Source organism: Bufo bufo, chromosome 2 (genome assembly GCF_905171765.1).
Source record: "Bufo bufo chromosome 2, aBufBuf1.1, whole genome shotgun sequence".
NCBI lineage: Eukaryota > Metazoa > Chordata > Amphibia > Anura > Bufonidae > Bufo > Bufo bufo.
The window spans coordinates 838,856,395-838,921,556 of NC_053390.1; the positions used below are offsets into that span (position 1 = coordinate 838,856,395).

Below are 65,162 nucleotides of genomic sequence, written 5' to 3' on the forward strand. Positions count from 1 at the left end.
TACACCGCTATACAGGCACAGTGTTCTACACCGCTATACAGGCACAGTGTTCTACACCGCTATACAGGTACAGTATTCTACACCGATATACAGACACAGTGTTCTACACCGCTATACAGGCACAGTGTTCTACACCGCTATACAGGCACAGTGTTCTACACCGCTATACAGGCACAGTGTTCTACACCGCTATACAGGCACAGTGTTCTACACCGCTATACAGGCACAGTGTTCTACACCGCTATACAGGCACAGTGTTCTACACCGCTATACAGGCACAGTGTTCTACACCGCTATACAGGCACAGTGTTCTACACCGCTATACAGGCACAGTGTTCTACACCGCTATACAGGCACAGTGTTCTACACCGCTATACAGGCACAGTGTTCTACACCACTATACAGGCACAGTGTTCTACACCTCTATACAGGCACAGTGTTTTACACCACTATACAGGCACAGTGTTCTACACCGCTATACAGGCACAGTGTTCTACACCCCTATACAGGCACAGTGTTCTACACCCCTATACAGGCACAGTGCTCTACACCACTATACAGGCACAGTGTTCTACACCGCTATACAGGCACAGTGCTCTACACCACTATACAGGCACAGTGTTCTACACCTCTATACAGGCACAGTGTTTTACACCACTATACAGGCACAGTCAGGGCTGGGACAAGGCCATTTGGTGCCCAGGGCGAAGATGGCAAACTGCGCCCCCCCCCCCCCCCCCCCCCCCGTTTTTAAGAAAGAATCAATGTTGTTTCAAAACAAGAATATACTTAAAGCAATAGAACAAAGGACTGTGGGACTTTGAAAGTCACAGACACTATAAAGTTCCCCCCCATCATCATGTGCCAGTATAAAGTCCCCCCCATCATCATGTGCCAGTTTTGTAATAAGCCCCCCCAATGTGCCAGTAACACTATTGTAAAAAAAAACAAAAAAAAAACACTTATACTTACCTCAGTCTCAGCGATGCGATGCAGCCTCTTCCTGTGTCCCACGCTGTAATGTAAGGCTCAGGCGGCACGATGACGTCATTGCGCCGGCCTCTGATAGGCTGCCGGCCTAGTGCCTGCAGCCAGGGGCGTACATAAAAATCACTGGGCCCCATAGCAGGAATCTAAATTGGGCCCCCATTCCCCTTTTATAGCCCCTCCCTTTGTTCCATGAACTATTCTTGCTGCTGCGTTTTATAATTTATGCCATCAGGGCCGGAATGGGATTACAAAACAGCCCTGGCACACAAAAGAGGTATAATAGATGCAGATGTATATTATATACAGCAGTGTACAGTTATGTGAGGTACGCGGTATAATAGATGCAGTGTGTACAGGTATATAGTATATTGCCTAGTGTTCTGATATGTGAGGTACAGGGTATAATAGATGCAGTGTGTACAGGTATATAGTATATACAGCAGTGTACTGATATGTGAGGTACGGGGTATAATAGATGCAGTGTATACAGATATATAGTATATACAGCAGTGTACTGATATGTGAGGTACGGGGTATAATATATGCAGTGTATACAGTATATACAGTAGTGTAATATGTGAGGTACGAGGTATAATAGATGCAGTGTGTACAGATATATAGTATATACAGCAGTGTACTGATATGTGAGGTATAATAGATGCAGTGTGTACAGGTATATAGTAAATACAGCAGTGTATTGACACCTCGTACCTCACATATCAGTACACTGCTGTATATACTATATATCTGTACACACTGCATCTATTATACCTCGTACCTCACATATATAGTATATACAGAAGTGTACTGATATCTGTACACACAGCATCTATTATACCTCATACCTCACATATCAGTGCACTGCGGTATATACTATATATCTGTACATATTGCATGTATAATACTGTGTAATATATGCAGTGTGTGTGCATGTATGTGTGTGTATATATATATATATATATATATATATACAGAGCAGTGTATTGATGTGACACATAGAAGGTATAATACTGTAGATGCAGTGTTTATAGAAATATGTGGTCAGTTATGCATTATAGTCACTGTGAGGTACATGAGGTAGTGGTAACTGTCTGAAGTAGTATACATGAGTGAGCAATGAGTAAAAACAGGGCATGGAGGGGGGGGGGGGGTAAATGATGAAAAGTGGAGGACCTCCTCTTACCTCTCCATTCCAGTCTGTATGGATCAATACAGAGCTGCTTGTGAACTTTTAATACTTGCTGTTAGGGGTTGAAGGACCTGTGATGATGTCATCACAGGTCCTGGCAGATGTACCTTTGAAACCTAGGAACTACACCATTTTTGGTGCAGTTCCTTTGCTAGATTCTGCAGGACCTGTGATGTTGAAGATGATGTCATCACAGGTCCTGGCAGATGCACTGTTCTAACCTGGGAACTACACTTTACACTGTGCAGTTCCCTTACAGGACCTGTGATGACATCATCAAAGGTCCTTTAGCTTTAGAAAGGTAAACAGGAGTAATTAGGGGGCGGGGCCTCTCCTCCACTTCGGTGCCTGCCTGCAGCCTATCAGAGGAAAGGGAAGGGACACGCCTCTCCCTCCCCTGCACCTCCGCTGGCACAGACAGTTTACAATGGAGATGAGCGCAATGGAAGCGCTCATCTCCCTGTGCCCGGCGGCCGCTGCTCACTTGGGGGGGGGGTCATTTTAGTTGGGGGGGCACAGCATGATGTAGGGGGGGCCGTGGCCCCCTCTGGCCCCCCCCTGGCGACGCCACTGCTGCTGGCACTTCACCTGCGCCCCCCTCCTGTCCGCAAATGGTAGCGCCCAGGGCACCCGCTCCTTCGGCCCCTGCCTTGTACCGGCCCTGGGCACAGTGTTCTACACCGCTATACAGGCACAGTGCTCTACACCACTATACAGGCACAGTGCTCTACACCGCTATACAGGCACAGTGTTCTACACCCCTATACAGGCACAGTGTTCTACACCGCTATACAGGCACAGTGTTCTACACCACTATACAGGCACAGTGCTCTACACCACTATACAGGCACAGTGCTCTACACCACTATACAGGCACAGTGTTCTACACCAATATATACAGGCACAGTGTTCTACACCACTATAAAGGCACAGTGTTCTACACCAATATATACAGGCACAGTGTTCTACACCACTATAAAGGCACAGTGTTCTACACCACTATACAGGCACAGTGTTCTACACCACTATACAGGCACAGTGTTCTACACCACTATACAGGCACAGTGTTCTACACCACTATACAGGCACAGTGCTCTACACCACTATACAGGCACAGTGTTCTACACCGCTATACAGGCACAGTGCTCTACACCACTATACAGGCACAGTGTTCTACACCACTATACAGGCACAGTGTTCTACACCACTATACAGGCACAGTGCTCTACACCACTATACAGGCACAGTGTTCTACACCAATATATACAGGCACAGTGTTCTACACCACTATAAAGGCTCTCCTCGGCCTGGAAATAGCCGTTTTTTAACGCGATTCGCTGAAAATAAATTCAGATCGAAATTCAGAACGAAATTCGGCAAACCAGGCAAATTTTATTTTTTTTAAATTCGCTCATCTCTACAAATATTCTACATTATAATTAAAAGGATTGTCCTACCGTAATAACATCTCGCCTATCTACAGGATCGGTGCTAAATATCAGATTGCTGGGGTCTGACTGCTGGAACACCCACTGATTATGAAAAAGGGGTCCTGAGACATTCTGTTACATTACCGCCAATCTATGTACAGAAGGGTCTTAAGACCACGTTCCCTTGATCATGGGGGTCCCAGCAGTCAGACCCCCACCAATCAGACACTTATCACCTGTCGTGTCATAGCTGTTGGACCTTTTCACGTTCCCTATTCTTAAAGGTTTTCTTTGGGTGTAAAAAAATAAAAATAAAAATAAAATTAAAAATCTGGCCCAAAACATGTGTCAAACTAAAATAGAAATGCTTACCTGTTAAAGGGCCGGTGCCCATTTTTCTAGTTCTCCTCTAACCACAGGATCGGGGATAACTATGTGATCCATGGGGGTCTGAACGCTGGAGCGCCCACTGATCCCCGTTCTTGACTGAGGGGCAGGTGGAGCATATGCCCTGCCTCTCCATCCATTCTCTATGGGGTCGCCGGAGATGGCGAAGTACAGCGCTGCCTATTTCCAGTGGTCCCAAAGAGAATGAATGGAGCAGCAGGGCATATGTGTGGCTTGTCACACCATAAATAGGGGGAACAGGACCCGTTCGTGGGATCAGTGGGGGTCACAGAATCGGACATCACTAATCATCTAGTTATGCCCTATGGTGTGGAGAGGATAACTTGAACACCTGGACAACCCCTTTAAATCCTCCACGACCAGTATCTCTTAAAATGGCAGCATTGATGCCTGTAAATATGGAATATCATCACTGCCGCCATGTAAACCATTCGTGTCAATACTGGAGAGTGACGCACTGGGCAGATTTTTTCGGGCATAAGTCCAACCCCCTTTAGAGGTCATAACCTTTAATAAAGCCCAAGCAAAGGCGCTAGAGGAGCAACGTGAGCAAAGGGCACAAACGGAGGGCCATAACTGAAACAGAGGCATTAGGGTCTCCTGAGGCAGGGTAATAGTGGGGATCCTGTAGCAGGGGTAACTGGAGAAGAGGCAATATTAGCGGTGCATTTAGATTGGGGGCCTTGGGGGGCATCTGGAGTCGGGGCACTTATGGGGTGCACCTAAAGCAGAGGCATTGGGGGGACCTAGTGCTTCCTATGGAGGACAGCTGACAGAAAGCGGGACATACCTCCCCCATACTAGTAGGACAGCCACTAAAATCCAGAACTGTCCCGCCGGATCCTGGACGGTTGGGAGGTATGCTGCTCCCTCTGCCCCTGTTTCCCCCTGACCTTTTCACCCTTTGTCCCTGCTCCCCCCTGACCCCTGCTTCCTCTGTCCCTGTTTCCCCTGACTTTGTCCCTGTTTCCCCCTGGCCCCTGCTCCCCCCCTGACCCCCCGACCCTGCTCCCCCCCTGACACCCCGACCCTGCTCCCTTGGTCCCTCTTACAGGAACATTATGGAACGCACGCTCTGTCTGTAACAAACTGTCCTACATTCATGACCTTTTCATCTCTCACACTTTCCTTTCTGGGTCTCACAGAAACATGGCTGACACCCTCTGACACCTCCTCTCCTGCTGCACTCTCTTATATAGCTATAGCCCAACTCCACTGCCACCCTCCATTACGCTCACTTAATTTGAAGTACACTCTACTCGCATCTACTCTCCCTCCAGCCTTCAAGTAGCCATCATTTACCGCCCACCAGGCCCAGCCACCATCTTTCTTGACCACTTTAACACCTGGCTCCTGCATTTTCTTTCTGCTGACATCCCCACTATCATCATGGGTGACTTCAACATCCCTATTGACACCTGCCACTCGGCCGCCTCCAAACTCTGATCGCTCTCTTCCTCCTTCGGCCTCTCACAGTGGTCTTCAGCTCCCACCCACAGAGATGGTCATGCTCTGGATCTTATCTTTACCCCTCTCTGCTCCCTATCTAACCTTTGTGACTCACCTCTCCCCCTATCCGACCACAACCTACTCACCTTCTCCTCACTGCTCACTTCTGCTGCTCCCCCGGTCCACACACCAGCACACCCCCGCAGCAACCTTAAACATCTCGACTTTCGCTTATTTTCTGACTCTTTTCTCCCACTCTCTACAATTTTTTCCCTCCAAGACCCAGATGCTGCCACCACCCTATATAACACCACAATAGGTACAGCTATGGACACTGTTGCCCCCCTCACACACAACAAAACCTGAAAAACTAACAGACAACCCTGGCACACCAACCTGACCAAAAAACTCAGACAAGCTTCCAGGGCTGCTGAGCGGCGATGGAAGAAATCCCACCCTAAGGATCACTTCACCACATACCAACAATCCCTCCTCACTGGCTGCTGCAGAAAAGGTGACTCCACATCGCTCATATCTTCCCTGTCCCACAACCCTAAACAGCTATGTAACACTTTTATCTCTCTCCTCCGTCCCCCAGCGCCCCCACCCTCTCCTCTCATCTCAGCCGAGGACTTTGCCTCATACTTCATACAAATGATCGTCAACATCAGAGAAAGCTTCAGCGCAAAGTCCCCACAGACCCTCTACACAACTGCTCGGTCCTCTTCTCCCAAAACCCACTTATCCACCATTACAGAAGAAAAACTCTCCACTCTACTCTCCATATCACATCTCGCCACCTGTGCACTTGACCCAATCCCATCCTACCTCATCCCTAACTTCACCACAGTGTTTATCCCAGCCAGGGGCAGACATACCGCCTGTGCAGCCGATTCAGCTGCACAGGGGTCCAGCGTGGGAGATGACCCACTCAAATTTGCAGATGGCGACTTTACCACCGTCGCCACGCTGCAGCTGAATACTGCGGCGAGGGAACGGGAGCCCATAGTTCCGCGTCCACCGCCGATCCCCGTCATAGGCTTCAGGTCTAGTAAGCATCAGGCCTATCTGGTAGTAAAATTCCTGGGCAGGCGGACGTGATGACATCATTGTGTGCACCTGTGCCAGGACGCAGTGATGTGTACGTGCCTGCCTCACCATCCCGTCCTGTACCAGCAGCAAATAAGCACCGGGACACAGATGAGTATTACAATTTATTTTATTTTTTGTGTGTGGGTACATTACTGGCCGGAAGGGAGGCATTGGAATACATATTACTGAAGGACAGTGGGGGCAAATGACTATGTGGGGGCAGTGTGAGGGGCAAATGACTATGTGGGGGTAGTGTGAGGGCAAATGACTATGTGGGGGCAGTGTGAGGGCAAATGACTATGTGGGGGCAGTGTGAGGGCAAATGACTATGTGGGGGCAGTGTGAGGGCAAATGACTATGTGGGGGCAGTGTGAGGGCAAATGACTATGTGGGGGCAGTTTGAGGGCAAATGACTATGTGGGGGCAGTGTGAGGGCAAATGACTATGTGGGGGCAGTGTGAGGGCAAATGACTATGTGGGGGCAGTGTGAGGGGAAATTATTATGTGGGGGCAGTGTGGGGGAAATTATTATATGGGGGCAGTGTGGGGGAAATTACTATATGAGGGCAGTGTGTGTGGGGGGAAATTACTGTGTGGGGGGGAAATTACTGTATGGGGGCAGTGTGGGGGAAATTATTATATGGGGCAGTGTGGGGGAAATTACTATATGGGGGCAGTGTGGGGGGAAATTACTATATGGGGGCAGTGTGGGGGAAATTACTATATGGGGGCAGTGTGGGGGAAATTACTGTGTGGGGGAAATTACTATATGGGGGCAGTGTGGGGGAAATTACTATATGGGGCAGTGTGGGGGAAATTACTATATGGGGCAGTGTGGGGGAAATTACTATATGGGGCAGTGTGGGGGAAATTACTATATGGGACATTGTGGGGGAAATTACTATATGGAGACAGTGTGAGGGGAAATTACTATATGGGGCAGTGTGGGGGGAAAATGACTGTGGGGGCAGTGTGAAGGGATATTACTATATAGGGGCAGTGTGGGGGGAAATTACTATATGGGGCAGTGTGGGGGAAATTACAATATGGGGCAGTGTGGGGGAAATTACTATATGGGGACAGTGTGAGGGGAAAATGACTGTGGGGGCAGTGTGGTGGGTATATGCACACATATCCGTTAGTGGGTATATAAATGGTGTGATAGGCTGTCTGCACACATATCCCTCGGTGGGTATATAAGGTGTGATAGGCTGTCTGCACACATATCCGTTAGTGGGTATATAAAGGGTGTGATAGGCTGTCTGCACACATATCCCTCGGTAGGTATCTAAGGTGTGTGATAGGCTGTCTGCAAAAATATCCCTCGGTGGGTATATAAGGTGTGATAGGCTGTCAGCACACATATCCCTCAGTGGGTATGTAAGGTGCGATAGGCTGTCTGTACACGTATCCCTCGGTGGGTATATAAGGTGTGATAGGCTGTCTGCACACATATCCCTCGGTGGGTATATAAGGTGTGATAGGATGTCAGCACACATATCCCTCAGTGGGTATGTAAGGTGCGATAGGCTGTCTGTACACATATCCCTCGGTGGGTATATAAGGTGTGATAGGCTGTCAGCACACATATCCCTCAGTGGGTATGTAAGGTGTGATAGTCTGTCTACACACATATCCCTCGGTGGGTCTATAAGGTGTGAGATAGTCTGTCTGCACACATATACCTTGGTGGGTATATAAGGTGTGTGATAGGCTGTCTGCACACATATCCCTTGGTGGGTATATAAGGTGTGATAGGCTGTCTGCACACATATCCCTCGTGGGTATATAAGGTGTGATAGGCTGTCTGCACACATATCCCTTGGTGGGTATATAAGGTGTGATAGGCTGTCTGCACACATATCCCTCGTGGGTATATAAGGGTTGATAGGCTGTCTGCACACATATCCCTTGGTGGGTATATAAGGTGTGTGATAGGCTGACATTGGTTGGAAGAGCATGACCAGGACTTCCAAGTACTACGCTTGCCCCCTAATTCCCCAGGCTTAACCCAAGTGAGCTAGCCTCTGTGGGACCACCTTGATGGTAATGTTCGCTTTATGGATCCTTCCTCACAACCCTCCAGCATCTGTGTAACCACCTTGATCGTCGTGATCACTCTATGGATCCCCCACCACTATCCCCCCCAGCAGCTCTGGGACCACCTTTATGGTCATGGTCTATGGATTCTCCCCAAAACCCCCTCTAGGAGCTGTCGGACCACCTTGGTGGTTCTGTTCTCTCTATGGATTCTCCCTAACACAGCAGCTTTGGGACCACCTCGTTAGTTGTGTTCTCTCTATGGATCCTCCTCCACAACCCCTCCAGCAGCTGTGGGACCACCTCGTTGGTTGTGTTCTTTCTAGGGATCCTCCCTGCGTCCCCTCCAGCAGCTGTGTGACCACCGCCGTTTGTTTTGTTCTCTCTATGGATTCTCCCCCACATTCCATCCAGCAGCTGTGGGACCAACTTGATGGTGGTGTTCTCTGAACTGACAACCCTGTCCCCCCATCTAGCAGCTGTGGAACTACCTCGATAGTCGTGTTTACTCTATGGATCGTACACCCCCCCCAGCAGCTGTGGGACCACCTTGATGGTCGTGTTCTCTCTATGGATCCTTCCACGCGCCCTCCAGCAGCTGTGGGACCACCTCGATAGTCGTGTTCACTCTATGGATCCCTTCCCACACCCCCTCCAGCAGCTGTGGGTACACCTCGATGGTCGTGTTCACTCTATGGATCCTCACCCACGCCCCCTCCAGCAGCTGTAGGACCATCTCGATGGTCGTGTTCTCTCTGTGTATCCTCGCCCACGCCCCCTTCAGCAGCTGTAGGACCATCTCGATGGTCGCGTTCTCTCTATATATCCTCACCCACGCCCCCTTCAGCAGCTGTAGGACCATCTCGATGATCGTGTTCTCTCTACGGATCCTCACCCACGCCCCATCCAGCAGCTGTAGGACCATCTCGATGGTTGTGTTCTATCTGTGTATCCTCGCCCACGCCCCTCCAGCAGCTGTAGGACCATCTCGATGGTCGTGTTCTCTTTATATATCCTCACCCACCCCCCCTCCAGCAGCTGTAGGACCATCTCGATGGTCGTGTTCTCTCTGTGTAGCCTCGCCCACGCCCCCTCCAGCAGCTGTAGGACCATCTCGATGGTCGTGTTCTCTCTATATATCCTCACCCATGCCCCCTTCAGCAGCTGTAGGACCAACTCGATGGTCGTGTTCACTCTATGAATCCGCCCACGCCCCCTCCAGCAGCTGTAGGACCATCTCGATGGTCGTGTTCTCTCTATGGATCCTCACCCACGCCCCCTCCAGCAGCTGTAGGACCATCTCAATGGTCGTGTTCTCTCTATGAATCCTCACCCACGCCCCCTCCAGCAGCTGTAGGACCATCTCGATGGTCGTGTTCTCTCTATGGATCATCACCCACGCCCCCTCCAGCAGCTGTAGGACCATCTCGATGGTCGTGTTCTCTCTATGGATCCTCACCCACGCCCCCTCCAGCAGCTGTAGGACCATCTCGATGGTCGTATTCTCTCTATGGATCCTCACCCATGCCCCCTCCAGCAGCTGTGGGACCATCTCGATGGTCGTGTTCTCTCTGTGTATCCTCACCCACGCCCCCTCCAGCAGCTGTAGGACCATCTCGATGGTCGTGTTCTCTCTATGGATCCTCACCCACGCCCCCTCCAGCAGCTGTAGGACCATCTCGATGGTCGTGTTTTCTCTATGGATCCTCACCCACGCCCCCTCCAGCAGCTGTAGGACCATCTCGATGGTCGTGTTCTCTCTATAGATCCTCACCCACGCCCCCTCCAGCAGCTGTAGGACCATCTTGATGGTCGTGTTCTCTCTGTGTATCCTCACCCACGCCCCCTCCAGCAGCTGTACGACCATCTTGATGGTCGTGTTCTCTCTATGGATCCTCACCCACGCCCCCTCCAGCAGCTGTAGGACCATCTCGATGGTCGTGTTCTCTCTATGGATCCTCACCCACGCCCCCTCCAGCAGCTGTAGGACCATCTCGATGGTCGTGTTCTCTCTATGGATCCTCACCCACGCCCCCTCCAGCAGCTGTAGGACCATCTTGATGGTCGTGTTCTTTCTATGGATCCTCACCCACGCCCCCTCCAGCAGCTATAGGACCATCTCGATGGTCATGTTCTCTCTATGAATCCTCACCCACGCCCCCTCCAGCAGCTGTAGGACCATCTTGATGGTCGTGTTCTCTCTATGGATCCTCACCTACGCCTCCTCCAGCAGCTGTAGGCCCATCTCGATGGTTGTGTTCTCTCTATGCATCCTCACCCACGCCCCCTCCAGCAGCTGTAGGACCATCTCGATAGTCGTGTTCTCTCTATGGATCCTCACCCACGCCCCCTCCAGCAGCTGTAGGACCATCTTGATGGTCATGTTCTCTCTATGGATCCTCACCCATGCCCCCTCCAGCAGCTGTAAGACCATCTCGATGGTCGTGTTCTCTCTATGGATCCTCACCCACGCCCCCTCCAGCAGCTGTAGGACCATCTCGATGGTCGTGTTCTCTCTATGGATCCTCACCCATGCCCCCTCCAGCACCTGTAGGACCATCTTGATGGTCGTGTTCTCTCTATGGATCCTCACCCACGCCCCCTCCAGCAGCTGTAGGCCCATCTCGATGGTTGTGTTCTCTCTATGGATCCTCACCCACGCCCCCTCCAGCATCTGTAGGACCATCTTGATAGTCGTGTTCACTCTATGAATCCGCCCACGCCCCCTCCAGCAGCTGTAGGACCATCTTGATGGTCGTGTTCACTCTATGAATCCGCCCACGCCCCCTCCAGCATCTGTGGGATGCACTGCAGTTAGCATGACTCCAGATAGCTGTGACAATCTAACAGGACCTTACTGGTGCGGCGGTTACTCTGGAGGTCCGGTCATAGTACTGGGATGCACACATATACACGTCAAGGTAAGATTACCCTGAATGACACCACACTGTCTCTCTTACTAATCAGTCTGTGGCTGTGTCAGTCTTCAGTGTACTTCTATCATTGTATTCATGAAGGTGGCTCAGGATGAGTATACATTGGCTGTGGGAGGACACACGGACTATAAGCCATATTACCCGGCACCCTCAGCTGACGCTAACTTCCTGCCGCTGGGGGGAGAGGGACAGCGCTGCCACAATGACCCCCATCATTACACTGACACACTCGCATTTGTTGGGATGACCTCACCCATTATACTAGACAGAAACTGATGTAATAACAAAGAATGTTAAGACATCCTGAGACCGACAGAAGCCCCAAACTTCTCTTCTGAGATCCTCTGGGCCCCTCTGATAAATAAGTGCTGCAGGCAGAGATGGAGAGGTAAGGTTTATTAGAGGAGGGTGTCTCTGGATCAGACCCTCTGCTATATACCACACTGAGGAGGTGACAGGAAGGAGACGAGTGGCTGCACTTGGGGGACGCTGTTCTTGATCAGCTGCTCCACTCTGATGCCGGGCAGGGGGATGGAGGCTGGGATCGACCTCAGCTCCTGCCTGACCTCCCTCTGGGGGTGCTCTCTCTGGCGCAGACTGTACACGGTCCCTCGCTCTGTTGCGCCCCCCTCTCTTAGTATCACCCCGTGAGTCAGGGGCATGGTGTCCAGGAGTATGTTGGAGGGCACAGGAGCCCGGCCAGAAATGTCCTCCACTCTGGTGGTCTTACTGTGGAGCAGCAGCTGAGGAGGGTCACGGGATGAGGACTTGACATGTAGTCGTCTGTCAGGAACCCTCTCTCTGCTTCTTCTGGGGAGTTGGCGGCCCCCTAGTGGTATAACTGGGGCCTCTTTGCTAATCTCCAAGACCTCTATGCGGGGACGGACATGGTGCTGGGGCAGTCGGGAGAGGTCCACCTTTGGCATTGACAGGACATTTCCAGCACCATCGTAGATTACGTCTTTCTTCTGGGGTGGTCGACCAACCTGGATCTTCAGGATGTTGTGTAATGAGGTGGGCAGGAGGTCAGCGTTCTCCTTTAGATGAGACCCCTCCATGACAAGCTGCTCCAGGAACATTTCTTTCTCCGTCTCCTCCAGAGACTTGGTGATGTTCTTCAGGCCAGCTGAGCGCAGGGGACCGCGGTGGGGACGATAATGAGGCCTGGTCTTTGGAGGGGCAGCAGGAGGACTGGGTGTTATCACTGGCGGAGGAGGTGCCTGAGGTGCAGAGGTGGCAGGCTCTGCTGCTGGTGCGGGGGGATCCTCTTCAGCACCCGTAGGCTCCTCTGCCTGCCCCGCCTCTTCTCCCTCTTGCTCTGGTATATCAGTAATGGGGGGCTGGGTTGACACCTGCAGAAAGCCGGTGAATATTTAATATATACTGACCAGAGGATGATGGGAGTGATAGACAACATGGAGGAGACCTTCACATACCTGGGGCTGGCTGGAGCGGGGTGTACGGGAGGCCTGGGTGACTGGGACACAACCTTGTGCCCAGGAGTCATGTGGGGATGGCTGTGGCTCCGTCTGCGGGGTCACTTCTGTATTCAGCTCGCTGTCGCCCTCATCTCTGGGAACGAATGTCCACTGCACGACCTGCAACATGGCGTCCCGCGACTGACTGACGGTAAACGGGAGCAGCTGTAGGGGCGGAGCAGCAATACCTCTATATGATAACAGGCTATATATGGCATCACATAACCACGCCCATGATTCCATATAACCCCACCTATGATTTCTTATAACCACGCCCATTACTCCATATAACTCCTCCTATTACTCCATATAACGCCTCCTATTACTCTGTATAACTCCTCCTATTACTCCATATAATGCCTCCTATTACTCCGTATAACTCCTGTTACTCCATATAACCACTACTGTTAATGTATATAACTCCACCTGTTAGTCCTTATAACCCCTCTTATTACTCCATATACCTCATCCTATTACTCCGTATAACCCCTCCCATTACTCCATATACCTCATCCTATTACTCCATATAACCCCTTGTGAGAAGGCACAAGGTGCCATAGTAGACGATAGATACGTGTCAGCGAGGTGCCTGGCCTCGGTGACATGAACCGATAACCCAGGGTTACTGACACTTGTTAGTAGTAGTGTAGCTGCTGGCTGCAGCTGATCCGGGCTGGGATTCATTGGCGTAGTAAAAGCAGGGTGGGATGACTACTCCCAGTATCCAGACCAGGTTTTGGCTGGCCTATATAAGCCCAGAAGAGCGAAAGGCGAAGAAGGATGATATAGAAGATAGACATTGTGGGATTCTGGATAGTAAGGTGGAGATGTCTGGACCAGAGAGGTAGATTTGAGTGTCATCAGCATAGAAGTGATACTGAAAGCCATGGGACTCTATTAGCTGTCCCTGGCCAAAAGTGTAGATAGAGAAGAGCCTTTTGGGACACCAACAGAGAGGGAATGAGACGAGGAGGTGGTGCGAGAGTGGGAGACGCTAAACGTCCGGTCTGTGAGGTATGATGTGATCCAGGAGAGGGCCAGGTCAGTGATGCCAAGAGATGAGAGAGTTTGCAACAGAAGGGAGTTGTCAACAGTGTCGAAGGCAGAGGACAGGTCAAGGAGAAGGAGGACAGAGTAATGGAGAAGGCAGAGGACAGGTCAAGAAAAAGGAGGACAGAGTATTGTTTCTTGGTTTTGGCTGTTAGTAGGTCATTGGTGACTTTGGTGAGGGCAGTCTCCGTCGAGTGGTGGGGTCAGAAGCAAGATTGTAGGCCGTCAAAGAGGGAGCAGGAGGAGAGGTGAGAGGACAGTTCAGAATAGACATGTTGTTCAAGTAGCTTTGAGGAATACGGAAGAAGTGATATGGGGCGATAACTGGACAAAGAAGATGGGTCAAGTGAAGGCTTTTTGAGGATGGGTTTAATGGTAGCATGTTTAAAAGCAGAGGGGAGGACACCAGAGGTTAGTGATAGGTTGAAGAGATGAGTTAGGGCTGGGATAAACACTGTGGTGAGGTTAGGGATGAGGTGGGATGGAATTGGGTCAAGTGCACAGGTGTTGAGATGTGATCTGGAGAGTAGAGTGGAGAGTTTTTCTTCTGAAATGGTGGAGAAGCGGGTTTTGGGAGAAGAGGACCGAGCAGTTGTGTAGAGGGTCTGTGGGGACTTTGCGCTGAAGCTTTCTCTGATGTTGACTATCTTTTGTTTGACGTATGTGCCAAAGTCTTCAGCTGAGATGAGAGGAGAGGGTGGGGGCGCTGGGGGACGGAGAAGGGAGTTAAAAGTGTTAAAAAGTTGTTTAGGACTGTGGGACAGGGAAGATATGAGAGATGAGAAGTAGGCCTGTTTTGCATCAGCGAGTGAGGATTTGAATATGAGGAGGGATTGCTTGTATGCGGTGAAGTGATCTTTAGAATGGGATTTCTTCCATCGCCGCTCAGCAGCCCTGTAAGCTTGTCTGAGTTTTTTGGTCAGGTTGGTGTGCCAGGGTTGTCTGTTAATTTTTTGGGTTTTGTTGCGTGTGAGGGGGGCAACAGTGTCCAGAGCTGTACTTATTGTGGTGTTATATAGGGTGGTGGCAGTATCTGGGTCTTGGAGGGAACAAATGTTAGAGAGTGGCAGAAGAAAGTCAGAAAGCAAGCAAAAGTCGAGATGTTTAAGGTTCCTGCGGGGGTGTGCTAATGTGCAGAAGAGACCAGTGAAGAGAAGGTGAGTAGGTTGTGGTCGGATAGAGGTAGAGGTAGAGGTGAGTCACAAAGGTTAGATAGGAAGCAGAGACAGGTAAAGATCAGCTCCAGAGTGTGCCCATCTCTGTGGGTGGGAGCTGAAGACCAATGTGAGAGGCCGAAGGAGGTAGAGAGTGATAGGAGTTTGGAGGCAGCTGAGTGGCAGGTGTCAATAGGGATATTGAAGTCACCCATGATGATAGTGGGGATGTCGGAATAAAGAAAGTGTAGGAGCCAGGTGTTAAAGTGGTCAAGAAAGATGGTGGCTGGGCCTGGGGGACGGTAAATGACAGCTACTTGGAGGTTGGAGGGAGAGTAGATGCGAACAGAGTGTACTTCAAATGAGGTGAGTGTAATGGAGGGTGGTGGTGGAGTTGGGCTGTAGGAGCAGGTGTCTGATAGGGGAAGACCAACTCCTCCACCATGTTTGCAGCCGGGGCGGGGTGTGTGAGTGAATTTTAAATCCACTATATGAGAGTGCAGCAGAGGAGAAGGTGTCAGAGGGTGTCAGCTATGTTTCTGTGAGACCCAGAAAGGAAAGGTTTTGAGAGATGAAAAGGTCATGAATGTAGGACAGTTTGTCACAGACAGAGCGTGCATTCCATAATGCTTTGCAAGAGGAACCAAAGGAGCAGGGGTCAGAGGAATGATTATTAGGTTTAAGAGGTTGCAGAAATTTGTAGAAGATTTGTAGTAGGAGGTAGAGGTGATAGTGGGAATTTTCTGAGGGGGGCCTGGATTTGGAGAGATATCACCAGCAAGAAGGAGAACAGAAAAAGTGTTAATAGATGAGAATAAGAGAGGGCAGGAGGTATCTGTGTGTGTTTGGGAAGGAAGTGTTTTATGTTGTCAAAGAGGGTTGTGCAAGCGTCAGATGAGAAGGTAAGATGGAGGAAGAGATGAATAGGTGGGTGAATGGATGTGGGGGTATTTCTGGAGGTTGTGGAAAAGTGGGAAGAGTAAGATGTAAAATTGAAACATTGAATTAACTATGTCTGTAATGATCTGTAATTACCAGATCCCCCATAACAGTGTGATCCACAGATCCCCATAACCGTATCATCCACAGATCCCCCATAACAGTGTCATCCACAGATCCCCCCATAACAGTGCCATCCACAGATCCTCCATAACAGTGTGTCATCCACAGATCCCCCATAACAGTACCATCCACAGATCCCCCATAACAGTGCCATCCACAGATCCCCCCCATAACAGTGCCATCCACAGATCCCCCATAACAGTGTCATTCACAGATCCCCCATAACAGTGTCATCCACAGATCCCCCATAACAGTGCCATCCACAGATCCCCCCCATAACAGTGCCATCCACAGATCCCCCATAACAGCGCCATCCACAGATCCTCTATAACAGTGTGTCATCCACAGATCCCCCATAACAGCGCCATCCACAGATCCTCCATAACAGTGCCATTCACAGATCCCCAATAATACTGCCATCCACAATTTGTTTTAATATGGCCTAATTTTTCAAGTAAAATCATATAAACCCCTTTTTTTGTCATTTTGGTGTTTTTCCCGATTAATCGATGAAATTATTGACAACTAATCGATTATTCAAATAATCGTTAGCTGCAGCCCTATCAGACATTGCCTTTGATTACTGATTTTGTCTCTGACCAGACCTCCTGGTACAGTATCTGACGCTGCTGGTCAGTCACCTCCTGGTATCTGACTCTGTCACCTCCTGGTATCTGACTCTGTCACCTCCTGGTATCTGACTCTGTCACCTCCTGGTATCTGACTCTGTCACCTCCTGGTATCTGACTCTGTCACCTCCTGGTATCTGACTCTGTCACCTCCTGGTATCTGACTCTGTCACCTCCTGGTATCTGACTCTGTCACCTCCTGGTATCTGACTCTGTCACCTCCTGGTATCTGACTCTGTCACCTCCTGGTATCTGACTCTGTCACCTCCTGGTATCTGACTCTGTCACCTCCTGGTATCTGACTCTGTCACCTCCTGGTATCTGACTCTGTCACCTCCTGGTATCTGACTCTGTCACCTCCTGGTATCTGACTCTGTCACCTCCTGGTATCTGACTCTGTCACCTCCTGGTATCTGACTCTGCTTGCTCTGTCACCTCCTGGTATCTGACTCTGCTTGCTCTGTCACCTCCTGGTATCTGACTCTGCTTGCTCTGTCACCTCCTGGTATCTGACTCTGCTTGCTCTGTCACCTCCTGGTATCTGACTCTGCTTGCTCTGTCACCTCCTGGTATCTGACTCTGCTTGCTCTGTCACCTCCTGGTATCTGACTCTGCTTGCTCTGTCACCTCCTGGTATCTGACTCTGCTTGCTCTGTCACCTCCTGGTATCTGACTCTGCTTGCTCTGTCACCTCCTGGTATCTGACTCTGCTTGCTCTGTCACCTCCTGGTATCTGACTCTGCTTGCTCTGTCACCTCCTGGTATCTGACTCTGCTTGCTCTGTCACCTCCTGGTATCTGACTCTGCTGCTCTGTCACCTCTTGGTATCTGACTCTACTGCTCTGTCACCTCCTGGTATCTGACTCTACTGCTCTGTCACCTCCTGGTATCTGACTCTGTCGCTCTGTCACCTCCTGGTATCTGACTCTACTGCTCTGTCACCTCCTGGTATCTGACTCTGTCGCACTGTCACCTCCTGGTATCTGACTCTGTCACCTCCTGGTATCTGACTCTGTCACCTCCTGGTATCTGACTCTGTCACCTCCTGGTATCTGACTCTGTCACCTCCTGGTATCTGACTCTGTCACCTCCTGGTATCTGACTCTGTCACCTCCTGGTATCTGACTCTGTCACCTCCTGGTATCTGACTCTGTCACCTCCTGGTATCTGACTCTGTCACCTCCTGGTATCTGACTCTGTCACCTCCTGGTATCTGACTGTGTCGCTCTCTCACCTCCTGGTATCTGACTCTGCTTGCTGTGACCTCACCTTTGCGGCTGACTACATCTCTGACATTATCTCCTGGTCTCACTTTGCTGTGTAGTTGAATCCTGATCCGGTCCTGGTTTTGCCTCTTTGGTTTTCACTTCTTTCTGCCTTCTCATTTCCCATTTTGATTTAGGCTCCTGCACTTTCGGGGTATTCCACAGGATAGGGGATAACTATTAGATTGGTGGGTGTTCTACTGCTGGGAGCCCCACCGATCACGAGTACGGGGGCCCCATACCCCTGCTGTTCCCCTTCAATGACTAGGGCGGCTGGTCGCACATGTGTGTTGTACTCGGCTACTTCCGGAACTCCCATGAAATGAATGGAGCAGCCACGCACATGTGCGACCGGCCGCCCTAGTCATTGCAGGGGAAGAGCAGGGAGCCTGCAGAGGGTACGGGGCCCCCACTATTGTGAATAGGGGATAACTTTTACCTACTGGAATACCGCTTTAAGCAAGGAAGGGACTGCCGTCCAGTTGTGGGCTGTCACTTAGGATGGATTGGGCAAAAGAGGTAGGGACAGTGGTGTGGGTGGAGCACTGGGCTGCCATGTAACTCCTGCTAATGCTCCACATAACTCCTCCCATTACTCTGCATAACTCCACCCATTGCTCTATAGACCCTCCTATTACTCTGCATAACCCCTCCCCTTGCTTATACCCACCTGGTGCTGGAGGTAGACCTTGAAGCACTCCTCCATGACACGGTCCATCAGAGAATCTACCAAGTCTCCCACCACATCTTCTCCAGCTTCAGCAGTCAGCATGGACAGCCAGTCTTCTTCAGTGAAGCGTCCTGGTATGATGTCCACGGTTACTTGTGGAAGAGAAGCCACCGTCACATTGCGAGACTTGTCACCACGAGACTTAGAGGCAACATTGCGAGGCACACCCTGTGGGACACACAACACAATGGGCTGATGATGACATATTCTATTCTCCGGGGTCTCTACAGTCTGTCCTGCACTCTTCTCCGGGGTCTCTACAGTCAGTCCTGCACTCTTCTCCGGGGTCTGTACAGTCAGGCCTGCAGTCCTCTCTTCTCTGGGGTCTCTACAGTCAGTCCTGCAGTCTTCTCTTCTCCGGGGTCTCTACAGAAAGTCCTGCAGTCCTCTTTTCTCCAGGGTCTCTACAGTCAGTTCTGCAGTCTTCTCCGGGGTCTCTACAGTCAGTCCTGCAGTCCTCTCTTATCCGGGGTCTCTACAGTCAGTTCTGCAGTCTTCTCCGGGGTCTCTACAGTCAGTCCTGCAGTCCTCTCTTCCCCGGGGTCTCTACAGTCAGTCCTGCAGTCTTCTCCGGGGTCTCTACAGTCAGTCCTGCAGTCTTCTCTTCTCCGGGGTCTCTACAGACAGTCCTGCAGTCCTCTTTTTTCCAGGGTCTCTACAGTCAGTTCTGCAGTCTTCTCCGGGGTCTCTACAGTCAGTCCTGCAGTCCTCTCTTATCCGGGGTCTCTACAGTCAGTTCTGCAGTCTTCTCCGGGGTCTCTACAGTCAGTCCTGCAGTCTTCTCCGGGGTCTCTACAGTCAGTCCTGCAGTCTTCTCCGGGGTCTCTACAGTCAGTCCTGCAGTCTTCTCCGGGGTCTCTACAGTCAGTCCTGCAGTCCTCTCTTCTCCGGGGTCTCTACAGTCAGTTCTGCAGTCTTCTCCGGGGTCTCTACAGTCAGTCCTGCAGTCCTCTCTTCTCCGGGGTCTCTACAGTCAGTCCTGCAGTCTTCTCCGGGGTCTCTACAGTCAGTCCTGCAGTCTTCTCCGGGGTCTCTACAGTCAGTCCTGCAGTCTTCTCCGGGGTCTCTACAGTCAGTCCTGCAGTCTTCTCCGGGGTCTCTACAGTCAGTCCTGCAGTCCTCTCTTCTCCGGGGTCTCTACAGACAGTCCTGCAGTCCTCTTTTTTCCAGGGTCTCTACAGTCAGTTCTGCAGTCTTCTCCGGGGTCTCTACAGTCAGTCCTGCAGTCCTCTCTTATCCGGGGTCTCTACAGTCAGTTCTGCAGTCTTCTCCGGGGTCTCTACAGTCAGTCCTGCAGTCCTCTCTTCTCCGGGGTCTCTACAGTCAGTCCTGCAGTCTTCTCCGGGGTCTCTACAGTCAGTCCTGCAGTCTTCTCCGGGGTCTCTACAGTCAGTCCTGCAGTCTTCTCCGGGGTCTCTACAGTCAGTCCTGCAGTCCTCTCTTCTCCGGGGTCTCTACAGTCAGTTCTGCAGTCTTCTCCAGGGTCTCTACAGTCAGTCCTGCAGTCCTCTCTTCTCCGGGGTCTCTACAGTCAGTCCTGCAGTCCTCTCTTATCCGGGGTCTCTACAGTCAGTTCTGCAGTCTTCTCCGGGGTCTCTACAGTCAGTCCTGCAGTCCTCTCTTCTCCGGGGTCTCTACAGTCAGTCCTGCAGTCTTCTCCGGGGTCTCTACAGTCAGTCCTGCAGTCTTCTCCGGGGTCTCTACAGTCAGTCCTGCAGTCTTCTCCGGGGTCTCTACAGTCAGTCCTGCAGTCCTCTCTTCTCCGGGGTCTCTACAGTCAGTTCTGCAGTCTTCTCCAGGGTCTCTACAGTCAGTCCTGCAGTCCTCTCTTCTCCGGGGTCTCTACAGTCAGTCCTGCAGTCTTCTCCGGGGTCTCTACAGTCAGTCCTGCAGTCTTCTCCGGGGTCTCTACAGTCAGTCCTGCAGTCTTCTCCGGGGTCTCTACAGTCAGTTCTGCAGTCTTCTCCGGGGTCTCTACAGTCAGTCCTGCAGTCCTCTCTTCTCCGGGGTCTCTACAGTCAGTCCTGCAGTCTTCTCCGGGGTCTCTACAGTCAGTCCTGCAGTCTTCTCCGGGGTCTCTACAGTCAGTCCTGCAGTCTTCTCCGGGGTCTCTACAGTCAGTCCTGCAGTCCTCTCTTCTCCGGGGTCTCTACAGTCAGTCCTGCAGTCTTCTCTGGGGTCTCTACAGTCAGTCCTGCAGTCCTCTCTTCTCCGGGGTCTCTACAGACAGTCCTGCAGTCCTCTTTTTTCCAGGGTCTCTACAGTCAGTTCTGCAGTCTTCTCCGGGGTCTCTACAGTCAGTCCTGCAGTCCTCTCTTCTCCGGGGTCTCTACAGACAGTCCTGCAGTCCTCTTTTTTCCAGGGTCTCTACAGTCAGTTCTGCAGTCTTCTCCGGGGTCTCTACAGTCAGTCCTGCAGTCCTCTCTTCTCCGGGGTCTCTACAGTCAGTCCTGCAGTCTTCTCCGGGGTCTCTACAGTCAGTCCTGCAGTCTTCTCCGGGGTCTCTACAGTCAGTCCTGCAGTCTTCTCCGGGGTCTCTACAGTCAGTCCTGCAGTCTTCTCCGGGGTCTCTACAGTCAGTTCTGCAGTCTTCTCTAGGGTCTCTACAGTCAGTCCTGCAGTCCTCTCTTCTCCGGGGTCTCTACAGTCAGTCCTGCAGTCTTCTCCGGGGTCTCTACAGTCAGTCCTGCAGTCTTCTCCGGGGTCTCTACAGTCAGTCCTGCAGTCTTCTCCGGGGTCTCTACAGTCAGTCCTGCAGTCCTCTCTTCTCCGGGGTCTCTACAGTCAGTTCTGCAGTCTTCTCTAGGGTCTCTACAGTCAGTCCTGCAGTCTTCTCCGGGGTCTCTACAGTCAGTTCTGCAGTCTTCTCCGGGGTCTCTACAGTCAGTCCTGCAGTCCTCTCTTCTCCGGGGTCTCTACAGTCAGTCCTGCAGTCTTCTCCGGGGTCTCTACAGTCAGTCCTGCAGTCTTCTCCGGGGTCTCTACAGTCAGTCCTGCAGTCTTCTCCGGGGTCTCTACAGTCAGTCCTGCAGTCCTCTCTTCTCCGGGGTCTCTACAGTCAGTTCTGCAGTCTTCTCCAGGGTCTCTACAGTCAGTCCTGCAGTCCTCTCTTCTCCGGGGTCTCTACAGTCAGTCCTGCAGTCTTCTCCGGGGTCTCTACAGTCAGTCCTGCAGTCTTCTCCGGGGTCTCTACAGTCAGTCCTGCAGTCTTCTCCGGGGTCTCTACAGTCAGTTCTGCAGTCTTCTCCGGGGTCTCTACAGTCAGTCCTGCAGTCCTCTCTTCTCCGGGGTCTCTACAGTCAGTCCTGCAGTCTTCTCCGGGGTCTCTACAGTCAGTCCTGCAGTCTTCTCCGGGGTCTCTACAGTCAGTCCTGCAGTCTTCTCCGGGGTCTCTACAGTCAGTCCTGCAGTCCTCTCTTCTCCGGGGTCTCTACAGTCAGTCCTGCAGTCTTCTCTGGGGTCTCTACAGTCAGTCCTGCAGTCCTCTCTTCTCCGGGGTCTCTACAGACAGTCCTGCAGTCCTCTTTTTTCCAGGGTCTCTACAGTCAGTTCTGCAGTCTTCTCCGGGGTCTCTACAGTCAGTCCTGCAGTCCTCTCTTCTCCGGGGTCTCTACAGACAGTCCTGCAGTCCTCTTTTTTCCAGGGTCTCTACAGTCAGTTCTGCAGTCTTCTCCGGGGTCTCTACAGTCAGTCCTGCAGTCCTCTCTTCTCCGGGGTCTCTACAGTCAGTCCTGCAGTCTTCTCCGGGGTCTCTACAGTCAGTCCTGCAGTCTTCTCCGGGGTCTCTACAGTCAGTCCTGCAGTCTTCTCCGGGGTCTCTACAGTCAGTCCTGCAGTCTTCTCCGGGGTCTCTACAGTCAGTTCTGCAGTCTTCTCTAGGGTCTCTACAGTCAGTCCTGCAGTCCTCTCTTCTCCGGGGTCTCTACAGTCAGTCCTGCAGTCTTCTCCGGGGTCTCTACAGTCAGTCCTGCAGTCTTCTCCGGGGTCTCTACAGTCAGTCCTGCAGTCTTCTCCGGGGTCTCTACAGTCAGTCCTGCAGTCCTCTCTTCTCCGGGGTCTCTACAGTCAGTTCTGCAGTCTTCTCTAGGGTCTCTACAGTCAGTCCTGCAGTCTTCTCCGGGGTCTCTACAGTCAGTTCTGCAGTCTTCTCCGGGGTCTCTACAGTCAGTCCTGCAGTCCTCTCTTCTCCGGGGTCTCTACAGTCAGTCCTGCAGTCTTCTCCGGGGTCTCTACAGTCAGTCCTGCAGTCTTCTCCGGGGTCTCTACAGTCAGTCCTGCAGTCTTCTCCGGGGTCTCTACAGTCAGTCCTGCAGTCTTCTCCGGGGTCTCTACAGTCAGTCCTGCAGTCTTCTCCGGGGTCTCTACAGTCAGTCCTGCAGTCTTCTCCGGGGTCTCTACAGTCAGTCCTGCAGTCTTCTCCGGGGTCTCTACAGTCAGTCCTGCAGTCCTCTCTTCTCCGGGGTGCAGTCCACAGTTAGCTTAGTAATAATCCAGGACTGACTGAGTCACTGTTATGGGATGTGGTGAAGTAGAGGTGTGGTGGGGTGTACATCTCAGTCCACTACAGGTGTCCCGGGGCCCCAGGTGGGGCCAGCTGTGTTTCCGCATACACAGGGATGAGTGGCCGTGTGGCTAGGATTCTGAAACACAATTGGGCTGGCACATCTTAATGAAATGATAGAAGAATTCCAGTCCCCCCCATTGTGCTCCTATAGGAGATCCACAAGCCTGGGGGATAAATGAGTACCCAGTGATATCACTGGCTCTGGGGCAGAGACCCATGGAAGGAGGGGAGGTTACTCCTGCTTGGGCTGCTGTAATTGCGGCCACCTCATCGGGGGGGACACCTTTCCACACCCAAGAACAGGCAAAAAATATAGGATAAAAGGGTTTTACACTTGTGCCTCGGAATTTGTGATTTACACGTTACAGTGTCCGTGTGGTCTGCGGTATGTGGGGGGAACCACACGACAATGGAAATTGGGTACACAATCCGTAAATTGTTGGCGAAGGAGCGGACAGGGACAATTGATGGCGAGTCTGAGCTTCCGGTACCTGAACACTTTGTAAAACTGCGCTGTAATGTCTCGCAGCTGAGATCTAGGATTATTGACGGGGCCCCCCCATGGAGAAGAGGGGGCGACCGAGAACGGATTTTGAAAAGACTGGAACTGCGATGGATTTCCGAGTTGGACACTGTAGAACCGAAAGGACTTAATGGTGAATGTAAAGTCGGGGCCTCTTCTAGGTTCCATCTTTCCCGTTCCGTTATGTAGATTTATTTTTATACACCTAGATGTGTCATCTGCTTTGATCTATTTGGAAACTGAAACATTGTTTCCCGACATTGGTCGAGATTTTAACTGTTAGGCCTCTTTCACACGGGCGTTGCGGGAAAATGTGCGGGTGCGTTACGGGAACACCCGCGATTTTTCCGCGCGAGTGCAAAACATTGTAATGCGTTTTGCACTCGCGTGAGAAAAATCGCGCATGTTTGGTACCCAAACGCGAACTTCTTCACAGAAGTTCGGGCTTGGGATCAGTGTTCTGTAGATTGTATTATTTCCCCTTATAACATGGTTATAAGGGAAAATAATAGCATTCTGAATACAGACTGCATAGTAAACTAGCGCTGGAGGGGTTAAAAAAAAATTAAAATCATTTAACTCACCTTAGTCCACTTGTTCGCGGCCCGGCATCTCCTTCTGGCTTCATCTGATCTCTGTGCAGCAACAGGACCTGTGGTGACGTCATTCCGGTCATCACATGGTACGTCACATGATCTTTTACCATGGTGATTCAGATCATGTGACGTACCATGTGATGACCGGAGTGACGTCATCAAAGGTCCTTGATCCTATAATTAATACTCACCACAGGTCCTATTCAGTAAAGGAGACTAAGGCTACGCGATCAAGTGGATTAAGGCGAGTTAAATTATTATTATTTTTTTTTAACCCCTCCAGCGCTGTTTTACTTTGCAGTCTGTATTCAGAATGCTATTATTTTCCCTTATAACCATGTTATAAGGGGAAATAATAATGAACGGGTCTCCATCCCAATCGTCTCCTAGCAACCGTGCGTGAAAATCGCACCGCATCCGCACTTGCTTGCGGATGCTTGCGATTTTCACGCAACCCCATTCATTTCTATGGGGCCTGCGTTACGTGAAAAACGCACAAAGAGGAGCATGCTGCGATTTTCACGCAACGCACAAGTGATGCGTGACAATCACCGCTCATGTGAACACCCCTATAGAAATTAATGGGTCAGGATTCCGTGCGGATGCAATGCGTTCACCTCACGCAAAGCATCCGCGCGGAAAATTCGCTCGCGTGAAAGGGGCCTAACCTTTTTCTCTATTTTTTCAGAGGTAAACACACACTCATGCTGAGGGATGAGCTCTTATGGAGTGGCGGCGCGTACACGGATCTCCAATACGAAGGGTCCAAGGGTAACACGAGAAATTATTGTCAAAAATACCCTCTCGCTCCCACTGTTATGGTGTTGGAATCTTACGATGCACGGCATTCAGAGAAAGAAGTCACGGGCCCGCAGTGAGTCACATGTACACAGACTGAGGGGTCATGTGACTCCACTGAGTCACATGTACACAGACTGAGAGGTCATGTGACTCCACTGAGTCACATGTACACAGACTGAGAGGTCATGTGACTCCACTGAGTCACATGTACACAGACTAAGGGGTCATGTGACTCCACTGAGTCACATGTACACAGACTAAGGGGTCATGTGACTCCACTGAGTCACATGTACACAGACTGAGGGGTCATGTGACTCCACCGAGTCACATGTACACAGACTGAGGGGTCATGTGACTCCACTGAGTCACATGTACACAGACTGAGGGGTCATGTGACTCCACTGAGTCACATGTACACAGACTGAGGGGTCATGTGACTCCACCGAGTCACATGTACACAGACTGAGGGGTCATGTGACTCCACTGAGTCACATGTACACAGACTGAGGGGTCATGTGACTCCACTGAGTCACATGTACACAGACTAAGGGGTCATGTGACTCCAGTGAGTCACATGTGCACAGACTGAGGGGTCATGTGACTTAACTGAGTCACATGTACACAGACTAAGGGGTCATGTGACTCCAGTGAGTCACATGTACACAGACTGAGGGGTCATGTGACTCCACTGAGTCACATGTACACAGACTAAGGGGTCATGTGACTCCACTGAGTCACATGTACACAGACTGAGGGGTCATGTGACTCCAGTGAGTCACATGTACATAGACTAAGGAATCATGTGACTCCACTGAGTCACATGTACACAGACTGAGGGGGTCATGTGACTCCAGTGAGTCACATGTACACAGACTAAGGGGTCATGTGACTCCAGTGAGTCACATGTACACAGACTGAGGGGTCATGTGACTCCAGTAAGTCACATGTACACAGACTGAGGGGTCATGTGACTCCACCGAGTCACATGTACACAGACTGAGGGGTCATGTGACTCCACTGAGTCACATGTACACAGACTAAGGGGTCATGTGACTCCACCGAGTCACATGTACACAGACTAAGGGGTCATGTGACTCCAGTGAGTCACATGTACACAGACTGAGGGGTCATGTGACTCCAGTGAGTCACATGTACACAGACTAAGGGGTCATGTGACTCCACTGAGTCACATGTACACAGACTAAGGAGTCATGTGACTCCAGTGAGTCACATGTACACAGACTGAGGGGTCATGTGACTCCACCGAGTCACATGTACACAGACTGAGAGGTCATGTGACTCCACTGAGTCACATGTACACAGACTGAGAGGTCATGTGACTCCACTGAGTCACATGTACACAGACTGAGAGGTCATGTGACTCCACTGAGTCACATGTACACAGACTGAGAGGTCATGTGACTCCACTGAGTCACATGTACACAGACTAAGGGGTCATGTGACTCCACTGAGTCACATGTACACAGACTAAGGGGTCATGTGACTCCACTGAGTCACATGTACACAGACTAAGGGGTCATGTGACTCCAGTGAGTCACATGTACATAGACTAAGGAATCATGTGACTCCACTGAGTCACATGTACACAGACTGAGGGGGTCATGTGACTCCAGTGTGTCACATGTACACAGACTAAGGGGTCATGTGACTCCAGTGAGTCACATGTACACAGACTGAGGGGTCATGTGACTCCACCGAGTCACATGTACACAGACTGAGGGGTCATGTGACTCCACTGAGTCACATGTACACAGACTAAGGGGTCATGTGACTCCAGTGAGTCACATGTACACAGACTAAGGGGTCATGTGACTCCACTGAGTCACATGTACACAGACTAAGGGGTCATGTGACTCCAGTGAGTAACATGTACACAGACTGTGGGGTCATGTGACTCCACTGAGTCACATGTACACAGACTGAGGGGTCATGTGACTCCACTGAGTCACATGTACACAGACTGAGGGGTCATGTGACTCCAGTTAATCACATGTACACAGACTAAGGGGTCATGTGACTCCAGTGAGTCACATGTACACAGACTAAGGGGTCATGTGACTCCAGTGAGTCACATGTACATAGACTGAGGGGTCATGTGACTCCAGTGAGTCACATGTACATAGACTAAGGGGTCATGTGACTCCACTGAGTCACATGTACACAGACTAAGGGGTCATGTGACTCCAGTGAGTCACATGTACACAGACTGAGGGGTCATGTGACTCCAGTGAGTCACATGTACATAGACTAAGGGGTCATGTGACTCCACTGAGTCACATGTACACAGACTGAGGGGTCATGTGACTCCAGTGAGTCACATGTACACAGACTAAGGGGTCATGTGACTCCACTGAGTCACATGTACACAGACTGAGGGGTCATGTGAGTCATGTACACAGACTGAGGGGTCATGTGACTCCACTGAGTCACATGTACACAGACTGAGAGGTCATGTGACTCCACTGAGTCACATGTACACAGACTGAGAGGTCATGTGACTCCACTGAGTCACATGTACACAGACTAAGGGGTCATGTGACTCCACTGAGTCACATGTACACAGACTAAGGGGTCATGTGACTCCACTGAGTCACATGTACACAGACTAAGGGGTCATGTGACTCCAGTGAGTCACATGTACATAGACTAAGGAATCATGTGACTCCACTGAGTCACATGTACACAGACTGAGGGGGTCATGTGACTCCAGTGTGTCACATGTACACAGACTAAGGGGTCATGTGACTCCAGTGAGTCACATGTACACAGACTGAGGGGTCATGTGACTCCACCGAGTCACATGTACACAGACTGAGGGGTCATGTGACTCCACTGAGTCACATGTACACAGACTAAGGGGTCATGTGACTCCAGTGAGTCACATGTACACAGACTAAGGGGTCATGTGACTCCACTGAGTCACATGTACACAGACTAAGGGGTCATGTGACTCCAGTGAGTAACATGTACACAGACTGTGGGGTCATGTGACTCCACTGAGTCACATGTACACAGACTGAGGGGTCATGTGACTCCACTGAGTCACATGTACACAGACTGAGGGGTCATGTGACTCCAGTTAATCACATGTACACAGACTAAGGGGTCATGTGACTCCAGTGAGTCACATGTACACAGACTAAGGGGTCATGTGACTCCAGTGAGTCACATGTACATAGACTGAGGGGTCATGTGACTCCAGTGAGTCACATGTACATAGACTAAGGGGTCATGTGACTCCACTGAGTCACATGTACACAGACTAAGGGGTCATGTGACTCCAGTGAGTCATATGTACACAGACTGAGGGGTCATGTGACTCCAGTGAGTCACATGTACATAGACTAAGGGGTCATGTGACTCCACTGAGTCACATGTACACAGACTGAGGGGTCATGTGACTCCAGTGAGTCACATGTACACAGACTAAGGGGTCATGTGACTCCACTGAGTCACATGTACACAGACTGAGGGGTCATGTGAGTCATGTACACAGACTGAGGGGTCATGTGACTCCAGTTAATCACATGTACACAGACTAAGGGGTCATGTGACTCCACTGAGTCACATGTACACAGACTAAGGGGTCATGTGACTCCACTGAGTCACATGTACACAGACTAAGGGGTCATGTGACTCCAGTGAGTCACATGTACACAGACTAAGGGGTCATGTGACTCCAGTGAGTCACATGTACACAGACTGAGGGGTCATGTGACTCCAGTGAGTCACATGTACACAGACTGAAGGGTCATGTGACTCCAGTGAGTCACATGTACACAGACTGAAGGGTCATGTGACTCCAGTGAGTCACATGTCTATGACGTGCTAATTGAACCACTCCCCTGTATGGGGAGGAAGCGATTGATTGTATGGGCTCCTGAGAGGACATGCGCAGTATGAGGTTGGCGCCAGCGCAGTAACAACTGGAAGACGCCGATAGCGTCACATGGTACTTGAACCCTCCGATCGGAATCACCCTCAGCATGTGATACAGGTATGATCTGCACCACAGTTGACCTTTGGTCTTTCTGATATCTCTGATTACCGATGCAGGAATGATAGGGGACAATGTGGTAAGGGAGGAGCTGACCTCTGAAGACGGCCCCTATGCACTTTCTTGTAACCAATTAAATGTCTGTCCAGGGTATATATATATATGTTGCACTTTGTCACATTGAGCTTGAAAAAGACTCTTTGAGTAGAAAAGTCGCCTGCCTGGTGGGAAGAAATACGGATGTTTTTGAAGACCTTGGAGAGCGGCGGTTTTCCTTTTGCATCTACTATACATCTGGGAGTCCATAGGCTAGGATTCCACACCGCCGGCACCGCCACTAAATGGTCCAGCAGTGCTGTCTGACCACTATTCTGTGCCAGAGGGATAACGCAATCCTCTGAGAGTGGGGGGAATTGGGAAGGAAGCCTGCAGAGACTGTGAGGTCCCAGACAGGAGGGGCGTGGGGCCACAAGGCTGAGGAAAAGAGGTGTCGCAGAGTCAGGAGGACTGGTGGACCGAGACCTCAATGGTATTGTGTGGTCACCGTCAGGAGGACTGATGGACCGAGACCCCAATGGTATTGTGTGGTCACCGTCAGGAGTACTGGTGGACCGAGACCCCAATGGTATTGTGTGGTCACCGTCAGGAGGACTGGTGGACCGAGACCCCAATGGTATTGTGTGGTCACCGTCAGGAGGACTGGTGGACCGAGACCTCAATGGTATTGTGTGGTCACCGTCAGGAGGACTGGTGGACCGAGACCTCAATGGTATTGTGTGGTCACAGTCAGGAGGACTGGTGGACCGAGACCCCAATGGTATTGTGTGGTCACCGTCAGGAGGACTGGTGGACCGAGACCTCAATGGTATTGTGTGGTCACCGCCAGGAGGACTGTTGGACCGAGACCCTAATGGTATTGTGTGGTCACCGTCAGGAGGACTGGTGGACCGAGACCCCAATGGTATTGTGTGGTCACATTAAGGAGCACTGGTGGACCGAGACCTCAATGGTATTGTGTGGTAACCATCAGGAGGACTGGTGGACCGAGACCCCAATGGTATTGTGTGGTCACCGTCACAAGCACTGGTGGACCGAGACCCCAATGGTATTGTGTGGTCACCGTCACAAGCACTGGTGGACCGAGACCCCAATGGTATTGTGTGGTCACCGTCAGGAGGACTGGTGGACCGAGACCCCAATGGTATTGTGTGGTCACCGTCAGGAGGACTGGTGGACCGAGACCCCAATGGTATTGTGTGGTCACCGCCAGGAGGACTGGTGGACCGAGACCCCAATGGTATTGTGTGGTCACCGCCAGGAGGACTGGTGGACCGAGACCCCAATGGTATTGTGTGGTCACCGTCAGGAGGACTGGTGGACCGAGACCCCAATGGTATTGTGTGGTCACCGTCACAAGCACTGGTGGACCGAGACCTCAATGGTATTGTGTGGACCGAGACCCCAATGGTATTGTGTGGTCACCGTCAGGAGGACTGGTGGACCGAGACCCCAATGGTATTGTGTGGTCACCGTCAGGAGGACTGGTGGACCGAGACCCCAATGGTATTGTGTGGTCACCGTCAGGAGGACTGGTGGACCGAGACCCCAATGGTATTGTGTGGTCACCGTCAGGAGGACTGGTGGACCGAGACCCCAATGGTATTGTGTGGTCACCGTCAGGAGGACTGGTGGACCGAGACCCCAATGGTATTGTGTGGTCACCGTCAGGAGGACTGGTGGACCGAGACCCCAATGGTATTGTGTGGTCACCGTCAGGAGGACTGGTGGACCGAGACCCCAATGGTATTGTGTGGTCACATTAAGGAGCACTGGTGGACCGAGACCTCAATGGTATTGTGTGGTCACCGTCAGGAGGACTGGTGGACCGAGACCCCAATGGTATTGTGTGGTCACCGTCACGAGCACTGGTGGACCGAGACCCCAATGGTATTGTGTGGTCACCGTCACAAGCACTGGTGGACCGAGACCCCAATGGTATTGTGTGGTCACCGTCAGGAGGACTGGTGGACCGAGACCCTAATGGTATTGTTTGGTCACATTAAGGAGCACTGGTGGACCGAGACCTCAATGGTATTGTGTGGTCACCGTCAGGAGGACTGGTGGACCGAAACCCCAATGGTATTGTGTGGTCGCCGTCACGAGCACTGGTGGAGCGAGACCCCAATGGTATTGTGTGGTCACCGTCACAAGCACTGGTGGACCGAGACCTCAATGGTATTGTGTAGTCACCGTCAGGAGGACTGGTGGACCGAGACCTCAATGGTATTGTGTGGTCACCGTCAGGAGGACTGGTGGACCGAGACCCCAATGGGTCACATTGGTCACAGCTAGGAAGCTGTCTGGCCACATGGCTGAGTGACGCCGACACCGGTGTGAACACTGACCTAGAGGAGAGACAAGGAGACCTCTGCATAGAGAGCGCCTGGCCGGTGATGTGACACGTTGTGAGGTGAAGCTGAGACTTCATTGTGCGAAGGGATTGTGCCAAACCTGGAAGTGTGAGGAGCCGTGTGAGAGATAGCGCAGCGTCTAAACGAGGAGGAGGAGGAGGAGTGTCACAGCCGACCCCGAGAGAGAGCAGACCCTACAGGGGGCGCTGTGGAGGTCAGTGTTATGGGGGCGCTGTGGAGGTCAGTGTTATGGGGGCGCTGTGGAGGTCAGTGTTATGGGGGCGCTGTGGATGTCACTGTTATGGGGGCGCTGTGGAGGTCACTGTTATGGGGGATCTGTGGATGTCACTGTTATGGGGGCGCTGTGGATGTCACTGTTATGGGGCACTGTGGAGGTCACTGTTATGGGGGCACTGTGGAGGTCAGTGTTATGGGGGCACTGTGGATGTCACTTATGGGGGCACTGTGGATGTCACTGTTATGGGGGCACTGTGGATGTCACTGTTATGGGGGCACTGTGGAGGTCACTGTTATGGGGGCACTGTGGATGTCACTGTTATGGGGGCACTGTGGATGTCGCTGTTATGGGGGCACTGTGGATGTCACTGTTATGGGGGCACTGTGGATGTCACTGTTATGGGGGCACTGTGGATGTCACTGTTATGGGGGCACTGTGGATGACACTGTTATGGGGGCACTGTGGATGACACTGTTATGGGGGCACTGTGGATGTCACTGTTATGGGGGCACTGTGGATGTCACTGTTATGGGGGCACTGTGGATGTCACTGTTATGGGGGCACTGTGGATGTCACTGTTATGAGGGCACTGTGGATGTCACTGTTATGAGGGCACTGTGGAGGTCACTGTTATGGGGGGCGCTGTGGAGGTCACTGTTATGGGGGCACTGTGGAGGTCACTGTTATGGGGGCACTGTGGAGGTCACTGTTATGGGGGCACTGTGGAGGTCACTGTTATGGGGGCACTGTGGAGGTCACTGTTATGGGGGCACTGTGGAGGTCACTGTTATGGGGGCACTGTGGATGTCACTGTTATGGGGGCACTGTGGAGGTCACTGTTATGGGGGCACTGTGGAGGTCACTGTTATGGGGGCACTGTGGAGGTCACTGTTATGGGGGCACTGTGGAGGTCACTGTTATGGGGGCACTGTGGAGGTCACTGTTATGGGGGCGCTGTGGATATCACTGTTATGGGGCACTGTGGATGTCACTGTTATGGGGGCACTGTGGATGTCACTGTTATGAGGGCACTGTGGATGTCACTGTTATGGGGGCGCTGTGGAGGTCACTGTTATGGGGGCACTGTGGAGGTCACTGTTATGGGAGCACTGTGGAGGTCACTGTTATGGGGGCACTGTGGATGTCACTGTTATAGGGGCACTGTGGATGTCACTGTTATGGGGGCACTGTGGATGTCACTGTTATGGGGGCACTGTGGACGTCACTGTTATGGGGGCTCTGTGGATGTCACTGTTATGGGGGCGCTGTGGATGTCACTGTTATGGGAGCACTGTGGATGTCACTGTTATGGGAGCACTGTGGATGTCACTGTTATGGGAGCACTGTGGATGTCACTGTTATGGGGGCGCTGTGGAGGTCACTGTTATGGGGGCGCTGTGGATGTCACTGTTATGGGGGCACTGTGGATGTCACTGTTATGGGGGCACTGTGGAGGTCACTGTTATGGGGGCGCTGTGGATATCACTGTTATGGGGCACTGTGGATGTCACTGTTATGGGGGCACTGTGGATGTCACTGTTATGGGGGCACTGTGGATGTCACTGTTATGGGGGCACTGTGGATGTCACTGTTATGAGGGCACTGTGGATGTCACTGTTATGAGGGCACTGTGGAGGTCACTGTTATGGGGGGCGCTGTGGAGGTCACTGTTATGGGGGCACTTTGGAGGTCACTGTTATGGGGGCACTGTGGATGTCACTGTTATGGGGGCACTGTGGAGGTCACTGTTATGGGGGCACTGTGGAGGTCACTGTTATGGGGCACTGTGGATGTCACTGTTATGGAGGCGCTGTGGATGTCACTGTTATGAGGGCACTGTGGATGTCACTGTTATGGGGAGCACTGTGGAGGTCACTGTTATGGGGGGATCTGTGGATGTCACTGTTATGGGGAGCTGTGGATGTCACTGTTATGGGGGCACTGTGGAGGTCACTGTTATGGGGGATCTGTGGATGTCACTGTTATGGGGGCACTGTGGATGTCACTGTTATGGGGCACGGTGGGTGTCACTGTTATGGGGGCACTGTGGATGTCACTGTTATGGAGGCGCTGTGGATGTCACTGTTATGAGGGCACTGTGGATGTCACTGTTATGGGGGATCTGTGGAGGTCACTGTTATGGGGACACTGTGGATGTCACTGTTATGGGGAGCTGTGGATGTCACTGTTATGGGGGGCGCTGTGGAGGTCACTGTTATGGAGGCACTGTGGAGGTCACTGTTATGGAGGCACTGTGGAGGTCACTGTTATGGGGGCACTGTGGATGTCACTGTTATGGGGGCACTGTGGATGTCACTGTTATGGGGGCACTGTGGATGTCACTGTTATGGGGAGCACTGTGGATGTCACTGTTATGGGGGCGCTGTGGAGGTCACTGTTATGGGAGCACTGTGGAGGTCACTGTTATGGGGGCACTGTGGAGGTCACTGTTATGGGGGCACTGTGGAGGTCACTGTTATGGGGGCACTGTGGATGTCACTGTTATGGGAGCACTGTGGATGTCACTGTTATGGGGGCACTGTGGAGGTCACTGTTATGGGGGCACTGTGGAGGTCACTGTTATGGGGGCACTGTGGAGGTCACTGTTATGGGGAGCACTGTGGATGTCACTGTTATGGGGGCACTGTGGATGTCACTGTTATGGGGGCACTGTGGAGGTCACTGTTATGGGGAGCACTGTGGATGTCACTGTTATGGGGGCACTGTGGAGGTCACTGTTATGGGGAGCACTGTGGAGGTCACTGTTATGGGGGCACTGTGGATGTCACTGTTATGGGGGCACTGTGGATGTCACTGTTATGGGGGCACTGTGGAGGTCACTGTTATGGGGGCACTGTGGATGTCACTGTTATGGGGGCACTGTGGATGTCACTGTTATGGGGGCACTGTGGAGGTCACTGTTATGGGGAGCACTGTGGATGTCACTGTTATGGGGGCACTGTGGATGTCACTGTTATGGGGGCACTGTGGAGGTCACTGTTATGGGGAGCACTGTGGAGGTCACTGTTATGGGGAGCACTGTGGAGGTCACTGTTATGGGGAGCACTGTGGAGGTCACTGTTATGGGGAGCACTGTGGAGGTCACTGTTATGGGGAGCACTGTGGAGGTCACTGTTATGGGGGCACTGTGGATGTCACTGTTATGGGAGCACTGTGGAGGTCACTGTTATGGGGGCACTGTGGAGGTCACTGTTATGGGGGCACTGTGGAGGTCACTGTTATGGGGGCACTGTGGATGTCACTGTTATGGGAGCACTGTGGATGTCACTGTTATGGGGGCACTGTGGAGGTCACTGTTATGGGGGCACTGTGGAGGTCACTGTTATGGGGGCACTGTGGAGGTCACTGTTATGGGGAGCACTGTGGATGTCACTGTTATGGGGGCACTGTGGATGTCACTGTTATGGGGGCACTGTGGAGGTCACTGTTATGGGGAGCACTGTGGATGTCACTGTTATGGGGGCACTGTGGAGGTCACTGTTATGGGGAGCACTGTGGAGGTCACTGTTATGGGGGCACTGTGGATGTCACTGTTATGGGGGCACTGTGGATGTCACTGTTATGGGGGCACTGTGGAGGTCACTGTTATGGGGGCACTGTGGATGTCACTGTTATGGGGGCACTGTGGATGTCACTGTTATGGGGGCACTGTGGATGTCACTGTTATGGGGGCACTGTGGATGTCACTGTTATGGGGGCACTGTGGATGACACTGTTATGGGGGCACTGTGGATGACACTGTTATGGGGGCACTGTGGATGTCACTGTTATGGGGGCACTGTGGATGTCACTGTTATGGGGGCACTGTGGATGTCACTGTTATGGGGGCACTGTGGATGTCACTGTTATGAGGGCACTGTGGATGTCACTGTTATGAGGGCACTGTGGAGGTCACTGTTATGGGGGGCGCTGTGGAGGTCACTGTTATGGGGGCACTGTGGAGGTCACTGTTATGGGGGCACTGTGGATGTCACTGTTATGGGGGCACTGTGGAGGTCACTGTTATGGGGGCACTGTGGAGGTCACTGTTATGGGGGCACTGTGGAGGTCACTGTTATGGGGGCACTGTGGAGGTCACTGTTATGGGGGCACTGTGGATGTCACTGTTATGGGGGCACTGTGGAGGTCACTGTTATGGGGGCACTGTGGAGGTCACTGTTATGGGGGCACTGTGGAGGTCACTGTTATGGGGGCACTGTGGAGGTCACTGTTATGGGGGCACTGTGGAGGTCACTGTTATGGGGGCGCTGTGGATATCACTGTTATGGGGCACTGTGGATGTCACTGTTATGGGGGCACTGTGGATGTCACTGTTATGAGGGCACTGTGGATGTCACTGTTATGGGGGCGCTGTGGAGGTCACTGTTATGGGGGCACTGTGGAGGTCACTGTTATGGGAGCACTGTGGAGGTCACTGTTATGGGGGCACTGTGGAGGTCACTGTTATGGGGGCACTGTGGATGTCACTGTTATGGGGGCACTGTGGATGTCACTGTTATGGGGGCACTGTGGAGGTCACTGTTATGGGGGCACTGTGGAGGTCACTGTTATGGGGAGCACTGTGGATGTCACTGTTATGGGGGCACTGTGGATGTCACTGTTATGGGGGCACTGTGGAGGTCACTGTTATGGGGAGCACTGTGGAGGTCACTGTTATGGGGAGCACTGTGGAGGTCACTGTTATGGGGAGCACTGTGGAGGTCACTGTTATGGGGGCACTGTGGAGGTCACTGTTATGGGGGCACTGTGTCTATCCTCCACTATGAGGTCACGCTGGATAATCTATGACGTCACGGAACTCCTCTGCGCTCACGTCTGGTTGCTATGGAGATTACCTGCCCCGATGTCCCGCCCCGGGCTCGCTCCCCGGTCTTGCTGCTCATGGTGTCCCGGGAAATGTGGACGCTGAGGCTGTTACCAGGCAACGAGGACTCCGGTCCACTGATACTGACGTCACGTAGAGCCGGCGCTGCAGTGATGACGTCACAACGTGTACCCGAGCGTTTCCAGGCGACAAGTCGCGTCCGGGGAATCTAGAGTCACGTGACTTGACGGGCACCTATGACGCAGCGGTCATTACCATAGCAACCAAGCCTCCTTCTGCCGAGCGACGATAACGGACCCGGTAAGTGCCCCTCATACCGGTGATATCTGCCCCTCCTCCATACATGTATCTGCCCCTCCTCCATACATGTATCTGCCCCTCATACCGGTGATATCTGCCCCTCCTCCATCTGCCCCTTAATACCGGTGATATCTGCCCCTCCTCCATACATGTAACTGCCCCTCATACCGGTGATATCTGCCCCTCCTCCATACATGTAACTGCCCCTCATACTGGTGATATCTGCCCCTCCTCCATACATGTATCTGCCCCTCCTCCATACATGTATCTGCCCCTCCTCCATACATGTATCTGCCCCTCATACCGGTGATATCTGCCCCTCCTCCATACATGTGTCTGCCCCTCATACCGGTGATATCTGCCCCTCCTCCATACATGTATCTGCCCTTCATACCGGTGATATCTGCCCCTCCTCCATACATGTATCTGCCCCTCATACTGGTGATATCTGCCCCTCCTCCATACATGTATCTGCCCCTCCTCCATACATGTATCTGCCCCTCATACCGGTTATATCTGCCCCTCCTCCATACATGTATCTGCCCCTCCTCCATACATGTATCTGCCCCTCATACCGGTGATATCTGCCCCTCCTGCATACATGTATCTGCCCTTCATACCGGTGATATCTGCCCCTCCTCCATACATATAACTGCCCCTCATACCGGTGATATCTGCCCCTCCTCCATACATGTAACTGCCCTTCATAACGGTGATATCTGCCCCTCCTCCATACATGTATCTGCCCCTCATACCGGTGATATCTGCCCCTCCTCCATACATGTATCTGCCCCTCATACCGGTGATATCTGCCCCTCCTCCATACATGTATCTGCCCCTCATACTGGTGATATCTGCCCCTCCTCCATACATATAACTGCCCTTCATACCGGTGATATCTGCCCCTCCTCCATACATGTATCTGCCCCTCATACCGTTGATATCTGCTCCTCATACCGGTGATATCTGCCCCTCCTCCATACATGTATCTGCCCCTCCTCCATACATGTATCTGCCCCTTCTACTTGTGATATCTGCCCCTCCTCCATACATGTATCTGCCCTTCATACCGGTGATATCTGCCCCTCCTCCATACATGTATCTGCCCTTCATACCGGTGATATCTGCCCCTCCTCCATACATGTATCTGCCCCTCATACCGGTGATATCTGCCCCTCATACCGGTGATATCTGCCCCCTCATACCATAGAAACCTAGAATGTGTCGGCAGATAAGAACCATTTGGCCCATCTAGTCTGCCCAATATACGGAGTACTATGGATAGCCCCCGGCCCTATCTTATATGAAGGATGGCCTTATGCCTATCCCATGCATGCTTAACCTCCTTCACTGTATTTGCAGCTACCACTTCTGCAGGAAGGCTAATATCTACCCCTCCTGCATACATGTAAATGCCCCTCATACCGGTGATATTTGTCGGGTGGAGGTCTTCTGATTCCCCTTCTCCTGGGGGTGGCGGTCTTAGTCTGGTTCCCCTTCTCCCTCCTGGGGGTGGCGGTCTTAGTCTGGTTCCTCTCCTCCCTCCCGGGGGTGGCGGTCTTAGTCTGGTTCCCCTCCTCCCTCCCGCGGGTGGCGGTCTTAGTCTGGTTCCCCTCCTCCCTCCCAGGGGTGGCGGTCTTAGTCTGGTTCCCCTCCTCCCTCCCGGGGCTGGCGGTCTTAGTCTGGTTCCTCTCCTCCCTCCCGGGGGTGGCGGTCTTAGTCTGGTTCCCCTCCTCCCTCCCGGGGGTGGCGGTCTTAGTCTGCTTCCCCTCCTCCTGGGGGTGGCGGTCTTAGTCTGGTTCCCCTCCTCCCTCCCAGGGGTGGTGGTCTTAGTCTGCTTCCCCTCCTCCCGGGGGTGGCGGTCTTAGCCTGGTTCCCCTCGTCCCTCCCGGGGGTGGCGGTCTTAGTCTGGTTCCCCTCCTCCCTCCCAGGGGTGGCGGTCTTAGTCTGCTTCCCCTCCCCTCGGGGGTGGCGGTCGTAGTCTGCTTCCCCTCCCCTCGGGGGTGGCGGTCGTAGTCTGCTTCCCCTCCTCACGGGGGTGGCGGTCGTAGTCTGCTTCCCCTCCTCCCAGGGGTGGCGGTCTTAGTCTGCTTCCCCGCCTCCCTCCAGGGGGTGGCGGTCTTAGTCTGGTTCCCTGCCTCCCTCCCGGGGGTGGCGCTCTTACCCTGGTTCCCCTCCTCCCTCCTCCCTCCCAGGGCTGGCGGTCTTAGTCTGGTTCCCCGCCTCTTTCCCGGGGGTGGCGGTCTTAGTCTGGTTCCCCGCCTCCCTTTTGGGGGTGGCGGTCTTAGCCTGGTTCCCCTCCTCCCTCCCGGGGATGGTGGTCTTAGCCTGGTTCCCCTCGTCCCTCCCGGGGGTGGCGGTATTAGTCTGGTTCCCCTCCTCCCTCCCAGGGGTGGTGGTATTAGTCTGGTTTCCCTCCTCCCTCCCGGGGGTGAAGGTCTTAGTCTGGTTCCCCTCCTCCCTCCTGGGGGTGGCGATCTTAGTCTGGTTCCCCTCCTCCCTCCCGGGGGTGGTGGTCTTAGTCTGGTTCCCCTCCTCCCTCCCGGGGGTGGCGGTCTTAGTCTGGTTCCCCTCCTCCCTCCCGGGGGTGGCGGTCTTAGTCTGGTTCCCCTCCTCCCTCCCGGGGGTGGCGGTCTTAGTCTGGTTCCCCTCCTCCCTCCTGGGGGTGGCGATCTTAGTCTGGTTCCCCTCCTCCCTCCCGGGGGTGGCGATCTTAGTCTGGTTCCCCTCCTCCCTCCCGGGGGTGGCGGTCTTAGTCTGGTTCCCCTCCTCCCTCCCGGGGGTGGCGGTCTTAGTCTGGTTCCCCTCCTCCCTCCCGGGGGTGGCGGTCTTAGTCTGGTTCCCCTCCTCCCTCCCGGGGGTGGCGGTCTTAGTCTGGTTCCCCTCCTCCCTCCCGGGGGTGGCGGTCTTAGTCTGGTTCCCCTCCTCCCTCCCGGGGGTGGCGGTCTTTGTCTGGTTCCCCTCCTCCCTCCCGGGGGTGGCGGTCTTAGTCTGGTTCCCCTCCTCCCTCCTGGGGGTGGCGGTCTTAGCCTGGTTCCTCTCCTCCCTCCCGGGGGTGGCTGTCTTAGTCTGGTTCCCCTCCTCCCTCCCGGGGGTGGCGGTCTTAGTCTGGTTCCTCTCCTCCCTCCCGGGGGTGGTGGTCTTAGTCTGGTTCCTCTCCTCCCTCCCGGGGGTGGCGGTCTTTGTCTGGTTCCCCTCCTCCCTCCCGGGGGTGGCGGTCTTAGTCTGGTTCCCCTCCTCCCTCCTGGGGGTGGCGGTCTTAGCCTGGTTCCTCTCCTCCCTCCCGGGGGTGGCGGTCTTAGTCTGGTTCCCCTCCTCCCTCCCGGGGGTGGCAGTCTTAGTCTGGTTCCTCTCCTCCCTCCCGGGGGTGGTGGTCTTAGTCTGGTTCCTCTCCTCCCTCCCGGGGGTGGCGGTCTTAGTCTGGTTCCTCTCCTCTCCTCCCTCCCGGGGGTGGTGGTCTTAGTCTGGTTCCTCTCCTCCCTCCCGGGGGTGGCGGTCTTAGTCTGGTTCCTCTCCTCTCCTCCCTCCCGGGGGTGGTGGTCTTAGTCTGGTTCCTCTCCTCCCGCCCGGGGGTGGCGGTCTTAGTCTGGTTCCTCTCCTCCCTCCCCGGGGTGGCGGTCTTAGTCTGGTTTTCCTCCTCCCTCCCGGGGGTGGCGGTATTAGTCTGGTTCCCCTCCTCCCTCCCGGGGGTGGCGGTCTTAGTCTGGTTCCCCTCCTCCCTCCCGGGGGTGGCGGTCTTAGTCTGGTTCCTCTCCTCTCCTCCCTCCCGGGGGTGGTGGTCTTAGTCTGGTTCCTCTCCTCCCTCCCGGGGGTGGCGGTCTTAGTCTGGTTCCTCTCCTCTCCTCCCTCCCGGGGGTGGTGGTCTTAGTCTGGTTCCTCTCCTCCCTCCCGGGGGTGGCGGTCTTAGTCTGGTTCCCCTCCTCCCTCCCGGGGGTGGCGGTCTTTGTCTGGTTCCCCTCCTCCCTCCCGTGGGTGGCGGTCTTAGTCTGGTTCCCCTCCTCCCTCCTGGGGGTGGCGGTCTTAGCCTGGTTCCTCTCCTCCCTCCCGGGGGTGGCGGTCTTAGTCTGGTTCCCCTCCTCCCTCCCGGGGGTGGCGGTCTTAGTCTGGTTCCTCTCCTCCCTCCCGGGGGTGGTGGTCTTAGTCTGGTTCCTCTCCTCCCTCCCGGGGGTGGCGGTCTTAGTCTGGTTCCTCTCCTCTCCTCCCTCCCGGGGGTGGTGGTCTTAGTCTGGTTCCTCTCCTCCCTCCCGGGGGTGGCGGTCTTAGTCTGGTTCCTCTCCTCTCCTCCCTCCCGGGGGTGGTGGTCTTAGTCTGGTTCCTCTCCTCCCGCCCGGGGGTGGCGGTCTTAGTCTGGTTCCTCTCCTCCCTCCCCGGGGTGGCGGTCTTAGTCTTGTTTTCCTCCTCCCTCCCGGGGGTGGCGGTATTAGTCTGGTTCCCCTCCTCCCTCCCGGGGGTGGCGGTCTTAGTCTGGTTCCCCTCCTCCCTCCCGGGGGTGGCGGTCTTAGTCTGGTTCCTCTCCTCTCCTCCCTCCCGGGGGTGGTGGTCTTAGTCTGGTTCCTCTCCTCCCTCCCGGGGGTGGCGGTCTTAGTCTGGTTCCTCTTCTCTCCTCCCTCCCGGGGGTGGTGGTCTTAGTCTGGTTCCTCTCCTCCCTCCCGGGGGTGGCGGTCTTAGTCTGGTTCCTCTCCTCCCTCCCTGGGGTGGCGGTCTTAGTCTGGTTTTCCTCCTCCCTCCCGGGGGTGGCGGTCTTAGTCTGGTTCCCCTCCTCCCTCCCGGGGGTGGCGGTCTTAGTCTGGTTCCTCTCCTCCCTCCCGGGGGTGGCGGTCTTAGTCTGGTTCCTCTCCTCTCCTCCCTCCCGGGGGTGGTGGTCTTAGTCTGGTTCCTCTCCTCCCTCCCGGGGGTGGCGGTCTTAGTCTGGTTCCTCTTCTCTCCTCCCTCCCGGGGGTGGTGGTCTTAGTCTGGTTCCTCTCCTCCCTCCCGGGGGTGGCGGTCTTAGTCTGGTTCCTCTCCTCCCTCCCTGGGGTGGCGGTCTTAGTCTGGTTTTCCTCCTCCCTCCCGGGGGTGGCGGTCTTAGTCTGGTTCCCCTCCTCCCTCCCGGGGGTGGCGGTCTTAGTCTGGTTCCTCTCCTCCCTCCCGGGGGTGGTGGTCTTAGTCTGGTTCCTCTCCTCCCTCCCGGGGGTGGCGGTCTTAGTCTGGTTCCTCTCCTCTCCTCCCTCCCGGGGGTGGTGGTCTTAGTCTGGTTCCCCTCCTCCCTCCCGGGGGTGGCGGTCTTAGTCTGGTTCCTCTTCTCCCTCCCCGGGGTGGCGGTCTTAGTCTGGTTTTCCTCCTCCCTCCCGGGGGTGGCGGTCTTAGTCTGGTTTTCCTCCTCCCTCCCGGGGGTGGCGGTCTTAGTCTGGTTCCTCTCCTCTCCTCCCTCCCGGGGGTGGCGGTCTTAGTCTGGTTCCTCTCCTCCCTCCCCCCTCCCGGGGGTGGCAGTCTTATTCTGGTTCCCCTCCTCCCTCCCGGGGGTGGCGGTCTTAGTCTGGTTCCCCTCCTCCCTCCCGGGGGTGGCGGTCTTAGTCTGGTTCCCCTCCTCCCTCCCGGGGGTGGCGGTCTTAGTCTGGTTCCCCTCCTCCCTCCTCCCTCCCGGGGGTGGCGGTCTTAGTCTGGTTCCCCTCCTCCCTCCCGGGGGTGGCGGTCTTAGTCTGGTTCCCCTCCTCCCTCCCCCCTCCCGGGGGTGGCAGTCTTATTCTGGTTCCCCGCCTCCCTCCCGGGGGTGGTGGTCTCGCGGTGACCTCTCTGGGTTCACATACTTTCTCTCCTGTTCTGTCTGTAGCCCCTCCCATCATGTATCGGAAGGACAGGAGCATCCAGATGAAGAGCAGCGCCTCCGCCCTGTACAATAACCTCAGTGTGCTGCCCATCACCGACAAGAGCCTCACCTATCTCGCCGTGGTGCACGCCAATACCGTCAACATGGTGAGCGCCTCCGCCGACAGCCTCAACGTCTCCCACCGCCAGCTGCAGTCCAAGGAGGGGAGCGTGGCCCTCAGCTCCTCCCTCATCACACAGGTCAGTGACCTACCACCATAAGTGGGTGTCCTCCAGTAGTGCACCCGCCTCCTGCATCTATGGTCCTATGTTCTGTCTAGTGCAGGGATCAGCAACCTTCTGTCGTGGTTGCCTCTCCCCGCTGGCGCTCTGTCGTGGTTGCCGCGCCCCACTGGCGCTCTGTCGTGGTTGCCGCGCCCCGCTGGCGCTCTGTCGTTGCCGCTGGCGCTCTGTCGTGGTTGCCGCGCCCCACTGGCGCTCTGTCGTGGTTGCCTCTCCCCGCTGGCGCTCTGTCGTGGTTGCCTCTCCCCGCTGGCGCTCTGTCGTGGTTGCCTCTCCCCGCTGGCGCTCTGTCGTGGTTGCCTCTCCCCGCTGGCGCTCTGTCGTGGTTGCCTCTCCCCGCTGGCGCTCTGTCGTGGTTGCCTCTCCCCGCTGGCGCTCTGTCGTGGTTGCCTCTCCCCGCTGGTGCTCTGTCGTGGTTGCCTCTCCCCGCTGGCGCTCTGTCGTGGTTGCCGCGCCCCGCTGGCGCTCTGTCGTGGTTGCCTCTCCCCGCTGGCGCTCTGTCGTGGTTGCCTCTCCCCGCTGGCGCTCTGTCGTGGTTGCCTCTCCCCGCTGGCGCTCTGTCGTGGTTGCCTCTCCCCGCTGGCGCTCTGTCGTGGTTGCCGCGCCCCGCTGGCGCTCTGTCGTGGTTGCCTCTCCCCGCAGGCTCTCTGTCGTGGTTGCCTCTCCCCGCTGGCGCTCTGTCGTGGTTGCCTCTCCCCGCTGGCGCTCTGTCGTGGTTGCCTCTCCCCGCTGGCGCTCTGTCGTGGTTGCCTCTCCCCGCTGGCGCTCTGTCGTGGTTGCCGCACCCACATAATATCATTATGTTTGCCCCCCAGGCATCCTGGTGCGTTCTGCCGTCCCGGGTTCTGCTGGTTCTGACCTCACAGAAGGGAATCCAGGTAATATTATGGGGGAGCTCCTCCTGTGCCCGGCACTGCCGACCCGTTTCCTCACTAGTTGTTTCTCGGTCTGACAGATGTACGAGTCTGACGGCTCTATCATGGTGTACTGGCACGCCCTGGATGCGCTGGAGGCTCCGCAGGGTATGTAGTGAGAGAACGCCGTGGTCCTGTGCCCGGTCGGTGCCCGTCTGATGCTAATGTCCCCTTTCTTCTCAGCTCAAGCCGTGTTCGCTCGTGGCATCGCCCCCGCTGGAGGACGCTACGTCTGTGTGGGTGAGATTATTGTATGCACAGTGACAGGTCTAGTATGGTACAGTGGCGCCCCCTGCCTTTGCTGGGCAGGTATTGCAGCCACATTCACTGCAGTAAAGCAGAGTTATTACTGGCTGTGCAGACACAGAGCGATCGTCCTGATGCATGGCGGAGATTAAGGGAGCAGTCAGAGTGACAGAGGATGAGACTGCTCCGTTCTGCTCTCCACAGGGACATCCTCTGGCCTCGTCCTCGTGTTCGACATCCCCCCGAAAGGCACCAACATTACACTGGCCGAAGTCCTAGCCGAGCACAGGGAGCCCATTACTGACATCGCCTGTGAGACCTGTGAGGGAGAGGTGAGAGCATAACCCCCAACATCCTGGAGTCTTCTCTAAACCTCCTGTACTGACTGCCTATATACCCGCCAGGATCGGGGTGCTGACCTGGTGACGGCTGATGATTCCGGGGTGCTTTGTGTCTGGAAGGCTGGGGATGATTTCCGTCTCGTGACGAAGATCTCTGCGTATGGGTGAGTGGGTTGTGGAGCGGTGAGTATACGGGGCAGGGTCTATATGATGTCAGCGCCGTCTCCTGTGTCCTCCAGGGTCACCTGCTCCTCGGTGAAGCTGTGGGACGGGGTGATTGCTGCGGCCTACGGGACGGGGCAGATCCGGCTGTACGACGCCAGCACTGGAGCCATAAGTGCTGAGCTGGACTCCCACGCCAGGTGGATCTACACGCTGGACATCGCCCCCGAGACCGGACGGGTGAGTCCTGTATGTCCCCCCCAGAGTCCTGTCTGCCGGGAGATGTTCTGTCTGACTGGCTCGTGTTTCCTTCCAGCTGCTCTCGGGGGCGGAGGACTCCTTCGTTCAGATCTGGCAGCTGAGTCGTTGTGAGGAGTCGGGGCTCATAGAGGTGATGTCTCGTGATGGGGGCCGCTGTCTCTTCCATCCACCGTCCATTAACTCCCATGTTGTTCTGTGCAGGTGGAGCACCGGCACTCGGAGTGCGTGACTGATACCCAGATCTGTGGGGCGCGCTTCTGTGACCCCCAGGGCTCGTCCTTCGCTGTGACTGGCTATGACCTGAATGAGATCATCAGATACGTGCAGTTATAGGAGCGGAGGAGACCTGGAGCACCCCGATATCATCAGGTCCCCCCCAACACTGCCCCAAAGACTGCAGAGTCCCAGGTAGAGGACTCTGTGGATGTACAGAGCTCACAGCCCTTCACCCCGCTATAATCTGCCCCTCCATAGTTATAACGTTATATATCATTATTGTATATATCGCCCCCCCACACACACTGTGCTGTAAATATACTATACGGGGAAAGTATTGTCCCCCAGAATCTAAATGTGCTGTTTTATTTAATGCCATTGGCCCTGGAGTATAACATCCAGCCTCTAGCCCTGCAGTCTACCATTACCACAGTGTATAACATCCAGCCTCTAGCCCTGCAGTCTACCATTACCACAGTGTATAACATCCAGCCTCTAGCCCTGCAGTCTACCATTACCACAGTGTATAACATCCAGCCTCTAGCCCTGCAGTCTACCATTACCACAGTGTATAACATCCAGCCTCTAGCCCTGCAGTCTACCATTACCACAGTGTATAACATCCAGCCTCTAGCCCTGCAGTCTGCCATTACCACAGTGTATAACATCCAGCCTCTAGGCATGCAGTCTACCATTACCACAGTGTATAACATCCAGCCTCTAGCCATGCAGTCTACCATTACCACAGGTGTATAACATCCAGTCTCTAGCCATGCAGTCTACCATTACCACAGTGTATAACATCCAGTTTCTAGCCCTGCAGTCTGCCATTACCACAGTGTATAACATCCAGCCTCTAGCCCTGCAGTCTGCCATTACCACAGTGTATAACATCCAGCCTCTAGCCATGCAGTCTACCATTACCACAGTGTATAACATCCAGCCTCTAGCCATACAGTCTACCATTACCACAGTGTATAACATCCAGCCTCTAGCCATGCAGTCTACCATTACCACAGTGTATAACATCCAGCCTCTAGCCATGCAGTCTACGTGTATAACATCCAGCCTCTAGCCATGCAGTCTACCATTACCACAGTGTATAACATCCAGTCTCTAGCCCTGCAGTCTACCATTACCACAGTGTATAACATCCAGTCTCTAGCCCTGCAGTCTACCATTACCACAGTGTATAACATCCAGCCTCTAGCCCTGCAGTCTACCATTACCACAGTGTATAACATCCAGCCTCTAGCCATGCAGTCTACCATTACCACAGTGTATAACATCCAGCCTCTAGCCATGCAGTCTGCCATTACCACAGTGTATAACATCCAGTCTCTAGCCCTGCAGTCTACCATTACCACAGTGTATAACATCCAGCCTCTAGCCCTGCAGTCTACCATTACCACAGTGTATAACATCCAGCCTCTAGCCATGCAGTCTACCATTACCACAGTGTATAACATCCAGCCTCTAGCTGTGCAGTCTACCATTACCACAGTGTATAACATCCAGCCTCTAGCCGTGCAGTCTACCATTACCACAGTGTATAACATCCAGCCTCTAGCCATGCAGTCTGCCATTACCACATGTGTATAACATCCAGCCTCTAGCCGTGCAGTCTGCCATTATCTCATGTGTATAACAGCCAGCCTCTAGCCGTGCAGTCTGCCATTATCACATGTGTATAACATCCAGCCTCTAGCCATGCAGTCTACCATTACCACAGTGTATAGCATCCAGCCTCTAGCCGTGCAGTCTGCCATTACCACAGGTGTATAACATCCAGCCTCTAGCCGTGCAGTCTGCCATTACCACAGGTGTATAACATCCAGCCTCTAGCCCTGCAGTCTGCTTGTATAACATCCAGCCTCTAGCCCTGCAGTCTATCATTACCACAGTGTATAACATCCAGCCTCTAGCCGTGCAGTCTGCCATTACCACAGTGTATAACATCCAGCCTCTAGCCCTGCAGTCTATCATTACCACAGTGTATAACATCCAGCCTCTAGCCGTGCAGTCTGCCATTACCACAGTGTATAACCTCTAGCCACTAGCCATGCAGTCTACCATTACCACAGTGTATAACATCCAGCCTCTAGCCGTGCAGTCTACCATTACCACAGTGTATAACATCCAGTCTCTAGCCGTGCAGTCTACCATTACCACAGGTGTATAACATCCAGCCTCTAGCCCTGCAGTCTGCGTGTATAACATCCAGCCTCTAGCCCTGCAGTCTACCATTACCACAGTGTATAACATCCAGCCTCTAGCCCTGCAGTCTGCGTGTATAACATCCAGCCTCTAGCCCTGCAGTCTACCATTACCACAGTTTATAACATCCAGCCTCTAGCCATGCAGTCTACCATTACCACAGGTGTATAACATCCAGCCTCTAGCTGTGCAGTCTGCCATTACCACAGGTGTATAACATCCAGCCTCTAGCCCTGCAGTCTACCATTACCACAGTATATAACATCCAGCCTCTAGCCCTGCAGTCTACCATTACCACAGTGTATAACATCCAGCCTCTAGCCCTGCAGTCTGCGTGTATAACATCCAGCCTCTAGCCCTGCAGTCTACCATTACCACAGTTTATAACATCCAGCCTCTAGCCATGCAGTCTACCATTACCACAGTGTATAACATCCAGCCTCTAGCCATGCAGTCTACCATTACCACAGGTGTATAACATCCAGCCTCTAGCCATGCAGTCTACCATTACCACAGGTGTATAACATCCAGCCTCTAGCCGTGCAGTCTGCCATTACCACAGGTGTATAACATCCAGCCTCTAGCCCTGCAGTCTACCATTACCACAGTATATAACATCCAGCCTCTAGCCCTGCAGTCTACCATTACCACAGTATATAACATCCAGCCTCTAGCCATGCAGTCTACCATTACCACAGGTGTATAACATCCAGCCTCTAGCCATGCAGTCTACCATTACCACAGTGTATAACATCCAGCCTCTAGCCCTGCAGTCTACCATTACCACAGTATATAACATCCAGCCTCTAGCCCTGCAGTCTACCATTACCACAGTGTATAACATCCAGCCTCTAGCCCTGCAGTCTACCATTACCACAGTGTATAACATCCAGCCTCTAGCCATGCAGTCTACCATTACCACAGGTGTATAACATCCAGCCTCTAGCCATGCAGTCTACCATTACCACAGGTGTATAACATCCAGCCTCTAGCCGTGCAGTCTGCCATTACCAGAGGTGTATAACATCCAGCCTCTAGCCCTGCAGTCTACCATTACCACAGTATATAACATCCAGCCTCTAGCCCTGCAGTCTACCATTACCACAGTGTATAACATCCAGCCTCTAGCCATGCAGTCTACCATTACCACAGGTGTATAACATCCAGCCTTTAGCCGTGCAGTCTACCATTACCACAGTGTATAACATCCAGCCTCTAGCCATGCAGTCTACCATTACCACAGGTGTATAACATCCAGCCTTTAGCCGTGCAGTCTACCATTACCACAGTGTATAACATCCAGCCTCTAGCCGTGCAGTCTGCCATTACCACAGTGTATAACATCCAGCCTCTAGCCATGCAGTCTACCATTACCACAGTGTATAACATCCAGCCTCTAGCCGTGCAGTCTGCCATTACCACAGTGTATAACATCCAGCCTCTAGCCGTGCAGTCTGCCATTACCACAGTGTATAACATCCAGCCTCTAGCCATGCAGTCTGCCATTACCACATGTGTATAACATCCAGCCTCTAGCCGTGCAGTCTGCCATTATCACATGTGTATAACATCCAGCCTCTAGCCGTGCAGTCTGCCATTACCACATGTGTATAACATCCAGCCTCTAGCCATGCAGTCTACCATTACCACAGTGTATAGCATCCAGCCTCTAGCCATGCAGTCTGCCATTATCACATGTGTATAACAGCCAGCCTCTAGCCATGCAGTCTACCATTACCACAGTGTATAGCATCCAGCCTCTAGCCATGCAGTCTACCATTACCACAGTGTATAGCATCCAGCCTCTAGCCGTGCAGTCTGCCATTATCACATGTGTATAACATCCAGCCTCTAGCCGTGCAGTCTGCCATTATCACATGTGTATAACAGCCAGCCTCTAGCCATGCAGTCTACCATTACCACAGTGTATAGCATCCAGCCTCTAGCCGTGCAGTCTGCCATTACCACAGGTGTATAACATCCAGCCTCTAGCCCTGCAGTCTGCTTGTATAGCATCAAGCCTCTAGCCGTGCAGTCTGCCATTACCACAGGTGTATAACATCCAGCCTCTAGCCCTGCAGTCTGCTTGTATAACATCCAGCCTCTAGCCGTGCAGTCTTCCATTACCACAGTGTATAACATCCAGCCTCTAGCCGTGCAGTCTTCCATTACCACAGTGTATAACATCCAGCCTCTAGCCCTGCAGTCTGCCATTACCACAGGTGTATAACATCCAGCCTCTAGCCATGCAGTCTACCATTACCACAGTGTATAACATCCAGCCTCTAGCCATGCAGTCTACCATTACCACAGTGTATAACATCCAGCCTCTAGCCATGCAGTCTACCATTACCACAGTGTATAACATCCAGCCTCTAGCCGTGCAGTTAACATTAACATCAGCACAAATACTGTGGCAGGAGCTTTGTGGCCTGGGTGTCCATTTGAAATACAGCTATTTTGTGCAAAGATATATTTACTTCAGGCCTACAGAGGTTCAGACCGTGTGAGATACCCCCTCTACATACAGGGGTTTGATTCAGGGATTTGTAATACAGCCATTTTGGGCAAAAAAATATTTTATTGAGGCCTAGTCTGGTTTAGGCCGTGTGAGCCCTTTACATACTGTCATTCTATTCTACAACTTTAGGGCAAGATCCTAAATTTGAAATATATGAGGAGAGCGTTCAAATAAAGGACGTGGCCCAGGTCGTGGTGCTGCTGGTGGAGCTCCTGTTGCAGGGAGAGGACGTGGTCGATCTGTGCCAGCTACACGCACAAGTGAAACCCCTTCCTCAGGTGCGAGTAGGTGACAGAACCTGCAGCGGTATTTGGTCGGGCCTAATGCTGCTCTACGAATGGTGAGGCCTGAACAAGTACAGGCGATAGTAGATTGGGTTGCTGACAGTGGATCCAGTTCCTCCACATTGTCTCCCACCCAGTCTCCTGCTGAAAGACCACAGTTGTCACCTGCAGCCGATGTCCATCAGTCTTTCACCTCACCCCCTTGCACATCAGCCAAGCAGTCTGAGCCCCAAGTCATGCAGCAGTCTCTTCTGCTTTTTGATGACTCTGTTAGCAGGGTTTCCCAGGACCATCCACTTAGCCCTGCCCCACAAGTGGAAGAGATTGAGTGCACCGATGCCCAACCACTTATCTTTCAAGATGAGTACATGGGAGGACCATCGCAACACGTCTCGGATGATGACGAAACACAGGTGCCAACTGCTGGGGCTTTCTGCAGTGTGCAGACCGACAAGGAAGTCAGGGGTGAAGACTGGGTGGAAGATGATGTGGAGGACGATGAAGTCCTCGACACCACATGGAATCAAGGTCATGCGAGTGACCGATGTAGTTCGGAGGAAGAGGCGGTGGTCGCACAGAGCCACCAGCACAGCAGAAGAGAGAGCAGGGTGCAAAAGCGGAGCGGCCGTCCTCTAGACAGTACGCCTGCTACTGCCCACCGCAGCAAGGGACCGAGCACACCAAAGCCAGCTCCAAGGAGTTCCCTGGCGTGGCAGTTCTTCAGACAATGTGCTGACGAGAAGACACCAGTGGTTTGCACGCTGTGCAATCAGAGCCTGAAGCGAGGCATAAACGTTCTCAACCTGAGCACAACCTGCATGACCAGGCATCTAAGTGCAAAGCACGAGCTGTAGTGGAGTAGACACCTCAAAAACCAAGAAAGGTCTCTGGCTCCTCCTGCTTCCTCTTCTGCTGCAGTCGCGGCCTCTTCATCCACCTCTGGAGTGACAGTGCCACCTGCCACCCCGCAAACAGAGGATCTGCAGGCAACACCACCACCTGGGTCACCAAGCATCTCCACAATGTCCCACGCATATCCCAAACGCTGGAGAGGAAGAAGAAGTACCCCCCTACCCACCCGCGATCCCTAGCCCTGAATGCCAGCATTTCTAAATTACTGGCCTTTGAAATACTGTCATTCCGTCTGGTGGTGGCTGTCCCACAGTACGTCGTGCCCAGCCGCCACTACTTTTCCAGGAGAACCATCCCTTCCCTCCACAACCAAGTAGGGGACAAAATCAGGTGTGCACTGCGCAACGCCATCTGTGGCAAGGTGCACCTGACTACGGATACGTGGACCAGTAAGCACGGTCAGGGACGTTATATCACCATAACAGCACACTGGGTAAATGCAGTGGCGGCTGGGCCTGAGGCGGATAGCAGTTTGGCGCATGTCCTTCCACCACGAGGATTGCAGGGCGCTTCAGTTTGCCTCCTGTTGCTTCCTCCTCCTACCCTGCATCCTCATCCTCTACCGGCTCCTTATCCGGTCAGCGTAACCCCTTCACCACCAACTTCAGCACAGCCAGGGGGAAACGTCAGCAGGCAGTTTTATAACGTATCTGTTCGGGGCACACACCCCACACCGCGCAGGAGCTGTGGACGGGCCTTGAACAACAGACCGATTAATGGTTTGTGCCAGTCAGCCTCAAGCCCGGCTTGGTGGTGTGCGATAATGGGCGAAATCTCGTAGCAGCTCTGGGACTAGCCGGTTTGACGCACATCCCTTGCCTGGCGCATGTGCTGAATTTGGTGGTGCAGAGATTCCTTAAAAATTACCCCGATATGTCAGAGCTGCTACATAAAGTGCGGGCCGTCTGTGCGCGCTTTTGGCGTTCTCACCCTGCTGCTGCTGCTCGCCTGTCAGCGCTTCAGTGTAACTTCGGCCTTCCCGCTCACCGCCTCATATGCGACGTGCCCACCAGGTGGAACTCCACCTTGCATATGCTGGACAGACTGTGCGAGCAGCAGCAGGCCATAGTGGAGTTTCAGCTGCAGCACGCACGGGTCAGTCGCTCTGCGGAACAGCACCACTTCACCACCAATGACTGGGCCTCCATGCGAGACCTGTGTTCCTTGTTGCGCTGTTTCGAGTACTCCACCAACATGGCCAGTGCCGATAACGCCGTTCTCAGCGTTACTATCCCACTTCTATGCCTCCTTGAAAAAACGCTCCTGGCGATGATGGAAGAGGATGTGGCACAGGAGGAAGAGGAAGAGGAATCGTTTCGTAGGGTTTCTGGCCAGACATTCCCAAGTGGCTCCGAGGGTGGGTTCCTGCACCCACAAACGTCTAACGTGTATGGGGGGATACAGAGGACACAGACGATACACCTCCCACAGAGGACAGCTTGTCGTTGCCTCTGGGCAGCCTGGCACACATGAGCGATTACATGTTGCAGTGTCTCCGCAACGACCGCCGAGTTGCCCACATTCTAACTTGTGCTGATTACTGGGTGGCCATGCTGCTGGATCCCCGTTACAAGGACAACATACTGTCCTTAATTCCGTCACTGGAGCGTGATCGTAAGATGCGCGAGTACAAGCGCACGCTGGTAGACGCGCTGCTGGTGGCATTCCCACCTGACAGCGGGGGCACAGTGGAAGCACAAGGCGAAGGACGAGGAAGAGGTGGCCAACGCAGCTGGGACACCGCCAGCACCTCAGAAGGCAGGGTTAGCATGGCCGAAATGTGGAAAAGCTTTGTCAGCACGCCACAACAACCAGCACCACCAGCTGATATGGAACGTCTTAGCAGGAGGCAGCATTTCACCAACATGGTGGAGCAGTATGTGTGCACACGCCTACACGTACTGAATGACGGGTCTGCACCCTTCAACTTCTGGGTCTCCAAATTGGGCACATGCCCCGAGCTTGTCCTTTACGCCTTGGAGGTGCTGGCCTGCCCTGCAGCCCGTGTATTGTCTGAACGTGTGTTTAGCACGACTGGATTGGATTATCAGGTTATATTTCACAATATTTTGGGGTGTACCCTAATTTTAAAAAATAAAAATAAATTTTAAACCAAAAAGCAGTGTAGGCTACCTCCTCCTCCTCCACTGCCGCTTCCACCTACACCGCCACATCCACCGCCTCCTCAACCTCCTACTCCATATGGACCTGGTCCTCCTAGATCAAGATTATTATTTTTTATTTTTATGTATTTTATGTTATTTTAAGTCATTTCCCTATCCACATTTGTTTGCAGAGCACTTGCCATGCTCTTAACCACATTTTGATGCCATTTGCAGCCCTCTAGCCCTTTCCATGACATTTTTACAGCCATTTTAGTGCTCAAAAGTTCGGGTCCCCATTGACTTCAATAGGGTTCGGGGTCAAGTTCAGGTCCCGAACTCGAACTTTTTTCCGAAGTTCGGCCGAACCTGAACATCCAGGTGTCCGCTCAACTCTACTCTCTTTCAATTCCTGCTTGAGATATCTCATTGCAGCTTCCATGTTGATGGTTTGCACCATCAATTCCGCTATCATCTATTCTATTAAGCAGGGTTTGATGTTCAGCCCATGTGCATTGTAGGTGCATTCTAACTCTGAGAGACAGAATAAAAAAAACAATTCAGGAAATCACATTGTATGTTTTGTAAAGAATGTATTTGTCTTGCACTGCTAAACATAAGTATCTGAACACCTGAGAAACAGCAATAATTCTGGCTCTCAAAGACCTGTTAAGTGCCTTTAAAAAGTCCACCTCTACTCCACTCATTAATCTAACTTAGTAGCACCTGTCTGAGCTCTTCAAAGACCCCTGTCCACACCACAGTCAGTCAGACGCCAACTACTACCATGGGAAAGACCTAAGAGCTGTCAAAAGACACCAAAAACACAATTGTGGACCTCCACAAGGCTGGAAAGGGCTACGGAGCAATTGCCAAGCAGCTGGGTGAAAATAGATCAACTGTTGGAGCAATTGTTAGAAAATGGAAGAGGCTAAAGACGACTGTCAGTCTCCCTCAGATCTCACCTCGTGAGGTATCATGCAAGATCTCACCTCGTGAGGTATCACTGATGATAAAAAAGGTGAGGAATCAGCCCAGAACTACAAGGGAGGAGCTGGTCAATGACATGAAGAGAGCTGTACCACAGTTTCAGAGGTCACCGTCGGTAGAACACTTCGCCGTCATGGTTTCAGATCATGCATTGCACGGAAGGTTCTCCTGCTCAAGTCATCACATGTCCAAGCCCATCTGAAGTTTGCCAATGACCATTTGGATGATCCAGAGGAGGCCAGGGAGAAAGTCATGTGGTCAGATGAGACCAAAGTATAACTTTTTGGTATAAACTTCACTCGTCATGTTTGGAGGGAAAAGAAGGATAAGTTGCATCCCAAGACCACCATCCCTACTGTAAAGCATGGGGTGGTAACATCATGCTTTGGGGGGGCTTTTCTGTGAAGGGGATAGGACAACTGCACTGTATTAAGGAGAGGATGAATGGGGCCATTTATTGTGAGATTTTGAGCAACAACCTCCTTCCCTCAGTCAGAGCATTGAAGATGGGTCGTGGCTGGGTCTTCCAACATGACAACGACCCGAAGCACACAGCCAGGATAGCAAGGGAGCGGCTCCGTAAGAAGCATATCAAGGTTCTGGAGTGGCCTAGCCGGTCTCCAGACTTAAATCCAATAGAACATCTTTGGAGGGAGCTGAAACTCCGCGTTGCTCGGCGACAGCCCCGAAACCTGACAGATGTAGAGGAGATCGGTGTGGAGGAGCGGGCCACAATCCCTGCTGCAGTATGTGCAAACCTGGTCAGGAACTACAGGAAACGTCTGACCAAAGGCTTCTTGACCAAATAGTAACACGGATTTTCTCATGTGTTTAGATACTTCTGTTCAGCAGTGCAAGACAAAGACATTCTTTAAAAATCATACAATGTGATTTCCTGATTTTTTTAAAATCTTTTTTATTCTGTCTCTCAGAGTAGGAATGCACCTACGATGTGAATTTCAGACCCCTCCATGATTTCTAAGTGGGAGAACGTGCAAAATCACAGGGTGTTCAAATACTTCTGTTCCTCACTGTAAATGCTCTTCTGGATGAAGGGGTGGAAACCCCACAGATGCCCTCCAAAATCTTGTAGATAGTCTTCCCAGAGGAGCAAAACGGGACCAGCTCCATATTAACGCCTATGGATTTAGAATGGGAGGAAATAAAATCTCCTGGAGGTGGAATGTGGAGGGTCCAATACTTTTCTCCATTTAGTGTATGTACAATATACCACTGTTATATGCAGCCAGGTCCCGTTATCTTGACCACTTCCTGGTCTCAATGTCGGCAACACATAGCTCATTAAGGAAGTCATGTGTGCTGAGCTGGTTTAATGGGTATATAAGGTGTGATAGGCTGTCTGCCCACATATCCCTCGGTGGGTATATAAGGTGTGTGATGGGCTGTCTGCCCACATATCCCTCGGTGGGTATATAAGGTGTGATAGGCTGTCTGCACACATATTCCTTGATGGGTATATAAGGTGTGATAGGCTGTCTGCACACACATCCCTCGGTGGGTATATAAGGTATGTGATAGGCTGTCTGCACACATATCCCTCGGTGGGTATATAAGGTGTGATAGGCTGTCTGCACACATATCCCTCGGTGGGTATATAAGGTGTGAGACTGTCTGCACACATATCCCTCGGTGGGTATATAGGAGGTGTGATAGGCTGTCTGCACACATATCCCTCGGTGGGTATATAAGGTGTGATAGGCTGTCTGCACACATATCCCTCGGTGGGTATATAGGATGTGTGATAGGCTGTCTGCACACATATCCCTCGGTGGGTATATAGGATGTGTGATAGGCTGTCTGCACACATATCCCTCGGTGGGTATATAGGATGTGTGATAGGCTGTCTGCCCACATATCCCTCGGTGGGTATATAAGGTGTGATAGGCTGTCTGCACACATATCCCTCGGTGGGTATATAGGAGGTGTGATAGGCTGTCTGCACACATATCCCTCGGTGGGTATATAAGGTGTGATAGGCTGTCTGCACACATATTTCTTGATGGGTATATAAAGTGTGATAGGCTGTCTGCACACATATCCCTCGATGGGTATAAAAGGTGTGATAGGCTGTCTGCACACACATCCCTCGGTGGGTATATAAGGTATTTGATAGGCTGTCTGCACACATATCCCTCGGTGGGTATATAAGAGGTGTGATAGGCTGTCTGCACACATATCCCTCAGTGGGTATATAAGATGTGTGATAGGCTGTCTGCACACATATCCCTCAGTGGGTATATAGGATGTGTGATAGGCTGTCTGCACACATATCCCTCGGTGGGTATATAGGATGTGTGATAGGCTGTCTGCACACATATCCCTCGGTGGGTATATAGGATGTGTGATAGGCTGTCTGCACACATATCCCTCGGTGGGTATATAGGATGTGTGATAGGCTGTCTGCCCACATATCCCTCGGTGGGTATATAAGGTGTGATAGGCTGTCTGCACACATATCCCTCGGTGGGTATATAGGAGGTGTGATAGGCTGTCTGCACACATATCCCTCGGTGGGTATATAAGGTGTGATAGGCTGTCTGCACACATATCCCTCAATGGGTATAAAAGGTGTGATAGGCTGTCTGCACACACATCCCTCGGTGGGTATATAAGGTATGTGATAGGCTGTCTGCACACATATCCCTCGGTGGGTATATAAGAGGTGTGATAGGCTGTCTGCACACATATCCCTCGGTGGGTATATAAGAGGTGTGTGATAGGCTGTCTGCACACATATCCCTCGGTGGGACTATCAGTGGTGTGATAGGCTGTCTGCACACATATCCCTCGATGGGTATATAAGGTGTGATAGGCTGTCTGCACACATATCCCTCGGTGGGTATATAAGGGGTGTGATAGGCTGTCTGCACACATATCCCTCAGTGGGTATATAAGGTGTGATAGGCTGTCTGCACACATATCCCTCGGTGGGTATATAAGGGGTGTGATAGGCTGTCTGCACACAATTTCCCTCAGTGGGTATATCAGGTGTGAGACTGTCTGCACACATATCCCTCTGTGGGTATATAGGAGGTGTGATAGGCTGTCTGCACACATATCCCTCGGTGGGTATATAAGGTGTGTTATAGGCTGTCTGCACACATATCCCTCGGTGGGTATATAAGGGGTGTGATAGGCTGTCTGCACACATATCCCTCGGTGGGTATATAAGGTGTGTTATAGGCTGTCTGCACACATATCCCTCGGTGGGTATATAAGGGGTGTGATAGGCTGTCTGCACACAATTTCCCTCGGTGGGTATATAAGGTGTGAGACTGTCTGCACACATATCCCTCTGTGGGTATATAGGAGGTGTGATAGGCGGTCTGCACACATATCCCTCGGTGGGTATATAAGGTGTGTGATAGGCTGTCTGCACACATATCCCTCGTGGGTATTTAAGGGGTGTGATAGACTATCTGCACACATAATAAGAGACTCCGCCACACTATCGAGTAACCAGAAGAAGACGCTGAGACAGGAATACTCTGCCACAGACCCTGGGCCTCCAGCCTTTGGCCAGGGAACCAGCCTGTGAGAGAGACGGACAGCTATGTCAGGCCTTTCCAGACCATGAACCCCTTCTTCTGCCAGTGAGGAGACTGGAGAAGCCAGCCCTATCTGTCGCCTATATCATTTTGCACCTGTAAAAAGCACACTGGTTTACTGTTGACCCTAACTCTCTGGACTTATTTCCCATTGGGGTTTTCTATACCTTACCATCCCTTGGGGAGCAGCAACACGTGGTGACACCTCGACAGTGTCTGGGGGACTCAGCGTAGCTTTGGAGCCACCCCAAAACCCATCCATTGCATGTACAATACAGGAGATGCATCCAGTGCGGGAGGTGTGTCCAGTCTGGGAGGCATGTCCATTACGGGGGACACTGACAGTACAGGAGACACAGGCAGTACAGGAAATACATACCTTCTAACCTCCACAGCCATGCCCTCAGAGTCACACACTAGCCCTTCTACTGACCTTACCTCCACAGCTGTGCCCTCAGGGTTACACACCATCCCTTTTACTGACTTTGACCATGGCAGATACAACTAGTCGCCCTCTACTGGACATTAGTAGTGGTGGGACCATGATAACTACAACAGCTAGCCATCTGTGGGACTTTAGTAGTAGTGGGACCATGACAAATACAATTGGTTGCCCCCTGGTGGACATTTGTAGTGGTAGGACCATGACAACTACAACTTTTCATCCTATGCTGGATAGTAGTAGTAGTGGGACCATGACAACTAAACCTGCTGCCCTCTGCTGGACATTAGTAATAATGGGGCCCCTATCTTGCTCTCCAGCTTCAGGTTGCTATGGCAGCTGGCACTTACAGATGACCGCCAGCCATCAACTGATTCATCTAGCTTTGCATTGCCTGTAATTTGAGGTCCATACCCACTCCTGTGCTAGTGGATCCTGATAATGACCCTGCCAGTGCTCCTGGATTTCATTCTACTCCTTTGGATTGTTCGCTTGGTACTTGTGGTTCTGCTTCTGGCACTGACCATTGGCTGTGTTCCTGACTTCATTCTCACAGCATTAGCAACTTAGGGGTCTTCCTGGAGCACACCTCCCTGTGGGGTTCAAGGGTATCAACAAGGGAATCCTATGGCACCTCAGTCTACCTGGTGCCAAAGGATTACGGATTAGAGACCCCATGTCTCCAGTCCCCCTACTCTACAAGGGCCTCCGAAGAGTTGAATCCCATGTGACTTGGGGTTTGTCGGACATCCACCTGGTGGCGATGGCATTGGCATGGTGCTGATACATGGACATACCATGGGCACATGGATAGACTGGTGGCCTTGGCATAATACCGGTACATGGAAAGACCTTGGTTGGGGTCTTTGGTGCACTTAGCACGGTTGGTGCTCACGTGTCTGTTGGGGTCAGGAATGTTTCAGGGGGTTGGGCTCTTCATGTTGTTGTGTGTTCAGGAATGTGGACACATGGATGAGATTACATAACACGGACCACGTGCTGACAGCTCCCTGACACTAAGCACTCCCCCCTCCCCCGGCTGCACAGAACACGAGGCTTTAATAAATGCCAGGCGATAAATAGCGTGTAGCGTCCTTGTGTTACGTCATCCCCCCCCCCCATGTAATGTTTTTGCCCGCACAGGTTTACAAACTACTAGCAAACATCAGTGAAAAACGCATTGCATCCGGACTGCTTCCAGGTCACATGTGGATGCAATGCGTTTTTCACTGAAGCCCCATTCGCTTCTATGGGGCCAGGGCTGCGTGAAAATCGTAGAATAAAGAACATCAGCACATCAACCGTAGCTGACAACCCCTTTAACAAACTCCTTTACATATGACTAGTTGTTGTCTTGATCCCTGCAGCGATGACATTTGCAGTTATAGGGTCCCGGTGATGGACAGCCCTGCTCTGCTTTGATTGGCCCTGAGTTCTGAGGAGTACCTTCTGTGCTACGCTGGATTCACATGTAGCGGTCTGCTGTGCGACTAAAACATGAGTGTTTTTGCCACTTCTTACATGTGGTTGCTGGGGGTCTGACTGATGGGGCCCCGTGATTCTGAGAACTGTGGGTCCTCAAGTCTCTGCTCTGACTTGGCAACCTGTAGAAGCAGATGGAGCAGTGGACCAACCTGCACACAACCACTTCATTCAGAGTGGCCCCTGGGACCCACGGTTCTCAGGATCACGAGGCCCCAGCAATTCCACATTTATCACTTATCCTGTGGACACTTTGATGGGATAACTCCTTTGACATGTTTCAGCTGTAAAAAGCGCTGCACCGCACTTCTGTGTGTGAACCAAGCCTGACTGCTGCTCTTGGACACCTTCTAAGACCTTATCAGCCGTGCACAAAGGTGGAGACAAGCGGACGGGACCTTTGGTACGACGTATATGGCAATGGTTTATGCTACGTCCCATTGTCTGTGTTTACCAGGTGCTCATTACGCTGAAAATGATGAATCACATAGAAAAGGATCATAGATGCCTGGAGAAACCCTACTCTAAACTGCCCACGTGTTTCCCGTGGGCACCGAGGTCTGCATCATCCCTGTTACTTTTCCTCCTGCCTCTATCCCTCATGGTGGCTCAGTGACCAGTCTAGAGGCTCCTTCAGGTGTATCCTGTTGCTTGAATGTTCTTTGTGATCAATTCTTCAGTGGTCATTCTCTGTCCGGAGGAGAGTCCACCGGTCTGCAGGGTTGTCCTGGGCAGCAGTACGCTTTTGACTACCATATGGGGGTGATTTTCTTGGATGACTGCTCCCGGGCAGAGTAATACAGGGGTCGGATGTTCTCCTCATACAGGCTCATAGTCTACACTTTAGGACGTCTCTAGTCTCACAAAATCATGGTCAAAGCATCGACTGTCAGAAGCTGATAATATTTGAGGTTCACATACTTTTTCTGAACAAATCATTTGCCACAGGTTGATGTTGTGAAATGACATGGACATTAGCTGCTGCTCTTGACCCCCATTTAGGGGGTCACTTGGCCGGCTCCCACTGTGCCGACTGATGATCTGGGAAGCACACTTATCTTGAGCTATTTATATTGTTTTATGCATGGCGGGCAATGGTCCCAGTCTTGATCATCACCCTGACGGCAGCCACAATAACACCACAAGAGCAGGGCTCTTTTATTATTAGCGTGGGCACCAGGTACGCATTGGCCAAAGACCCTACAGAGAACTTTCCCAGCGTGCTGATGCCCCAGGAGGTCACCCAAGTCTTCCTCTCTGCCAGTGACCTGGTACATAATGAGCTCTTAACAGTAATTAACGCTGTGGGAATCAGGTACTCATGTACCCAGCCAGAGACCGCACATGTCCTCCTGAATTCAACTGCTGGGCCCTCACCTCCTAAGCCCCCTGCTCCATAGACAACTGGAGGAGGAGGACAGAAGATGGTAGCTATTGATAGCCACCACAGAGGACCAGCTTTTGAGGCAATATATTGTGCTACACTGTGTTATTTGGTTGGGATGGTATATTGGTATTGTTGGCCCCACCTACTTGTGTTTCCCCGCCTTCTGTTAATTTGGACTTGCCTACAAAATGGAGCCACTTTAAGGGCTCTTTCACACTTGCGTTATTGTCTTCCGGCATAGAGTTCCGTCGTCGGGACTCTATGCCGGAAGAATACTGATCAGGATTATCCTAATGCATTCTGAATGGAGAGTAATCCGTTCAGGATGCATCAGGATGTCTTCAGTTCCGGTACGGAACGTTTTTTGGCCGGAGAAAATACCGCAGCATGCTGCGCTTTTTGCTCCGGCCAAAAATCCTGAAGACTTGCCGCAAGGCCGGATCCGGGATCAATGCCCATTGAAAGGCATTGATCCGGATCCGGCCTTAAGCTAAACGTCGTTTCGGCGCATTGCCGGACCCGACGTTTAGCTTTTTCTGAATAGTTACCATGGCTACCGGGACGCTAAAGTCCTGACAGCCATGGTAAGTGTAGCGGGGAGCAGGGGAGCAGCATACTTACCGTCCGTGCGGCTCCCCGGGCGCTCCAGAGTGACGTCAGGGCGCCCCAAGCTCATGGATCACGTGATCACATGGATCACGTCATCCATGCGCATGGGGCGCTCTGACGTCATTCTGGAGCGCCCGGGGAGCCGCACGGACTGTAAGTATACCGCTCCCCCGCTCCCCGCTCCTACTATGGCAACCAGGACTTTAATAGCGTCCTGGGTGCCATAGTAACACTGAAAGCATTTGGAAGACGGTTCCGTCTTCAAATGCTTTCAGTACACTTGCGTTGTTACGGATCCGGCAGGCACCTCCGGCAACGGAAGTGCATGCCGGATCCCAACAACGCAAGTGTGAAAGAGGCCTTAGTTTTTACTTTTTTTCAGGGCCACTTTAAGTTTTCAGTCAGCTCCTGGTGGGCACAACTTTGCTTTGTGTACAAGCAGCTACGGCTGGGGTGACACTGCACCCTCAAAACATATCCCCACCAACCCACCCATGTACTTATCCCGACCATGGAGAGTAGATACCACCAACTGACCCATGTACCTATCCACTCCATAGAGAGCAGATACCACCAACCGAACCATGTACCTATCCCCTCCATGGAGAGAGAGCAGATACCACTAACCTAACCATGTGCTTATGCCATCAATAGAAAGCAGATACCACCAATCAACCCATGTACCTATCCCGTCCATAGAGAGCAGATACCACCAACCGACCCATGTACTACTTATCCCGACCATGGAGAGCAGATACCACCAACTGACCCATGTACCTATCCACTCCATAGAGAGCAGATACCACCAACCGAACCATGTACCTATCCCCTCCATGGAGAGAGAGCAGATACCACTAACCTAACCATGTGCTTATGCCATCAATAGAAAGCAGATACCACCAATCAACCCATGTACCTATCCCGTCCATAGAGAGCAGATACCACCAACCGACCCATGTACTACTTATCCCGACCATGGAGAGCAGATACCACCAACTGACCCATGTATCTATCACATCCATAGAGACCAGATACCACCAACCGAACCATGTACCTATCCCCTACATGGAGAGCAGATACCACCAACCGACCCATGTGCTTATCCCATCAATAGAAAGCAGATACCACCAACCGAGCCATGTGCTTATCCCGTCCATGGAGAGCAGATACCACCAACCGACCCATGTACTTATCCCGACCATGGAGAGCAGATACCACCAACTGACCCATGTATCTATCACGTCCATAGAGACCAGATACCACCAACCGAACCATGTACCTATCCCCTACATGGAGAGCAGATACCACCAACCTAACCATGTGCTTATCCCAGCAATAGAAAGCAGATACCACCAACCGAGCCATGTGCTTATCCCGACCATGGAGAGCAGATGCCACCAACCGACCCATGTACCTATCCCGTCCATAGAGAGCAGATACCACCAACCAACCCATGTACCTATCCCGTCCATAGATAGCAGATACCACCAACCAACCAATGTACTTATCCAGTCCTTGGAGAGCAGATACCACCAACCGACCCATGTACATATCCCCTCCATAGAGAGCAGATAGCACCAACCGACCAATGTACTTATCCCGTCCATGGAGAGCAGATACCACCAACCGATGGTTCAGTTGGTGGTATCTGCTCTCCATGGAGGGGATAAGTACATGGGTCGGTTGGTGGTATCTGCTCTCTATGGATGAGATAGGTACATGGCTCGGTTGGTGCTATCTGCTCTCCATGGAGAGGATAAGTACATGGGTCAGTTGGTGGTATCTGCTCTCTATGGAGGGGATAGGTACATGGGTCGGTTGGTGCTATCTGGGATCTGATAATATGGTGGATGACCTGCCTCTGCAAACACAGGGGACTCCCCCCGATCTCACCCCCCTTGGACTGTCTCCTGAAGTTCGCCTGACGGGTGAGTCCCCGCTATTGCTCCCACATAGAGAACCCCACACAATGGTTATTGAGGGGGGCTGCCCCACTTCTGCAACCTCAGAAGTACCCCTAAAGGCCCACAACCCCACTGTGTTAGCTGCCACTAGACAGCCCGCCTTGCCAGACACCCCTCACAGTGCCTCCTCCTCTAGAAGAATGCCTCCACTTCCACAGAGACATGGCAGGCCCCTCAAACCACAGAGCGGACAGCCCTTGCACATTCTAGAGCTTCCTGCACCATCTGATATTGGGATTCCCCAGCTATGGCGATCCCTCTCCCCATCCAGGCGAAGGTCCACCTCCTCATCGGACTCTTGTGGCACAGGTCATGTCACTGAACACCCCCCAAATTGGTGGTCCCATATCCAACAACTGCCCACTAAGCACGATTTTAAAGCTCTCATTTCCGAAGTAAAAGACTCCTTTAAAGAGGAACTAGCAGCTGTACGGCAAGATGTGCAAGCAGTAGGGCACCGATTAAATCCGCTGGACGAAGATCACAATGCTTCACAGACAGTGATACGCACTCTTCAGACCCGTTCCTCAACCCACTCTTTTCAAATACGCCACCATCAGAACCATGTTGAAGATCTCGACAACAGGCGTCGTCGTCATACCATACAAGTGTGTGGCGTACCGGAGACCCAGGGAGCCGAAGACGTTCGCTCTATTCTCCTCACTGTCTTAAACACTGTCTTGGGACGTCCTCCAGCACACCCTATTCTGATGGATCGTGCCCACAGAGCATTGCAACAAAAATCGCTTGATGGGCCACCGCGTGATATCATATGCTATGTCAATGACTTTGGTCTAAAAGAGGACATAATGAGGAGGGCCAGATTCCTGCAACACGTCGGCTATATGGGGACTAAAGTATCTCTATTCCAAGATCTTTCCTGGATCACTTTCGAGAAGAGGAGGGCCCTGAAACCCCTACTGGATATTCCCAGCAAGCACACAATTCCATACATATGGAGTTTCCCCTTTAGCCTCACAGCATGCAAGCGGGACCATCGCAGTTCTAGAAAATCCTGAGGATCTCTCAGACTTCTGCGCCCAGCTATCAATCTCCCCGCTGCAACTACCGGATTGGGATTCTTCTACAGCCCTTCCTCCGATTCCGGCCACCTGAACCACAGTGGGACCCCGCAAAAGACGTCTCCACCCAACTATTGCTGAACGTTGAGCTACATATATCACCTGGAACATCTAGTTGTCAGACTGCAATTTTTCCTTTCCTCTAAGGTTTCCTCAGTTTTTTCCCTTGCATAGA

General features: G+C 52.7%; 2 protein-coding genes across 2 annotated transcripts; one reads left to right on the forward strand and one right to left on the reverse strand.

Annotated features, from left to right (window-relative positions):
• Window positions 1–11,922: 11,922 nt before the first annotated feature.
• C2H2orf81 (chromosome 2 C2orf81 homolog) lies at window positions 11,923–37,005 on the reverse strand. The gene is made up of 4 exons (XM_040419457.1): window positions 36,910–37,005; window positions 18,843–19,070; window positions 12,971–13,177; window positions 11,923–12,886 (listed from the first exon to the last, which is right to left on the reverse strand). The coding sequence occupies exons 1-4, from the start codon at window positions 36,955–36,957 to the stop codon at window positions 11,966–11,968; spliced, it is 1,404 nt and encodes a 467-aa protein (XP_040275391.1). The 5' UTR covers window positions 36,958–37,005; the 3' UTR covers window positions 11,923–11,965.
• Window positions 37,006–37,063: 58 nt separating this feature from the next.
• WDR54 (WD repeat domain 54) lies at window positions 37,064–45,766 on the forward strand. The gene is made up of 10 exons (XM_040419458.1): window positions 37,064–37,199; window positions 43,009–43,244; window positions 44,102–44,164; window positions 44,242–44,308; window positions 44,384–44,440; window positions 44,651–44,778; window positions 44,851–44,951; window positions 45,027–45,189; window positions 45,266–45,340; window positions 45,412–45,766. Exons 2-10 carry the CDS (start codon window positions 43,020–43,022, stop codon window positions 45,541–45,543), a joined length of 1,011 nt encoding a protein of 336 aa, XP_040275392.1. The 5' UTR covers window positions 37,064–37,199; window positions 43,009–43,019; the 3' UTR covers window positions 45,544–45,766.
• The last annotated feature ends 19,396 nt before the right edge of the window (window positions 45,767–65,162 follow it).

Bases quoted from the DNA above. Each gene is read 5' to 3' on its own strand.
- C2H2orf81 (XM_040419457.1), bottom strand. From the start codon at position 36,957: ATGAGCAGCAAGACCGGGGAGCGAGCCCGGGGCGGGACATCGGGGCAG. The intron at 13,178-18,842 runs GTGGGTATAAGC...CCGCCCCTACAG, and splicing joins AGGTCTACCTCCAGCACCAG to CTGCTCCCGTTTACCGTCAG. The intron at 12,887-12,970 runs GTATGTGAAGGT...GGCTTTCTGCAG, and splicing joins CCCGCTCCAGCCAGCCCCAG to GTGTCAACCCAGCCCCCCAT.
- WDR54 (XM_040419458.1), top strand. From the start codon at position 43,020: ATGTATCGGAAGGACAGGAGCATCCAGATGAAGAGCAGCGCCTCCGCC. The intron at 43,245-44,101 runs GTCAGTGACCTA...TTTGCCCCCCAG, and splicing joins GCTCCTCCCTCATCACACAG to GCATCCTGGTGCGTTCTGCC. The intron at 44,441-44,650 runs GTGAGATTATTG...TGCTCTCCACAG, and splicing joins AGGACGCTACGTCTGTGTGG to GGACATCCTCTGGCCTCGTC.